A 59,818-nucleotide genomic window follows, 5' to 3' on the forward strand; every position below is an offset into this window, starting at 1 on the left:
CAAGGATCCAAATAGGAAAAGAAGAAGTCAACTATCACTATTTGCAGATGATATGATAATATACATAGAGAACCCCAAAATCTCCACAGAAACAACTAATTCACTCATCAATCAATTCAGTAAAGTGGCAGGATACAAAATCAACACGCAAAGTCAGTAGCCTTCCTATACACAAAAATAAATCTGAAGAAGAAGAAATCAAAAAAACCACCCCTTTTATTATCGAAACAAAAAAAAAATCAAATATTGGAATAAATCTAACAAAAGAGGTAAAGGACTTTACAAAGAAAACTATAAAACACTGTTTAAAAAGAAATAGAAGAAAGACCAAAGAAATGGAAAGACATCCCCCGCTCATGGATTGGAAGAATAAACATTATTAAAATGGCCATCCTACCAAAAGCAATATACAGATTCAATGCTATTCCAATCAAAATCTCAATGGCATTCTTCAAAGAAATGAACAATTATTGATGAAATTCATATGGAATCACAAAAAAACCCCGAATAGCCAAGCTCTACTGAAAAAAAAAGAGGAAATTGAGCATCACACTCCCAGACTTCAAACTATACTACAAAGCCAATCAATCAAAACTGACTGCATGGTATTGGAACAAGAACAGACATACAGACCAATGGAATCGAATAGAAAATCCAGAAATAAACCCACAGATTTATGGTCAACTAATCTTTGACAAAGGAGCAAAGAATATGCATTGGAGCAAAGAAAGTTTGTTCAATAAATGGTGCTGGGAAAACTGGGTCGCTACATGCAAAAGAATGAAGCTTGACCACTACCTCACACCATCACAAAAAATCAACTCAAAATGGATTAAGAACTAGACATAAGACCTGAAACATAAATACATAGAAGGAAATATAGGCGAAACACTACGAGATTTGCACATCAAAGACTCTTACAGACACATCAACCCAAGCAGTGATAGTGAAGAGAAAGATAAACAGCTGGGACTACATCAATTAAAGAGCTTCTGCACAGCAAAGAGACAATAACAAAAACAAAGAGAAACCCAACCAACTGGGAGACATTTTTTGCACCAACACTAATGATAAAGGACTGATCACAAAAATCTGCAAAGACTGATGAGACTCAGCAACAACAAAGAAAATAACCCAGTCAAAAATGGGCAGAAGAGCTAAAAGAAACTTCTCTGAAGAGGAAATGCAAATGGCCAACAGACATATGAAAAAATGTTCAACATCACTTGTAATCAGGGAAATGCAAATCAAAACTACCATGAGATACCATCTCACACCAGTAGAGAATGGCACATATTAAAAAACTAGCAACAACAAATGTTGGCGAGGATGTGGAGAAAAAGGACTCTTCTGCACTGTTGGTGGGAGTGCAAACTGGTCCAACCACTATGGAGAGCTGTGTGGAGATTTCTGGACCTACTAAACATAGAGCTTCCATATGATCCAGCAATTCCACTCCTAGGTATTTACCACAAAGGACACAGAAAACATCAATTCCAAAGAGCACCTGCACTCCTATGTTTATAGCAGCACTGTTTACAATAGCTAAGCTTTGGAAACAACCCAAATGCCCAAAATAGATGACTGGATCAAGATATGTGGTACATATATACCATGGAAATACTCAGCATTCAAAAAAGATAAACACATGCAATTTGCAGCAACATGGATGGCACTGGAAGGATCATGCTCAGCGAAATAAGCCAAAAAGAAAAAGAAAAATACCGGATGGTCTCACTCATAGCAGGAATCTAGAAAACTTAAATAAGGGACCAGGAAAATGAATATAAGAAAGTGAAAATCAAAATCAACAAAAAACTATGAACCATAGACACTTTTTGGGGGGTGGGGGGGCGGGAGGGGAAGGATTGGGGTCAGAATGGGCGTTTGCAATTGTATGGGGGAATATAAAAATAAATTAATATTTAAAAAAAAAAAAAAAAAAAGAAAAGCAGTGGTGAGAGTGGACATCCTTGTCTTGTTCCAGATCTTTATGGATTGCTTTCAGCTTTTTACCATTGAGAATGATGCTGGCTGTTGGCTTTCATAGATGGCCTTTATGATGTTGGGTATGTTCCTTGTATCCCCAAATTTCAAGGGCTTTTATCATGAATGGGTGTTGCACTTTGTCAAAAGCTTTCTCAGCATCTATTGATATTATCATATGTTTTTATATTTCTTTTTGTTGATGTGTTGATAACGTTGATTGATTTTCGGATGTTCAACCATCCTTGTGCCCCTGGAATGAATCCTACTTCGTCGTGGTGAATTATCTTATGGATACATTGTTGGATTCTGATGGCTAAAATTTTATTGAGGATTTTTCCATCAGTGTTCATTAGGGAGATTGGCCTGTAGTTTTCCTTTTTAGTGTTGTCCTTGTTCGGTTTTTGGTATTAGGGTAATGTTGGCTTCATAGAACGTGTTTGGTATTGTCCCTTCCTTCTCAATTTTTTGGAAGAGTTTGTGAAGGATAGGCACTAATTCGTCTCTGAATGTTTGGTAGAATTCATTTGTAAATCCATCAGGTCCTGGGCTTTTGTTTTTGGGGAGGTTTTTGATTACCATGTTCATTTTCGCTAATGTAATTGGTCTGTTTAGGTGTTCTATTTCTTCTTTATCTAGCTTTGGGTGATTGTAGAGTTGTAGGAATTTGTCCATCTCCTCTAGATTATTAAACTTATTTCCATATAACTGTTCATAGTAGTTACTGATTATTCTTTTGATTTCTGCTGTGTCCGTTGTGATTTCTCCTCTTTCATTGATGATCCTGTTTATTTGTGCTTTCTCCCTTTTTCCTTTGTGAGCCTGGCTAGGGGTTTGTCTATTTTATTGATTTTTTCAAAGAACCAGCTCTTGGTTTCATTGATCTTTGGATTGTTTTTTTAGTTTCAATTTCATTTATTTCTGCTTTGGTTTTTATTATTTCTTTTCTTCTACTGGTTTTGGGGTTTTTTTTTGTTTCTTTTTCTAGATCTTTGAGCTTCAAGATTACGTTGTTTCTTTGAGTTCTTTCTTGTTTCTTGATGTGAGCTTCTATTGCTATATATTTTCCTCTTATTACTGCTTTTGCTGCATCCCATACATTTAGGATATTGGTGTCCTCCTTGTCGTTCAATTCAAAATTTTTTTTAATTTCTTCTTTGATCTCCTCATTAGTCCAGTGGTCTTCCAGTAGTGTGGTTTTTAATCTCCATGAGGTAGGAAAGTTCCTTGCCTTCTTTTTATGGTTTAGTTCTAGTTTGATGCCTTCATGGTCAGAAAAGATGGTTGGTATGATTTCAATCTTGGTGTATCTGTTGATGTTTGTCTTGTGCCCCAGTATGTGATCGATCCTGGAGAATGATCCGTGTGCGCTTGAGAAAAATGTGTACTCCGTTTTTTTGGGGTTTAGTGTTCTATAGATGTCTGTTAAGCCCAATTGCTCTAGGTCCTTATTTAGAGCTTTGGTTTCTTTACTTATTTTTTGTCTTGTTGATCTATCCATTGTTGATAGTGGTGTGTTGAAGTCTCCCACTACATATGTGTTTTCTCTGATGTCTGTTTTCAGAGAAGACAACAGTTGTCTGATATATTTTGGTGCTCCTTCGTTTGGTGAGTATATGTTAATGAGTGTTATTTCTTCTTGAAGTATTGTCCCCTTGATCATAATGTAGAGACCATTGGGGTCTCTTTTTATCTTTTTGAGTTTGAAATCTGTTTTATCTGATATAAGTATAGCTGTTCCTGCTTTCTTTTTTGGCCCATTTGCTTGTAGGATTGTTTTCCATCCTTTGACTTTGAGCCTATTTTTATCTTTTGTAGCTAAATGTGTTTCCTGGAGACAGCAAAAGGTTGGGTTTTGTTTCTTAAACCAGGCTGCAACTCTGTGTCTTTTTATTGAAGAGTTTAGTCCATTTACATTTAGAGTTAATATTGATATGTTAACATCTGTATTTGCCATTGTGTTTGTCTTTCCTTTGATTTTATTTATTTATTCTTTTAATAACTTTTTTTTTTTTGGCCTTCTTTCATTGTTATTCGTCCCTCTGAGGTTCTGGCTTTAGGACTCCTTGTAGTATTTTTTGGAGTGGGGGTTTAGTTGCAATGAACTTCCGGAGTTTCTGTTTGTCTGGGAAGGTCCATATTCTTTCTTCAAAGAGGAAGGAGAGCTTTGCGGGATAGAGTATTCTTGGTTGGCATCTGTTTTCTTGGAGTCTGTTGACTATGTCCCTCCACTCTCTCCTTGCCCGTAGTGTTTCTTCGGAGAAGTCTGATGTCAGCCTGATTGACTTTCCTTTGAATGTTATCTGTTTCTTCCCTCTTGCCAGCTTCATTATTTTTTCCTTGTCCTGGATTCTTGGGAGCTTAACTATTATGTGTCTTGCTGTATTTTTTCTTTCGTCGTGGAAGTTTGGTGTTCTTCTTGCTTCTTGTATATCAATTTTCAGCTCCTTCTTCACATTTGGGAAGTTCTCTTCAATTATCTCTTTGAATATTTTCTCTGTTCCTACTTCTCTCTCCTCTCCTTCTGGTTTTCCTATAACTCTTATATTTCCTTTCCTCATGGAGTCAGATAGTTCCCGAAGTCTTTCTTCATTCTTTTTCCTTCGTACTTCTCTTTCCTTTTCTGTTTTGGTTCTTTTTATTTCTGTGTCTTCAAGAGAACTTATTCGTTCTTCCATTTCATCAATTCTGCTTTCATTGCTTTTCCCAGAATTCTTTAGTTCTTCCACTAATTCTTTGATCTCCTGCATTTCTTTTACTTCCCTCTTTAGGGACTCAATTTCATTGTTCTGATCGTTGATTATTTTTCCCTTATCATTGTTTTCCTTTATGACTTCTGTCAGTTTTTTAATCACGGCAATTTTAAATTCTCTTTCTGGAAGGCTCAGAAGTTCTTCCAAGTTACTGTCGTTGCAATCTGGGGGCTGGTTTTCTTTTTGTGGTGTGCTTTTTCTCTGGAGAGTTGCTAGGTTGCGTGTGGTTCTTCTCCTCCCTATTGTCTGTTTTCTAATTTGCCGTATGCGTTGGGACACTGTGTTGTTGGGACTGGCCGGCATCTTGGGTGGGCTTCTCTTCTCCCCTCTGGTTCCTCCTGGAGTCATCTGTCAGTTTCAAGCAGTCTTTATTGGAGAAAGGTCCCTGTCCTAAAATGTCGATGTGGGGACACACTCCCCTGTGCGCCTGGTCTGCCCCGGCGGTGAGTTCCTGCTCCCCCTCTGGGCTTGGACTGCAGGCCAGAGGGGGTCTGGCGTGGGCGAACTTCCCCCGCTCACCTCTGGCTCCTGAGGAAGCCTTCTGCAGGTAGTCTTTACTGAAGAAATGTCCCTGTTCTTAAATGGTGATGTGGGACACACTCCCTGCGCGTCCGGTGTCAGGCACACTCTTCTGCGTGCCTGGTCTGCCCTGGCTGTGGGTGCTCGCTCTCCCTGTGGGCTCAGACTACTTGTTCGGAAGGGGCCGGGTGTGGGCTAACTCCCCAGCTGGCCACTAGTTCCTTCAGGAGCCTGTGCTGTCTACAAGTCGCTAGGTGGCGCCAAAGATCTCTCCTAGAGCACGCTGTGGGACAGGGAGCAAAGCAGGGATGGTAGGGTACACCTCAACGGCTTTGGGGTGCTGTGTCTGCCTTGTGCCCCACCGTCGTGGGGAACCCACGCCCCTAATTTCGTGCCCCGGGTCTCAGTTCCAAAGCCCTCAGTTCCAGGACACGGGCTGTAGCCCAGTTCAGTGGCGCGGGAAGGGCGCCTTTTGCACTGCTCCCGTGCCTGGGCGCCTGGTTCCTGCTCACTCAGGGAGGGACCTTCACCTCAGTGAGGACCTCCGCGCCTCCCCGCAAGCCTAGGTCGTCTCCCAAGCCTAGGTCGCAGGCGCGGGGACCTGGGCAGCCGGGATCCTGGTCTGCACTTGCTTTTCAAGCGCGCCGAGCGTGCCGCTATCCGCGCCAGCTTACCGGCAGCCTGGGCTGTGTGCGCGTCTCCCGGGGTCTTTGTTCTTCTCTAATGGCGCCCGGAGCCGTTCGCTCACCGCAGCGGCGGATCCTGCAGGGTTCTCCACAGCTCCCGTTCATGGGGTGTGGTGGCTGCAATAGTTCCTTTCCACTCACAGTCCTGCTTGCTGCGTCCGTTTTTCTTGTTGGCCGTTTTGGTTTGTTGTTTCCTCCTCTCTGCCGGTCGGAGAGTGCCGCCTCTGTGGGTGGGGGAGGGGAGCAGGGTTCTGCGCTTCCCTCCCTTCTGGTCCTCTTTTATGGCAACTTTCTTCTTTGGGCAGTTTGCTGGAGTCACCCGTTTATCTTCCGTGTCCCAGTTCTCACTGGGACCTGCAGCTTTTCCTCCCTATTCACTTTTTTTAATGGGAGATCTTACTCGCAGCATCTCCTCGCCGCCATGTTGCTCCGCCCCCTCTCAATTTGATTTCTAACCTGACTTCTTGGGAATAAGGAAACCTTTCTCCTGAGAGGAGAAATTAAACATTTTTCAAAAATGAACAACAATGTAAAAACATATCGATAAAATATAATAAAAATAAGAGTGTATGATGAGCTGCTCAAACCCAGCTTGGCTCAGCAGGGCTCCTTAGTGAGCTTGGGTCTCTACAGCATGCTTCTGAGGCTTGTCCAGGGCGATGCCTGTGCCATGGGGTCTCTCCCTGGAATATATGCTCAGTTCACAATGTTTATGTACCTACGCTCATTTCTATTTTTGCAGAAAAAGAAAATCAAATGTGAATTTCTTTCATTTATTTCTGTGATTCCTATTTCATGTCTGATATTTCCCTTTGTTCTCAGGTAGAAGCAAAAGCTCTCACCACTGTTCACTTTGATTCAGTCACCTGTCTGTGTATCTTACTCTGATTCAGGCATCATAGAATTTTTCACCTTCTAAATAATTTATTAGAGTATAACAATATACTATAAGTTGCACATATTTAAAATGTGCAATTTGATGTATAGAAAAAACCACACAAAGATACAGTATATGTCGCATGTTTCCATTGGTATTTATTTTAAGAAAGTGTGTGGTAAGATTTAATTGCATTTTTAAAATTTGTATTTACTAGAACCTTAATTTCCTTATTTCTGAAGGTAATGTGGAAAAAAAATGCCATTTTAGATGATTTTGTAAGCAATATATGAAATGTGTGGACATATTTTGTTGAATACAAAATAAATGCTTAAAATTAAAGTTTTTTTATGTACATGTGTATGTTTATTTGCATATAGTTTTATTTTACATAAACATACAGAGATATACATACACACCAGACTCATATAATTTCATATTTTATGTTGAAAGGAAAAGAGAGAAAGTTTGAGAGGATAGAAACAAAAACAATGAATGTTTGAATTAATATGTAATTAAGAATATTGAAATTTAGACACAAATACATAAAGTGTGTCGTGGACATATAGTGGTGATGGCGCACAGGTGAATTGGTGAAGGGAATTCTATAGGGGCTACATCTGAAGGGGGAAGCAAACATTGTTTAAAAATGAACAATGGGGCCTCCCCGGTAGCGCAGCCGTTGAGCGCTGGGTTGCGAAGCTGCCCGAAGCCTCCGCGGCGCCGGTTCAATCCCCGGCTGCTCCCTGGCCACCAGAGGAGGGTCCCACATGGCGCGTAGACCTCTCCTGCCGCCCGCTGCTCCCCTCAGCAGTGTATTTCGGTCCTTCTGCCTGCTCTGCTCCCCGTTCTGGCTCTGGTGAATTCTCTCACCCTCCCGCGCTTCTGACTGTACCCAGTGCTTGTATAAATAAATAAATAAATCTTTAAAATAAATAAATAAATAAAAATGAACAATGATGTAAAATATATTTATATTTATATATATATGTATTGAATAAATAAATAAATAGAAATAAAGAAATCTGAGGAATAAATGAGTCTTTACCTGAAAAAAATAAAAGGATTAGTAACTTTTTCATCTTAATGCCACAAACGTGTCAAGTCTTTTTTGACCATATTTAGTTAAATGATACTTATTGAGTTAATGTTGACTTCCATTACACTATATGTCTTAGGGGTATAGGTCTACAACTCAACAATTGTATTTCTATTTCATCATACTCAACACCAAAGCCCCAGGAATCCTCTCTTAAACCTGGACCTCCCCTTTTCTCCTATCCCAAGCATCTCCCTCCTGGGATCCTCACTCATAGTTCAATGTGATCCACCCCTTCCTGTTTTCACCGCTCCCTCTACCCTACCCTTCAGGATCCCCCAAATGTATGGTCAGCTTTCAAAATTTTCTTTGTTCTGGCCTTTTTTTTTTTTTTTTGGTTTCTTTATATTCCACATGTACAGTGTAACAATGTGGTATTTATCTTTCTCTTTTTGACTTATTTCACTTAGCATAAACCTTTCAGCTCCATCTATGTTGTCACAATATTCATCAGTTTAAATTTTTAATCACAGAGTACATGCCATATCTTTGTCCATTCAGCTGTTTTGGGACATCGAGGTTATTTCTGTATCTTGGCTATTTTAAATAGTCCTACAGTAAACATAGGAGTGCAGGTTCTGTTTTGATTTAGTACTTTTAGTTCTTTGGGTAGATTCCTAAGTGGAATTGTGGGGTCAAATGGCACATCTGTTTTTAGAGTTTTGAGGATCTTCAATAGAGTTGAACATAGTGTCTGTACCAGTGTACATTCTACCAGCTGTATAGGAAGTTGCTTTTCTCCACACCCTCACCAACACTTGGTGAATTTTGGTGTTTTTATTATGGCCATTCTCATGGGTGTGAGATGGTCTCTCACTGTGCTTTTGTTCTGCATTTCCCTGATGGTAAGTAATGGTGAGCATGTTTTCCTATGCCTATTGGCCAACTGCCTGTCTTCTTTGGAGGAGTGCCCATTTGTCTCTTCTGTCCATGTTATGATTGGGTTACATTTTCAGTATATATACTCTGTGTAGATCTTCAAAATCAGTCCCTCCTCAGATGTATGATGTGCACATATTTTTCTCCCATTCAGTAGGCTGTCTCTTATTTTTGGTTACTATCTTTTGAGCTCAACAGAAGGCTTTAGTTTGATGGATTCACAGTTGTTTTTTTATTTTTTTAAAGATTTATTTATTTATTTATACAAGCACTGGGTATAGTCAGAAGTGTGGGAGGGTGAGAGAATTCACCAGAGCTAGAGCAGAGAACAGAACAGGCAGACTAATGAAATACACTGCTGGGGGGAGCAGCGGGCGCTGCAGGAGAAGTCTGTTGCGACATGTGGGAACCCCTCCTGGGGGCGGGGACTGAACCACACTGCAGAGGCTGCAGGCAGCTTCACAGCCCAGTGCTCAATCACTGAGCACCAGGGGAGACCCTGGAGTCACAGTTTTTAATATTCTCCTCTGTTTTCCTTCTTGCTTGAGATATCCTTAAAGATATTTCTGATTTTATGCCAGAGTGTTTTATCCGTTTTCTTCTATGTATTTTATGTTTTCAGATCTTCTTATTCTTTCATGCATTATGAGTTGATTTTCATGTACTGTGTGAGACAGTTACCTAATTTCATTCTTTTGCATGTGACAGCCCATTTTCTCATTATCATTTATTGAAGAGATTTTCTCTGTTCCAGTATATATGTCTTTCCTTTATTATAGATGAGTTGTCCATATTGTTTATTTCTGGGCTCTCACATCTGTTCCTCTGGTCTGTATGTCCAGTTTTTTTTTTTTTCAGCACTGTGTTGTTTATTATATCTTCATGGTATTGTTTAAAGTCCAGAAGTGTGATACTTCTACTGTTCCCATTTTTTAGTCAGGAGATTTTTGACTATTCAGGGTCTTTTGTGTTTCCATATGAATTTCAGTAATTAAAATGATGTGTATTTTGAAGAATGCCATTGAATTGGAATCGTGTTGAGTCTATATATTTCATTGCTTATGCAGACATTTTTACCAATGCTGATTCTTCCTTTCAATGACATGAAATCATTTCTGTTACTTTGCATTTTCTCCTATTTCTTTTGACAATGTTTTATTCTTTTTCTTCCAGACTTGTCTGGCTCCTTGTGCCCTTTTCCGAGGGGTTGCTACCAGAGGTACCTTTGACTTCTGGGTAGATTTGGGGCTTCACTTGCCCTGCTTTGGGTCATGTGCAAACATTGTGTTTAATATATTTTTCTTTCAAAACAGGTAAACACACATATATATTTATGCACAGAGGTGTTTTTCTGATTTCATGCTTCATATTTAAGGGTAATCTGAGAGAAGGGTGAAGATGATAGAAATGAAAACAGTGAATGTTTGGATTCATATGCAATAAAATAATGCAGTATTATAGAGACCAAGATTTAAAGTGGAATGAGTGACCATATCTTTTATAATGGATTCCTTTTCTTATCTCAATGCCTCAAAGATACTATAGACAATAATGATTACATTGAAGCATTTCAGAGTCTACTGTACCAAATAATGGGTTAGAATATTTACAATTTAATTTACAATTTCTGCTCAAATAAGTGTATATTTTCAATATAAATTAACCATAAACAAGGAATTGAGAGACTAAACCACATTCATATTATATTTCACTTTTGAACTTTATATGAAAGAAATATATTACATTATCAATTGTTATTAATTTGCACATCATTTACATAACTATAATTTGTGGAGTGCAATTTCACACCTACATACCTGTCTGTGATTCACACTCTCATCAAAGCTCCAGTAGAATGATCTGTAATCTTCCCTTACCTATCACCTCCTCATTCTCTACATCCCTTTTGATGACTACTTTCCTTATCACAGAGGCTGAGAGCCTTCAAAGGTGAATTGTCATCATAGTGGGGGTAGGTATAAGGCAAGTAGGGTTAGGGCTGGGCTATATGGCTTTTCTCTTCTTCTCACTGTTGAGACTTGGAGAAGAATAAATGTGTTTTGGGTTGGGGAAGTCTCTGGCCTGTGGATTGAAGGTCTTCAGCAACAGCCCATCAGACACTGGTATCCGTAGTGGAAAACCAAGTCCTGGTTGAGAACCAACACCAAATTTGAGTACTAGATGTATCCTCAAATCTGCAATTAAGGTCCATCACTTTGATGGATTTAACTTTGGGCAAATGACTAAACCCCACCAAGAACCCTGTCTGTAATAGAGAATAGAGTTTGTAAATGTACTTCCTCATGGAATGAATGCCTTAAAAATTAAATCACAGACACCCTATGTAATTCTAAAGATAGATTATAGTGAATAAAATAACCTATGTAACATATAATTGATAAACACTGTATTTAGGGACTAAATTATAGCTATTATTGTGACAGAAGTATGAAATGCCTAATAGTTTTAGCAAAGGGTCATGAAGGTCATGAGGTCCATGCCATGCTTTATTATCACAAGATCCCAGGTTGATTTCCCACCGTCAAGGATGACAACAGCTCTCTGGATACTAGAAGTTATGTTCCCAGGACTAGCCAAAGCTTTGAAGACGTGAGGAACCTAATCTAGACCCATTCCTCAGTCTTGTATTTGGTTAGAAAATTAAAATCTGAAATCAGATAATATGCTAGAAATTTAGAGATCTGAAAAGGAGGCAAGTTCACAGAAGAGCGAAAAAATGCAATTAATTTGATTGTGAACCTAAACTCTTGGGAACAGGAAAACTTTATTGTCCAGAACTGTTTTCCACAGGGGAATTGTTTACATACAAGTTGGAGTAATGAGGAAATGTGACTAATGAGCAGAAAGAGAGAGTTGTAAACACATTGTCTGAATCCCTGCATATATAATCATGGGCAGGAAGGGGCAAGCTTTTGTAGTGTTTGTGTTTAGTCCTTTTTCTGTTTAGGGAACAGATGGTTCACTCCTCCCTGCTGTGTCTTCTGGGTACAGAGCTCAGGTTACTGTCACTTCCATCCAATAAGGAATTCAGATCTCCACATGAGACCCTCTCAGAGACCTGGTTCAGGTGAGCCCAGCAACCCAATTGATCCTCAGGAGAGAGAAATGAGCCCAAGAACATTTACTTGTTGTCATGTGAGAGGCAATTTATCTTTACCTTAACTGAAGGAAAGAGATACTTGTGATTGCTCATGTTTGATTAAATAACAAAGGTAATTATTTCAATGGTCATGTAATTTTTCAGTGTGAAATACAATGTTGATCATTTTTATATCAATAATTTGTTATTTTCAGTAAATTGTTATTGTAACAAGGTTCATAAAACATGTGGAGATTAAGTTCAAAGTGTGGTTCTAAGTGGGAAACTTTGTCTCCCAGGGACAGTGAGCAATGTCCATGGACATTTCAGGCTCACAGCAAGGGGTGGGGGGAGACCAGGATGCCCCAAATATCTTACAATGCACAGGACAGACTTCACCACAGAAATACCTGCCCAAATGTCACTTGTGCTGACACAGAAACATGACCCATTTTCTCTTGGGTGTGCAATATGTAAGATATTTATCATAAGAAAATCATAAAAATATCACCATGTCTTACTTGGGCAGAGTTTTTTATTCTTTCATCATTTTTGTAGGGTATCAAGGAAATATAATCAGGGTTGAGAAGGCCACAGAGCTGAGCATCTGAAGAACCATCTAGCTTATTCAATTTTTCCCTCTTTATTCACTTTGTTTCCCTTCTTTATTCTCCTCCTCCTCTTGCTTCTCCTTCCCCCATTCAGAAGTATGTCTTTTTGTGTTATTGATATTTTCTTTTGCTGTGCAGATGACTTCACATCTTTCAAGTTAAATATATGAAGCAAGCATCATCTTCAGCACCTGTTCACTTGCTGTTCTCTTTGCTGGGCACACATGACATCACATAACCTTGAGCCCCTCTCCCCTCTCTCACCTGAGGTCTTTGTTCAAATGTGGCATGTCCACAGGAATCCAGGTCTTATCCAAATACCCAAGAAAAATTATATCCCCATTCACTCTCTATTTTATAATTGGTTTCTTTTTCTTGGTCCCAAAATTCACAATATAAAATGTTATATATAATTTTTATTCTTTACTGATGTATTCTTTCTCCACCATTGAATTGGAATTTTGTATTACCATGCTTTAAGTTATCATCTAGAAAGTGTGTAAACCACAGTCAGCATTCCATTTATTAATATATTCCTTAAATAAAATAATTTATTATCAAAACTGTCTAAAACATGATCCTACAGGTGAAAAAGAAAAAATGACAGGGGCAAAAATTCTATATCAGATGTGTCACAGAGGATGCCCTAAAGGAAATCATAAAGAGGATATTATAATTAACTTCTTACAAAAATATAAATGGAGACAATTCAAGTAAATAGGTTAGTGATAGAAGTTTTTGAAAATAAGTCTTGTTATTTCTCTTTTTCTGGACGTCACCTGCACTACATGAAACCAGTCAATGATACACAAATTTCAGAATTTCTTCTCCTGAGTTTTTCAGAGGAAGCAGAACAGCAATCCCTCTTATTAGGACTATTCCTCACCATGTATCTGATCACTGTGCTTGGAAACCTGCTCATCATCCTGGCCGTCAGCTCTGACTCCCATCTCCAGACGCCCATGTACTTCTTCCTCTCCAACCTGTCCTTTGCTGACATCTGTTTCACCTCGACCACCATCCCAAAGATGTTGGTTAACATCCAGACACACAGCAAAGTCATTACCTATAAAGGTTGCATCACCCAGGTGTATTTTTCCATACTCTTTGCAGGATTGGACAACTTTCTCCTGATTGTGATGGCCTATGACCGCTATGTGGCCATCTGTCACCCCTTGCACTACATGGTTATCATGAACCCTCAGCTGTGTGGACTGCTGGTCCTGATGATCTGGATCATCAGTGCTGTGTATTCCTTAATACAAAGCTTAATGCTGTTACAGCTGTCCTTCTGCACAAATGTGGAAATCCCACACTTTTTCTGTGAACTCAACCAGGTTGTCAAACTGGCCTGTTCTGACACATTTCTCAACGATATGGTAATGTATTTTGAGACTATCCTACTCTGTGGTGGTTCCCTTTTTGTTATCTTTTACTCTTACTGTAAGATAGTTTCTTCCATCCGCAGAATCGCTTCAGCTCAGGGCAAGTATAAAGCATTTTCCACGTGTGCATCTCACCTCTCAGTTGTCTCTTTATTTTACTGCACAGCCCTGGGAGTGTACCTTAGTTCTGCTGTTCCCCACAGCTCTCTCTTAAGTGCAATAGCCTCGGTGATATATACTGTGGTCACACCCATGCTGAACCCCTTCATCTACAGCCTGAGGAACAAAGACATAAAAAGTGCCCTGACAACATTCATTTTAAAGACATATACAAAAAGATAATTATCCCAGGGCTGAAGAAGCATCCATAATTTTAAACTTTGGAGACTAATTGTCAGAAATTGGACTTTATTGATCAAACTAGGAAGGAGAACTTGCTCTTTTTTCACATCGTGGAATTTCCTCTTGGACCTCAATTTCTCTATTTTGTTTACATAACTCACTTTATTATATTTTCAGCTCTTTTTGATGTTTAACAGATTTTCCCTTTGTGGTTTTCCTACTTCATGAAATTTATTCCAATCTTAACAAGAAAAAAATAGATATTCCCCTCACATAATATGACAACATGGATTTCTTATAATGGTTCCTTACAATGTCATATAACATACCAAATATTTTATTTTGTTTGTTGTAGTTTAAGGTCATCAAATTCTGCTATTCCTAAGGCTAACAAACTATACTTGATGACCAAGGATGCTTATATAATTTTATAACAGAGGAAGTACGATAACAAAGCTTTTCATCTTTTTTTATTTTTTTAAAGATTTATTTATTAATACAAACACTGGGTACAGTCCGAAGGGTGGGAGTGTGAGAGAATTCATCAGAGCCAGAGTGGGGAACAGAACAGGTAGACAGATGAAGTACACTGCTGAGGGGAGCAGCAGGCGTGGGAGGAGAGGTCTGTCGCACCATGTGGGAACCTCGCTGGTGGCCGGGCATCGAACTGGCACTGTAGAGGTTGCGGGCAGCTTCACAGCCCAGTGCTCAACTGCTGCGCCACCAGGGGAGGCCCAGCTTTTCATCTTTTTGCCATCCTTTTGTGTTCACTACATTAACCACCCTCCTGACAAAAAGGACACTTAACAGATAGTGGGCTCCATAGCTCCCTAGGTTTTATTCCCCTCTTAGGATCCTGTTCTTCATATCTGTATACATTAAACATCCCTTAGTCCAAGCCAACATGATTATCACACATATTAGTCTTTGCTGAAGACATATTTTAATAAATATGTTGACCTAATTAATATGACCTTAAGATCAAAATAATCTTCAATATCATGAAACAAATTTTAATCATCTAGTAAAATACAATTAATGCATTGTGTTCCCATTTCATGTGGTACACCTACTTCTTCAAATATGGAGAATTCATGTCTGTAAGTTGAAAAAAAGTGATAGGAATTGAAAAAAAAAATGGTACTGATTTATTGGCATGTGTCTGGTTGAAACCTTCCAATGCTGCGAAACCTAGGACTGCTTTTCTAGCTCTTAAAGGAAACAATTCCCCTTCTTATTTTTTATAAAGAAAATGATAGTGAGTTAATTCTATAATATTATCATATTTATATATCTTCATTATACACAGAACTTTATCATCTTTTGTGATGAAAGCATGACTGTGAGAGTACTTCAATTCCTCTCCGGGAATGCAATAAGGGTCACTGTTTTCCTATAAAAAGACCACCTCTTCTAGTTACCTGGAAATTAGCTGTGTAGAATTTTTAAATACAGTTGTCTGATACTAATATAACCACAAATGCCAAGAAAAAATCCAAACCAGTGAAGATTATTATAATTTTCTAAAACTCTATTCACTGTGACTGTAGTTATCATCTAGCTGCTACTTCCAGGACTTCCTACATGCAAGTGAGTTAATATCAGGCCCTGAGGACCAGGAGCTACTGTGATTCACTAGGCTCTGCAGGGCTCCACAGGCAGCTTGAGTGTCTATATTGTGCTTGTGAGGCTTGTCCAGGGTGATGCCTGTGCCAGGGTCTCTCCCAGGAATATATGCTAAATTCACCATATTTATGTATCTACGCTCATCTTTTATTTTTTTTTCAAAATATAATACATCTTTTTATTATTTTTTATAATTTTTTAAATTTTTACATCATTATTCATTTATTTTTGCAGCAAGAAATAGTATTGAATGTGAATTTCTTTATTTCTGTGATTCCTATTTTACATGTAATATTTCCCTTTGTTCTCAAGTAAAAGCAATGGCTCTTACCACTGTTCACTTTTAATCAGTGACCTGTGCTGTGAATATTACTCTGATGCAGGAATCTTAAAACATTTTCCTTTTAAGTATTTATTATTACACTGCATAATATGTTGTACATATTTACAATGTGCTTTTTGATGACTAGAAAGAACCATAGAAAGCTATAGCACTTGTTATACGTTCCCATTTGTGTCCAATTCAAGAAGTGTGTGGTAAGATTTAATGGAATTTTGTGAACTCTTAGAAATGAAGTCTCCCACAATCTCAACTTCCTTATTTCTGAAGGTAACGTGGGATAAGAAATACCACTTCAGATCAATGTTGCCGGCAATAAATGATATGTGTGGACATATTTTTTTGAATAAAATTTTTATAGTTAAAGTTTGTGTGTATGTATTTGTGTATTTATTAGTAAAAGTTTTATTTTAATTAAACACACATATTGATGTACACAACAAACTCAAATTTCCTCTCAATTTGACAGAGGTTAGAAAAAATAATGAATGTTTGAACTAACATGTAATTAAAAGAATATAGAATTCAGGGCTTCCCTGTTGGTGCAGGCAGTAGAGTGCTGCACTGTGGAGCTGTCCACAGCCTCTGCAGCATGGGTTTGATCCTGGCCAGCCGGGGAGAAACTCAGATGGTGCAGCAGACCTCTCCTGCCTCACCCGCTGCTCCCCTCAGCAGGGTATTTTGTCAATCTACCTGTTCTGTTCCCAACTTTGTCTCTGGTTAATATCCTCTCACCCTCCCGAGCAGCTGGCCTGTACCCTGGTTCTTGTATAAATAAATGAATCTTTAAAAAAAAATAATATGGAATTAAGACACAACACCATAAAGCAAGTGGTGGACATATATTTAATGATGAATTCATTTTTTATATGATTGTCACTTAGGTGTCAAATCTTTTTTCCCTTGTTTATATAAAGAAATTTTTGTTTTATTTATTGAATTAATATCAAGATATATCATGGCATATGTCTTAGGGGTATTAGATTACACCTCAAAAATTGCATGTTATTTAGCCATACTCACAACATAAGCCCCAGGATTCCTCCCTTAGATCCCAACCACCCATTTGTTCCTAACCTACCACATCCCCCTTCTGGGAGCCTCACTCAAAATTCAATGTGTTCTTCCCCTTCTGTTCTCAGTCTGCACCTTTCTGCTCCTCTCTTGGATGCCCAGATCAATGGTGCTTTTAATATTTTCTTTGTCTGACCTTCTATTTGGTCTTTCTATGTTGAACATTGTAGGGTAAACGATTCTCAGGCTTTTCTGTCCTCTAGTCACTAGGATTGCCCTGCCTGATGCCCCACCCCATATTTTGTTACATTCTTATCAGTTGTGTTGTTTACTTCTGAGGGCCATAGTAGCAGTATTGAGATATTCCCCAAGAGAAGCAGAGGTAGGAGAGAGGCAGGAGAAAGAAGGAGAGAAAGAAAGCTAGAGAAGCCCAGAGTGAAGACTACCGGCCTCCTGGCCCCTGGAACCCCTGCCTGCCATGTACCCGATTGCTGTACTACATGTAAAAGCTCAATAAAAGCCTGAAAAAACCCACCCAAGCCTCCAGGACTCTCCTTTACCCATCTGCCAGATCATAGAAACAGCTCCATCCCATCCTGCCATTACACACATATACGTGAAATCATCTGGTATTTATCTTTCTCTTCTGATTTATTTCACTAAGCATAATCCCTTCCACCTATATCTAAGTTGACACCATATGCCATGATTCTATCTTTTTTAATTGCTGAGTACATGCCAAAAATATCCATTCATCTGTTTTGGGACTTTGATATTGTTTCCTTATCTTGGCTATTGTAAATATCTGTCAATAAACGTAGGAGTGCAGGTTCCTTTTTGATTTAGTGTTTTTCATGTTCTTTGGTAGATTACTAGGAGTAAAGTTTCTGGGTCATAGGGCACATCATCTTTTAGTGTTTTGAGTAACTTCAATACAACTTCCAGAGAGTCTGGACCTGTCTAGATTCCACCAACAGTGAAATAGCTTCATTTTTCCCCCACACCCTCCCCAGCACTTGTTGATTTTGTTGATTTTATCATGACCATTCTCACAGGTGTGAGATGGTATCTCATTGTGCTTTAATCTACATTTCCTTGATGCTAAGTGATGGCAAATGACTAACATATTTTCAGGTCTATTGGCCAAGTGATGTCTTCTTTAGAGGACTGTCTACTTGGAGATTTTGTACATTTTATTATTGGTTCATTTGTTTATTTTTTGATCATTTTTATTTTCTCTTATATATATTTTTAATATTTTATCTTATATAATTCTTACACCATTTTTTAAATTTTTGCACAATGTATGCATTTTCATTTTGGTTATATTCCCCATACAATTGTACCCCCCCCCCTTATTTTGACCCTAGTCCTTCCTCTCCCTGCCCCACACCCCCGTAGTGTGTCTCTGGTTTACAGTGCTTGTTGATTTTGATTTTTACTTTGTATTAACTAGTCCTTTTCCTGGTCCCTAATTTAGGTTTACTAAATTCCTGCTATAAGTGAGACCATCCGGTATTTTTCTGTTTCTTTCTGACTTATTTTGCTGAGCATGATCCCTTCTAGCTCCATCCATGTTGCAGCAAACTACATGTGTTTATCTTTTTTGATTGCTGAGTAATATTCCATTGTGCCTATGTACCACATCTTCTTGAGCCAGTCATCTATTTTTGGACATTTGGGTTGTTTCCATAGCTTAGCTATTATAAATAGTGCTGATATAAACATAGGGATGCAGGTGCCCTTTGGAATTAATGTTTCTGTGTCATTTGGTAAATACCTAGGAATGGAATTTCTAGATCATATGGAAGCTCTATCTTTAGTAGGTCAAGAAATCTCCACACAAACAATAAATCTGAAGAAAAATAAATAAAAAAATATATTTTATTATTGAAACAAAACAAATCAAATACTCGGGAATAATCTAACAAAAGAGGTAAAAGACCTATACAAAGAAAACTATAAAACACTGTTAAAAGAAATAGAAGAAGACACAAAGAAATGGAAAGACATCCCCTGCTCATGGATTGGAAGAATTAACATTATTAAAATGGCCATCCTACCAAAAGCAATATACAGATTCAATGCTATTCCAATAAAAATTTCAATGCTATTCTTCAAAGAAATAGAGCAATTATTGATGAAATTCATATGGAATCACCAAAAACCCTGAATAGCCAAAGCTCTCTTGAAAAAAGAAGTGGAGAATGGAGGCATCACACTCCTGGTCTTCAAACTATACTACAAAGCCATAATCATCAAAACTGCATGGTATTGGAATATCTTATATATATTTTTACATCATTGTTCATTTTTGCAAAATGTATGCATTTTTATCTTGGTTATAGTTCCCATGTTTTGATACTACTCCCTCTCCCCCACACCCTTGTAGTGTGTCTCTGGCTTATAGTTGCTTGTTGCTTGTTGATTTTTACTTTATTATAGTTAGTATTTTTCCTGGACCCTTATTTAGGTTTTCTAAATCCCTGCTGTGAGTTGTTTATTTATATGGTCTCTGAATATCATCCATATCAATCCCTGTCAGATGGATGATGTACAAACTTTTCTCCCATTTTCAGGTTGTCCCTTCATTTTTTTTATTACTGCCTTTTGTGTTCCACAGAAGACTTTTGTTTGATGAAGTCCCAGTTTTTTATATATTCTCCTTTGTTTTCCTTGCTGCTTGAAATGTGTCCTCAAAGAGATTTGTAAATTTTGTGTATGAGTGTTTTTATTCTGTTTCTTTTATATATGTCATGGTTTTAGATCTTACATCTGAGTCTTTGATCCATTAAAAGTTGATATTCATGCATGGTGTGAGACAGTAGTCTAATTGCATTCTTTAGCTTTGGGCAGTCTAGTTTTCCCATGACTATTTATTGAAGAAATTTTCTTTGTTCCAGTGTATAAAATTCATTGCTTTATTGTACATTAAGTGTCTGTAAATATACAGTGTTATTTCTGGGCTCTGAGTTCTATTCCAGAGGTCTAGGTGTCTACTTTGTTCCAAACTGCCCTCAGGCCCCCTGTTTCAGTCTAGAGCAATGAGCCAATAATTGCCCTATGTTCCTCAGTTTCCCAAGAATGGTCACAACTCTAAGACTCTCCTCACCTTACCCTGCTTTGAAACATAGTGATTAACAGAGCACCCACCTTGGCAAAATAAGTGAGTCTATCCAGCCATGCTGCCAATAAGCTGTGGAGGAGATGTGTGTGTCACAATTGCTATTTTAGTTGCTGAAGGAGAGTTTGCAGTAAAGGCTATTCCACCATGTCTTTGCTCCACCTTTCCAAATTGTTTTTTTTTTAAATATTTATTGATTTATGCATACAAGAACTGGGGTGCAGGCCAGAGGTGCAGGGGGTGAGAGGATTCACCAGAGAAAGAGTGAGGGACAGACAGGCAGAATGACTGAAATGTACTGCTGAGGGGAGCAGTGGGCAAGTCAGGAGAGGTCTGCTGTGCCATGTGCGTAGCTCCCTGGCCAGCTGGGATTAGAATTCCTGCTGTGGTGACTGCAGACAGCTCACAGGTTGCATCTTAATCCTTTGCGCCACCAGGGAGGCCCATACCTTTCCAAATTGTATTGAATGATTGTCTACATTAGATTCTCATTGTTTCCATAAAATATGTCCACACTAAAGAGAACAAGTGGTGGATGTCAGAAACTGTAGTCTCATTGGATTACTTCTGGAAGCTCAGAAGAGATTCTGTGACCTTTCTTTTTTTTTTATATATTTTTTTAGAGGCATGTTTTTATTTATTTGTTTGTTCGTTCGTTTTGTTTATACATGCACTGGGTACAGTCAGAAGCGCGGGAGGGTGAGAGAATTCACCAGAGCCAGAGCGGGGAGCAGAGCAGGCAGAAAGACCGAAGCACACTGCTGAGGGGAGCAGCGGGCGGCAGGAAAGGTCTGCGCGCCATGTGGGACCCTCCTTCGGTGGCCGGGGAGCAGCCGGGGATCGAACCGGCGCCGCAGAGGTCGCCGGCAGCTTTGCAACCCAGTGCTCAACCGCTGCGCCACCGGGGAGGCCCTCTGTGACCTTTCTAACTCCAGTTTGAAATGGTGTCCTTCTGTGTCTTTTATTCATGGCCCTTCCTACAGATTTTGAGACTGAGTGTAGCATTTTCAAAACTATTATACCTGTGATTTTTTTCTCCCTGTTCACGTTTAAGAGGCCAATTGTATTAATGGATAAACATAGTTAATCTTCCTTTTTATGAGGTAAAATATGATTACATGGGGGTTTATTAGGACTGTAGCTGGGATATTTGACTCAATTTTATTGAGTAACATATCTGAACTCCCTGCATTGGGTAGGACTTATGTTTAATAGAAAGGTCAATTCAGTTTTCTCTCCAAACAGCTATGCAAATCAGTATGTGAAGTTCATCTCATTCTTATTGGAGGTCAACTATGAAAATCAGGTTAGAAAAAATGAGTATTAATTGGTCCAATGGCATGCAGATCAGATGGAATATCAATTAGGCAATGATTAGATGAGTTTCAATCCTACATGGTAAGAATAGACAATTTAGGAGGGAGGTGTCCCAAGACCAGACACTGGAGGAGGGGAAGATATGACTAAAAGAGTTAAATCAACTATAAAAATGAAAACCCCTTAGGGACAATTGCTATATCATGTATCAGAACACTGGACAAAGTGTGTGGATTGCCAAGCAGAGGTTGGAATATGGAGATGGAGGGCCATTGTAGAGAATCACTGGTCCCTACTTATCAATTTAATCACACACTTAAAGTAATTAATTTAACATTGGATAACAATTCCACAAAAGGATGCACCCCTTCCCCTAAAAGGACACTGTATTAGTAAAATTTCTGCACTGGGAATATGCATCTCTCCTGTCCCCCAATGAACATGCAAGTGCCTCACTTTCTTTTCTCATTTTCCCAATAAACCTATCCTTTTTAAAATAAGCTTTGCCTGCCTGTAGCTATGCAAAGGTCTTTGTCTCCTGGAGAAACTCAACTTGTGCTGCTGAAAGGGGAACTCTGATGAAACTTTTGCAGAATTAATCAAAGGACCCTGCTCATGGAACCCAATACCTCATCAAAGGACATTGAGATGAAGAGTTAATTGGTCAATGATTGCTTGAGTTTCAATCCTTCATGGTCTGTGGCAGGCCAACTTTGTTTCAGAGATGGACGTGCCTGAACATGGATGAACATACCTGGGCATGCCTGGCTGGTATAGGCAAACACCTTCTTAACTCTGATTTAGTTACCCCATCTTCAATAACACACGTGTTTTGTATTTTTTAAAGATTTATTTATTTATGCATACAAGAACTGGGGTACAGGACAGAGGTGTGGGGGGTAAGAGGATTCACCAGAGGCAGAGTGAGGGACAGAACAGGCAGATTGACTGAAATACATTGCTGAGGGGAGCAGCAGGTGAATCAGGAGAGGTCTGCTGTAACAAGTGGGTAGCTCACTGGCCAGGGATTGAACTTGTTCTGAAGTGGCTGCAGATCGCTTCATAGGTTACATCTTAAGCCCTTCCACCACCAGACAGGCCTTGTTTCGTATTTCTTGTCATTTACTCTTTTTTGGTGGAAAGTTTTCTTCTAGATACCAATGATATCGTAAGGAAAATTCATGTTGCTGTGATGTATCTGTTTCAGGATTCCATGTTTTAATCTTATCTTCCTGTTTTAAGGTTAGGGAACTTATTCCATCTCTAAATCCTCAAATGCTATAAAAATCACATACAATGTCTTGGTTTGGGATGTACATAAATTTGGGGGATCTTTACTGTGCCTGCTACAGTTTTCTTTTCATGAAGGTGTTAATTTTTGTCATTCAAGGAATGTTATCTGAAGGAAATAAACAAATAATCTGTCACAGCCACTGGTGAAAGTGAATGCACTCTTCCTTCAAAATTACATCAAAACTGGCTTGGTACAGAAGGCCAGAAACTATTACCTTGACTCTAACATAGAAGCATAGTCTTACTACTCAAATAGTGGTCCACAGACCAGGGCCTTCAACATTAACACCATCAGGAGCTTGTTAGAAATACTGGAATGCTGGGGTGTTGGAATCTCTGGCTTGCAGTAGATGATGATGCAAATTATGTATTTTTAGTGGAGGCATTTCTGGTCTAGGTAGTTTTTCACCTTCTAACTCTTGAGAGTTGTGACATAATAAAATAGTTTGGGGTCTGGGGCATTGCTGGTCTCCCTATTATTGTGATAGAAGTAAAATCTTCTAATAGTTTTTGCAAAGTTTCACGAAGCTTATGAGTTCAGTGCCATGTTCTATTATCACAAACAGTCAGCTTGATTCCTTGCTGTGAAGGATGGTAACATCTCTTTGGATGCCAGAGTTATGTTCCCAGCACAAGCTGAATCTCTGAAGACATGAGGGACATAATCCAGACCCATTCCTCAGTTTTGGACTTGGTAGAAAATTTCAACTCACAAGTAAGAAATTGTACTAGGAGATCTGAAAAGGAGGCGAGTTCATAGAAGAGTGAAAAAATGGAATAAATTTGATTTCTAACCTGGCCTCTTGGGAACAGGGAATCCCATTGCTGTCTAGAATGGTTTTCACAGAGGAACTGTGTCCATAGAGGAGGGAGTAACAAGAGGAATGTGACTAATGAGCGGATAGAAATAGAGCATTGTAAATAATACATAGCCTTGGGTTGGAAGGGGCTTGCTTTTGTTGTGTATGTTTTTGTCCAGCCCTATTTCCTGTTAAAGGATAGATGGTTCGCTCCTCACAGCTGTCTCATCTGAGTACATAGCTCTGTCTTGTCACTTCCATCCAATAAGGAATTCAGATCTCCATATGAGACTCTCTAGGAAACCTTGTCTGGTCCCAGTGAACACAGCAACCCAGTTGACCCTCAGGATAGAGAAATGAGGCCAAGAACACTTCCCTGTTGTCATCTGAGAGGAGAGTTACCTTTACCAAAGGCAAGGGAAGACACTGTTTGTTCATTTGCTTATTATTATTATTATTTTTTTTAAGAAGTGGGGTATAGGCCAGAGTTGTGAGTGGTGAGAAGACTCACCAGAGAGAGTGGGGAGCAGAACAGGCAGATGTACTGAAACACACTGATGAGGGTAGCACTGGGCAAGTCAGGAGAGGTCTTCCGCACAATGTGGGTTGCTCCCCAGCCAGCCTGGGATAGAACTCTCACCTCACAGTGCTGTGTTCAACCTCCTGCATCACCAGGTGGGCCCCCTCATTTGCTCTAAAGAGCAATTAAGAATGTAGTGATTTCAATAGCTGTGTAATATTTCACAATGAGAAATACTCACAATGTTGATCATTTTTATATCATTAAATTGTTATCATCATAAAATTGTTATTATAACAATGTTCAGAAAATGTGTTGAGATTAAGTTCAAAATGTGGTTCAAAGTGGGGAATGAATTTTGTCCCTGAGTGACACTGAGCAATGTTCACAGACATTTCAGACTCACAGCAAGGAGTGGGGGGGAATCCAGAATGTTCCCAACATCTTACAATGCACATAACAGACTTCACCACTGAGAGTACCCTTTCCGAATGTCACTCCGGCTCACAAGCAGACACTGGCCCATTTTCTCTTGGGTGTACAATATGTATATGTAAGGTACTTATCATAAATGTATCATTAAAATCACTATTTCTTTTTTAAAGTTTATTTTATATATATTTTTACATCATTTTTCATTTTTTCCCACCACCCCCCTTGTTTTCATCCTATTCCCTTTCCCCCCTCCTCCGTAATGTGACTCTGGTTTATAGTTGCCTGTTGATTTTGATTTTTACTTTGTTATAATTAGTCATTTTCCTGATCCTTTATTGAGGTTTCCTAAATTCCTGCTATTAGTGAGACCATCCGGTATTTTTTTTTTCTTTCTGGCTTATTTCACTGAGTATGATCCCTTCCAGCTACATGACATACACTTCAGTAACTTCTTTAAAGACACATCACCAAAAACAAAGTGAAGGAAAAGATAAACAGCTGGGACTACATCAAATTAAAGAGCTTCTGTACTGCAAAAGAGACAGTAACCAAAACAAAGAGATGCCCCACTGACTGGGAGAAAATTTTTGCACACAACACTAACACAAATTATCTGAAAGGGAAAATAAAATAATTGGTCAAAATACTGTATCAAAGATGTCACTGAGGATCCCCTAAATGAAATCATACACAGAGTATTATAATTAACATCTTACAAAAATAGAGACATTTCAAAAGGTTGGTAATATGTTTGTGAAAATAAGTCTTGTTATTTTCCTTTTTTAACGTGCTCTCCACATGCTGATCACAAAATTCTACAAAGATCTGATGAAACTCAACAAAACAAAGTGAATAACCCACTCAAAAAATGGGCAGAAGAGCTAAAAAGAAACTTCTCCAGAGAGAAAATGCAAAAAAATCACTATTTCTTAATTGACAATTTTATTTTTATTCATTATCCTTTTTCATGGGTATCAAGGGAGTATAATAAAGATTGATAAGCCCACCAGAGGCCAGCTCAGTCTCTGAGAAAACATCTTAATTATTAAAACTTTTTCTTCTTTATTCATTTATCTTTCTCCAAATCTCTTTCCCTTCTTTCAATCCTCTCCCCATCTTTTCCCACTTCTCCTGCTCTTCCTCCTTCTCCTCCTATTTTTCTCCCTTCCCCCATTCAGTAGTATGTCTTTTTGTTTTATTGATTTTTTTTTTCTGTGCAGATTGCTTCACTTTTTCTTACTTGAATATTTGAAACAAGCACCTTTCAGGTACTTGCTCTGTCTGTTCCCTTAGGTGGGCACATGAATCCCCATATAAATTTGCATCTCCCTTCCCTCTCTTAACTGATATCTTTGTTTAAACGTGGCATGTCTACATGTCTTATCTAAATACCCAAGAACAACTAAATTGCCTATTCACTCTCTCTTTATACTTGTCTCCCTATGCTTCATACTATGTGTCAACTTGTAAAATGTTATGTTATTTTATTGTGTGCTTATACATTCTTTCTCCGCCATTGAATTGGAATTTTGTTGAACAATGCACAAAACTCGTTGCCTAGGTAGTGCCAAAAGCACAGTCAGCATTCAATTTTTTTAAACAAATTATCTGAAAGGGAAAAGAAAATACTTGGTCAAAATACTGTATCAAAGGTGTCACTGAGGATCCCCTAAATGAAATCATACACAGAGTGTTATAATTAACTTCTTAGAAAAATAGAGACATTTTAATAGGTTGGTAATATGTTTGTGAAAATAAGTCTTGTTATTTTCCTTTCTCCTGAAAGTCAGCTCCATTACATGAAATTAATCAATGATGCACACATTTCAGAATTTCTTCTGCTGAGATTTTCAGAGGAAGCAGAATAGCAACCCCTCTTATTAGGACTATTCCTCCCATGTATCTGATCACTGTGTTTGGAAACCTGTTCATCATCCTGGCCGTCAGCTCAGACTCCCACCTCCACATGCTTATATACTTCTTTCTCTCCAGTCTGTCCTTTTCTGACATCTATTTCACCTCTACCACCATCCAAAGACACTGGGAATATTCAGAACAGAGTAAATCCATAATCTATAAGCACTGCATCACCCAGGTGCATTTTTTCATACTCTTGGCAAGGTTGGACATCTTTCTATTGACAGTGATGGCCCATGACCAAGTTGTGCCCATTTGCTACCCCCTACACTATATGGTCATCATGAACCCCCAACTGTGTGAAATGCTGGTTCTGGAGTCCTGGATCATCAATGTTCTGTCTTCCTTAATGAAAAGCTTAATATTGCTATGGCTGTCCTTCTGTACAAATTTGTAAATCCCACACTTTTTCTGTGAATTCAATCAGGTGGTCATCTGTCCTCTTCTTACACCTTTCTCAATGATGTGGTGATTTATTTGTGTCTATCTGACTGGGTGGTGGTTCCCTCTTTGGTATCCTTATACTTACTCAAAGATAGTTTCTTCCATCCATACAATCCCACCCACTAAGGGCAAATATAAAGCATTTTCTACCTGTGCATCTCACCTGTCAGTTGTTTCCTTCTTTCACTGCACAGCTCTGAGAGTGTGCCTGGCTCTGCTACTCTCCACAGCTCATGCTCAAGTGCAGTAGATAGGTGATGTACACTGTGTTCACACCCATGCTCAACCCCTTCATCTACAGTCTGAGGAACAAAGACATAAAGAGGGCCCTGATAAGTAAGATTCCTTTGCAGATTGAATTTCAGCTGTGCAGGGATTGAAGAATTGCATGTGAATGCAGCAGTGTTCAAAGCACAGCAACAAAGGTCTGACAAAAGTTGATCCCATCTTTTTATAGAAATATTTGGTAAAACTTATTTCTCTCTCTCTCATGCCAGTTCTTCCCTCTGAAATTGGACCTGAGACCAAGCTGGCAGGACTCTGGCCCCACTTAAAGACAATTTGTTGCATTACCTTCTGGGAGTAGGTTGGAGGAAACTTTCCTTGCTCCTGCCCATTGGGAAGTCCCAGTGTCCTAGGCCAGACCTACACACACACATGACTCCATTACCTTCTCTTTCCGAAGAGTCCCTCCATAAGTGAAACTCACCACACCTAGTGTTGGCTGGGCTATCTACTTTCCAGGCTGTGGTCCTTTTCACCTCTTCCCTCTCCTTCCCTGCAGCAAGTCACCAATCTCAGTGAAATCTCCTTGGGAGAGACCTGGGACTCTGTGGGGAACTCCTGAATTTTCCTATGAGCAAATATTATGTCTTTATAGTTGTTTTAGGGGAGTGGGTGACCTCAACATCTATTATACTGCATTGTCACTTATCTTGTGAGTCAACATGAATTTCTTAATAATTTCCTCTCAAATGACATATATTATCCCAAGAATTTTTTTTCTTTTGATTTACTTGATTATTTGAAAGAAATATACATGACTTTTATTATTTTTATGAAAAAAAAAAAAAACTTCCATTCTCTAGTAAGGGCATTTACACAACTTTATTGTAAAGGAAACTGTGGCTGAAATTCTACATTTATTTCTCTAGTGCTCTCCTAACTGATCTTCCTGAGAATACAAATTTAAACAAATTAATCTGTTTTCTATCTGGCCTTCTGGTACTCTTCATTTTCTTATTCATCTGGGAGTTCATATGCCTACCAAAATCATTGAAAAAAAACTGGTAATGAAATACAGATTTTCAGGGAGTCTACCTGGAAATGCATATTTTAAACACAGAGACAGTCAAAATAGATGACCTTAGTTACGATAAGCCAAATTTTAGTCATACATTGTATTACCATACAAAAATACTTGTTCTTGGTATATATACATACACATTTATTTCTCTTTGTTAAATGAATGCTACAGGAAAGTGTGTGGTGTAGGTATAACTTCATAATTAACTGGTGACAACCTGATTATGCTTTATGTAACTCTCAATACAAATACAGTGATATTTCTTTTTTTTTAATAAATTTTATTTTTATATTCCCCATACAATAGCAACCCCCTTATTTTGAAAGCAATCCCTCTCCTCCCCTCCCCCACCCCCATAGAGTGTCTCTGGTTCATAGTTTTTTGTTGATTTTGATTTTTACTTTCTTACAGTTATTCATTTTCCTGGTCCCTTATTTAAGTTTTCTAGATTCCTGCTATGAGTGAGACCATCCAGTATATTTCTTTTTCTTTCTGGCTTATTTCGCTGAGCATGATCCCTTCCAGCCCCATCCATGTTGCTGCAAATTGCATGTATTTATCTTTTTTGAATGCTGAGTAAAATTCCATGGTGTATATGTAACACGCCTTCTTGATCCAGTCATCTACTTTTGAGCATTTGGGTGGTTTCCAAAGCTTAGCTATTACAATAGCTCTATTACAATAGCTATTACAATAGCTCTCCATAGTGGTTGGACCAGTTTGCACTCCAACCAACAGTGCAGGAGAGTTCCTTTTTCTCCACATCCTCGCCAACATTTGTTGTTGCTAGTTTTTTTAATATGTGCCATTCTCACTGGTGTGAGATGGTATATCATGGTAGTTTTGATTTGCATTTCCCTGATTACAAGTGATGTTGAACATTTTTTTCATATGCCTGTTGGCCGTTTTCATTTCCTCTTCAGAGAAGTTTCTTTTGAGCTCTTCTGCCCATTTTTGACAGGATTATTTTCTTTGTTGTTGTTGTTGAGTCTCATCAGCTCTTTGCAGATTTTTGTGATCAGTCCTTTATCATTAGAGTTGTGTGCAAAAATGTTCTCCCAGTTGGTGGGGTTTCTCTTTGTTTTTGTCATTGTCTCTTTTGCTGTGCAGAAGCTCTTTAATTTGATGTAGTCCCAGCTGTTGATCTTTGCTTTGGGTGATGTGTCTGTAAAGATGTCGTTGATGTGCATATCACGAAGTGTTTCACCTATATTTCCTTCTTTGTATTTTATGGTTTCAGGTCTTATGTCTAGTTCTTTAATCCATTTTGAGTTGATTTTTGTGTATGGTGTGAGGTAGTGGTCAAGCTTCATTCTTTTGCATGTAGCGACCCAGATTTCCCAGCACCATTTATTGAACAATCTTTCTTTGCTCCAATGCATATTATTTGCTCCTTTGTCAAAGATTAGTTGACCATAAATCTGTGGGTTTATTTCTGGATTTTCTATTTGATTCCATTGGTCTGTGTGTCTGTTCTTGTTCCAATACCATGCAGTTTTGATGATAATGACTTTGTAGTATAGTTTGAAGTCTGGGAGTGTGATGCCTCCATTCCATTCTTTTTTTTTTCAGGAAAGCTTTGGTTATTCAGGGGTTTTGGTGATTGCATATGAATTTCATCAATAATTGTTCTATTTCTTTGAAGAATGACATTGAAATTTTGATTGGAATAGCATTGAATTTGTAGATTGCTTTTGGTAGGATGGCCATTTTAATAATGTTTATTCTTCCAATCCCTGAGCAGGGGATGTCTTTCCATTTCTTTGTGTCTTCTTCTATTTCTTTTAACTGTGTTTTATAGTTTTCTTTGTATAGATCATTTACCTCTTTTGTTAGATTTATTTCCAAGTATTTGATTATTTTTGTTTTGATAATATAAGGTATGCTTTTTTTCATTTCCTTTTCTTCAGATTTATTGTTTGTGTATAGGAAGGCTACTGACTTTTGCATGTTGATTTTGTATCCTGCCACTTTGCTGAACTGATTGATGAGTTGAATTAGTTTTTCTGTGGAGTTTTTGGGGTTCTCTATGTATATTATCATATCAACTGCAAATAGTGATAGTTTGACTTCTTCTTTTCCTATTTGGATTCCTTGGATGTCTTTCTCTTGTCTTATTGCTCTGGCTAGGACTTCCAGTATTATATTGAAAAGCAGTGGTGAGAGTGGACATCCTTGTCTTGTTCCAGATCTTAATGGAAATGCTTTCAGCTTTTCACCATTGAGAATTATACGGGCTATTGGTTTGTCATATATGGCCTTTATGATGTTGTGATATGTTCCTTTTATCCCAAGAATTTCAAGGGCTTTTATCATGAATGGGTGTTGCAATTTGTCAAAAGCTTTCTCAGCATCTATTGATATTATCATATAGTTTTTATATTTCTTTTTGTTGATGTGTTGGATAACATTGATTGATTTTCGGATGTTGAACCATCCTTGTGTCCCTGGCATGAATCCTACTTGGTCGTGTTGAATTATCTTATGGATACATTGTTGGATTCTGATAGCTAAAATTTTGTTGAGGATTTTTGCATCAGTGTTCATTAGGGACATTGGCCTGTAGTTTTCCTTTTTTGTGTTGTCCTTGTTCAGTTTTGGTATTAGTGTAATGTTGGCTTCATAGAACGTGTTTGGTATTGTCCCTTCCTTCTCAATATTTTGGAAGAGTTTGTGAAGGATAGGCACTAATTCGTCTCTGAATCTTTGGTAGAATTCATTTGTAAATCCATCAGGTCCTGGGCTTTTGTTTTTGGGGAGGTTTTTGATTACCATTTCAATTTTGCTGCTTGGAATTGGTCTGTTTACGTGTTCTATTTCTTCTTTATTAAGCTTTGGGTGATTGTTGAGTTGTAGGAATTTGTCCATGTCCTCTAGATTGTTGAACTTGTTTCCATATAATTGTTCATAGTAGTTACTGATTATTCTTTTGATTTCTGCTGTGTCCATTGTGATTTCTCCTCTTTCATTTATGATCCTATTTATTTGTGCTTTCTCCCTTTTTTCCTTTGTGAGCCTGGCTAGGGATTTGTCTATTTTTATTGATTTTTTTGAAGAACCAGCTCTTGGTTTCATTGATCTTTTGGATTGTTTTTTTAGTTTCAATTTCATTTATTTCTCCTTTGTTTTTTTATTATTTCTTTTCTTCTACTGGTTTTGGGGTTTTTTTGTTGTTCTTTTTCTAGATCTTTGAGCTTCGAGATTAGGTTGTTTCTTTGAGTTCTTTCTTGTTTCTCTCTGGCTATATATTTTCCTCTTATTACTGCTTTTGCTGCATCCCAAAGCTTTAGGAAATTGGTGTCCTCCTTGTCATTCAATTCAAAGATTTTTTTAATTTCTTCTTTGATCTCCTCATTAGTCCAGTGGTCTTCCAGTAATGTGGTTTTCAATCTCCATGAGGTAGGAGAGTTCCTTGCCTTATTTTTATGGTTTATTTCTAGTTTGATGCCTTCATGGTCAGAAAAGATGGTTGGTATGATTTCAATCTAGGTGTATCTGCTGATGTTTGTCTTGTTTCCCAGTATGTGTTTGATCCTGGAGAATGATCCGTGTGCGCTTGAGAAAAATGTGTACTCTGTTTTTTTTTTTTTTTTTGGGGGGAGGTTAGTGTTTTAAGGATGTCTGTTAAGCCCAAGCGCTCTAGGTCCTTATTTGGAGCTTTACTGTCTTTACTTATTTTTTGTCTCGTTGATCTATCCATTGTTGATAGTGGTGTGTTGAAGTCTCCCACTACGTATGTGTTTTCTCTGATATCTGTTTTCAGAGATGACAATAGTTGTCTGATATATTTTGGTGCTCCTTCGTTTGGTGAATATATGTTAATGAGTGTTATTTCTTCTTGAAATATTGTCCACTTGATCATAATGTAGTGACTGTGGGGGTCTCTTTTTATCTTTTTGAGTTTGAAATCTGTTTTATCTCATATAAGTATAGCTGTTCCTGCTTTCTTTTTTGGTCCATTTGCTTGTAGGATTGTTTTCCATCCTTTAACTTTTAGTCTATTTTTATCTTTTGTAGCTAAATGTGTTTCCTGGAGACAGCAAAAGGTTGGGTTTTGTTTCTTAAACCAGCCTGCGACTCTGTGTCTTTTTATTAAAGAGTTTAGTCCATTTACATTTAGAGTTTATATTGATATGTTAGCATCTGTATTTGCCATTGTGTTTGTCTTTCCTTTGATTTTATTTATTTATTCTTTTAATAACTTTTTTTTGGCCTTCTTTCGTTGTTATTCATCCCTCTGAGGTTCTGGCTTTAGGACTCCTTGTAGTATTTTTTGGAGTGGGGGTTTAGTTGTATTGAAATTCCAGAGTTTCTATTTGTCTGGGAAGGTCCTTATTCTTTCTTCATAGAGGAAGGAGAGCTTTGCAGGGTAGAGCATTCTTGGTTGGCATCTGTTTTCTTGGAATCTGTTGACTATGCCCCTCCACTGTCTCCTTGCCCATAGTGTTTCTTCGGAGAAGTCTGATGTCAGCCTGATTGGTTTTCCTTTGAATGTTATTTGTTTCTTCGCTCTTGTCAGCTTTATTATTTTTTTCCTTGTCCTGGATTTTTGGGAGATTTACTATTATGTGTCTTGCTGTATTTTTCCTTTCATCGTGGAAGTTTGGTGTTCTTCTTGCTTCTTCTATATCAATTATCAGCTCCTTCTTCACGTTGGGAAGTTCTCATCAATTATCTCCTTGAATATTTTCTCTGTTCCTACATCTCTCTCCTCTCTTTCCTGTATTCCTATAACTCTTATATTTCCTTTCCTCATGGAGTCAGATACTTCCCGGTCTTTCTTTAGTCTTTTTTCTTCGTACTTCTCTTTCCTTTTCTGTTTTCGTTCTTTTTATTTCTGTGTCTTCAAGAATACTTATTTCTTTATCCCTTTCATCTATTCTGCTTTCATTGCTTTTCTCAGAGTTCTTTAGTGCCTCCGTTCATTCTTTTATCTCCTGCATTTCTTTTACTTCCGTCTTTACAGACTCAATTTCATTCTTCTGATCGTTGATTACTTTTCCCTTATCATTGTTTACCTTTATGACTTCTGTCAGTTTTTTAATCATGGCAATTTTAAATTCTCTTTCTGGAAGGCTCATAAGTTCTTCCAAGTTACTGTTGTTGCAATCTGGGGGGTGTTTTTTTGTTTTTTTGTTTTTTTTTGTGGTGTGCTTTTTTCCTGAGGAGTTGCTTGGTTGCATGTGGTTCTTCTACTCCTTACTGTCTGTTTTCTAATTTGCTGTATGCATTGGGACACTATGTTCCTGGGACTGGCCAGCATCTTGGGTGAACTTCTCCGCTCTCCTCTGGCTCCTCCGGGAGCCATCTGTCGGTTTCAAGCAGTCTTTACTGAAGAAAGTTCCCTGTTCTAAAATGCAGGTGCGGGGACACACTCCCATGCCTGCCTGGCCTGCCCCGGCTGTGGGTTCCCACTCCCTCTCTGGGCTCGGACTGCAGGCCAGAAGGGGCCTGGCATGGGCGAACTTCCCAGCTCACCTCTGGCTCCTCCAGTAGCCTTCTGCTGATTTCAGGCAGTCTTTACTGAAGAAATGTCCCTGTTCTAAAATGGCAATGCAGGACGTACTCCCTGTGCACCCGGTCTTCCCTGGCGGTGGGTTCCTGCTCCCCCTCTAGGCTGGGACTGCAGGCCAGAAGGGGTCTGGCCTGGGCAAACTTCCCAGCTCGCCTCTGGCTCCTCTGGGAGCCTTCTGCTGGTTTCAGGCAGTTTTTACTGAAGAAATGTCCCTGTCTAAAATGGCAATGCGGGATGCACTCCCTGTGCGCCTGGTCTCAGGCACACTCTTCTGAGCGCCCGGTCTGCCCCGGCCGTGGGTGCCCACTCCCCCTCTAGGTTTGGACTGCTGGTCAGAAGGGGCCTGGCATGGGCGAACTTCCCAGCTCACCACTGGCTCCACCAGGAGCCTTCTGCTGGTTCAATACAGTGATATTTCTATCTAACCTTGCAATATCAGATTTTCCTAGTCTGTCTTTCTTTCTTTCTTTCTTTCTTTCTTTCTTTCTTTCTTTCTTTCTTTCTTTCTTTCTTTCTTTCTTTCTTTCTTTCTTTCTTTCTTTCTTTCTTTCTTTCTTTCTTTCTTTCTTTCTTTCTTTCTTTCTTTCTTTCTTTCTACCCTCACCAGTGGCTGAGGAAATAACCAGCACTGCAGAGGCTGCGGGCAGCCTTGCAGCCCAGCGCTCAACAGCTGCGCCACCAGGGGAGGCCCTTCCTAGTCATTATTTTTGTGCATTATAGTGGGGATAAAGTTGTACCTTAGTATCTCATTGTGGTTTTAATATGTTTCTTCTGATAATGAGTAACACTGAGTATTTAAGCATATGTTTTTGGCTGTTATCATGTCTTTTTTTTGTTTGTTTGTAAAAAATATTCTCAATTCTTTTGATCATTAGTTTGAATTAGGTTGTGCATGTTTTTATTTCTGAATTCTAGACATAGTTTTACTATATCTGATGTAAATTTTTTAAATTAATTTATTTATTTATACAAGCACTGGGTACAGTCAGAAGTGTGGGAGGGCAAGAAATTCACCAGAGCCAGAGCAGGGAGCAGAGCGGGCAGAAGGACCAAAGTACACTGCTGAGGGGAGCAGCGGGCGGCAGGAGAGGTCTGCGCACCATGCGGGACCCTCCTCCAGTGGCCTGGGAGCAGCCAGGGATCGATCCAGCACTGCAGAGGCTGCGGGCAGCTTCGCAACACAGGGCTCAAACACTGTGCCACTGGGGAGGCCCTTTGATTTAAATTAATTAATAGAATCAATTAATAAATTGATAATTAATTAATTAATTAGTAGAATTAATCATGCCAACATTTTTCTGAGGCTTTGGCTTTCATTTTTATTTTCTTAGTAATATCATTCAGGACAAGAGCATATACCATTGATATTTTTCTTCTTTAAATGATTGGGGGGGTCCCTGGTGGCACAAGGGGTTGAGCACAGTGCTGTGAAGCTGTCTGCAGCCTCTGCAGTGCAATTTACATCCCCAGGCATGGAGCTACCTATATGGCGTAGCAGACCTCTCTTGTCTAGCCCACTGCTCCCCTCAGCAGTGTACTTTGGTCAGTCTGCCTGTTCTGTTCTCCACTTTGTCTCTGGTGAATCCTCTCACACCCCCAATACCTCTGGCCTGTACCCCAGTTCTTGTAATCATAAATAAATAAATCTTTAAAAAATAAATAATTAATTAGGAAACTTTACCAATAAATACACATGGGTCTGAAGATTTGTAAAGTAGAAGGTTTCAAACTACACTGATATTAAGCCTTTTTTTGTTAAATTTTATTTTATTTTTTTATTATAAATTTTATTTTTATATTCTCCATACAATTGCAACCCCCTTATTTTGACCTCAATCCCTCCCCTCCCTGCCCCCCACCCCCCATAGAGTGTCTCCGGTTCATAGTTGTTTGTTGATTTTGATTTTTACTTTCTCATAGTTATTCTTTTTCCTGGTCCCTTATTTAAGTTTTCTAGGTTCCTGCTATGAGTGAGATCATTCGGTATTTTTATTTTTCTTTCTGGCTTATTTTGCTGAGCATGATCCCTTCCAGCCCCATCCATGTTGCTGCAAATTGCATGTGTTTATCTTTTTTGAATGCTGAGTAATATTCCATTGTGTATATGTACCACATATTAAGCCTTTATAGCAATAATGTGATAGTCTCTTTGTGAGTAAGTATATTGGTAGTTAATATATTGGAGTGAATTGTTCAATTTCATTAATTTGTTAGATCTATGGACATAGATTTTTCCTAACACTCTCTTATTAGGTCTTTAATATCTACAATTCATATGGTAATCACCAGCTTTCATTCCTGATGTTAGCAATTTGTGTCTTCCCTCCTTTTTCTATTGGTCAGTCTAGCTTAGATTTTAATCAATCATCAATCATTTCAAAGAATCAGATTTTGGTTTTGTTGATTTTTCCCCCTTATATTTCATTGATTTTTGTTTATCAGTGTGTTCCATGTGTTTAATTTACTTTCTTTTTTCTAGTTTCTAAAGTAGATACTTATATTATTAATTTGAGGTCATTTTTATTATAAGCATTTAATATTATAAAATTTCCTCTGGTGCATTGATGTTGTTCTTTCTCAGAAACATTGTTGAACCATGAGAACAAATCCAGACAGGCTTGTCTGAAGAAATTTTCTTTAGATCAACCACAGTTGTTGAGTCCCTAATATATTAACTTCCCCAATCAAGAACAGCAGAAAAACTCCAGCTAAACCAGAGGTTGACTATGGACTTTAAGGGGACCAACAGACATCAGAACACCTCTGCACTATACAGACCCATTTAAAAATGAAACGCATAAACAATTAAAGTTTAGAGTGACTTGTTATAAAGCAATAGATAACTGATAAAATGAGAAGAGTGTTCAAATGGAAGGAAATTATAATAACTTGCTACTTATTAGTAACAGCATTTGCACTGATATTTGAAGAAAATGTTCATGATCATTCTCTTATTCAACTATCTTTCAGATAACTGTATTAAAGGTGACTCTACTGAAATTCTCTTCCAGGTAACCTTGAGAAGGAGGAAGTATATGCGTATATGTGTATGGAAACTTGTGACCACTATTTTCATGGCTAAGAAGGATTTCAAGTTTTGTGTTGTTCATCCTTTGATTATCAAGATTGACAGTCATTCTCAGCATAAAGGAGATGTATAATGGACAATGCTGATATTATTCATCAATTGCCCAATAGTGGTTATGAAAATTTAGAAAAATGGTGATATTTCACTTCGGGTATTGAATGGGCTTTTTATTGCTGGCTTTCCTTGTAGTCATCACTGGGAATTTTCAGGTTGAAACAGCAACATAAATAGAATATATACTAATCTTTTTAGACATTTTCATTCATTGTATTACTATTGTAAATGAGGTGGTCCTCTTTTTTTTTAACTTGGATTTTTTTTTTTTAAATTGAGGCAACATTGGTTTGCAATGCTGTATATTACTTAAGAGATACGTATTCACAATGTTTGAAATATGTGTTACCACACATTACCCACCACTAAAACAACAATAAATCTCCACTATAGAACATTGAGTCCCCTCTCCCATCTGTATTCCACAAGCTACCCACCCTTCTGGTAGCTTTAATTCTGCAGTGTATTTCTAGAGTTTGTTTTTGTTTTGTTTTATCTGTTTCTTTATATTCCACATATGAGAGAAATCATCTGGTCTTTGGTCTTTTTCTCCTGACTTATTTTGATTTGTTGTAGTGTTCTTTTAAAAAAATACTTATTTATTTATACAAGCACTGGGTACAGTCAGAAGCGCGGGAGGGTGAGAGAATTCACCAGAGCCAGAGCGGGGAGCAGGGCAGGCTCAAGGACCAAAGCACACTGCTGAGGGGAGCAGTGGGCGGCAGGAGAGGTCTGGGAGCCATGTGGAACCCTCCTCTGGTGGCTGGGGAGCAGCCGGGGATCGAACCTGCACTGCAGAGGCTGCAGGCAGCTTCGCTACCCAGCACTCAACCTCTGGGCCACCGGGGAGGCCTCATTTCATTCTTTCTTGCTAGCTTGCCTAGGAACAAATTTCAGCTTCTGTTATGAACTATCCAGGGAGGAACTTGGATTTTCATTTGGAGACGTTCTTCTCAGAGACCTCATCCAGGTGGGTCAGAAAGTCTAGGACTTACTTCAGAGGTGAATCAGTATGTAGACAACAGAGAGATGTTACCAGAGTTCCCCTGAGATCTTAATCAGCCTAGAGACAAGAGATCGCCATATTTATTTAGTTGTTAAAAGAATTGTCCATTGTACTCAGAAACCAAGGGTCATTGTTGACAATTAAGTGATAGGATTTGAACTGATTTGGATGAGACTAAGAAGACTATTACGATCCAATAAAGTTAGAACATAGCCAAGGATTTTGGCAGTTTATAGAGAAAGAGAAAAAAATAGAGTTTTTAGCTGTGAGTGGTATGTGCTGATCTCATTTAAAAACTCTTTTGCAGTTGAGGTGTATTTGAACACAAACTATACTTACAGAAATGCATAGACCAGTGGTGGTAGATGTTACCTAGCAGATAATTCATTTTATTTAATAGGTCAATAGGGATACCAAAGAGTTTCTCTGCAATTATTTCATTACTTGTGAGGCTGAACATATTTTTGAGTTTGATAGCTCTTTACTTCTATTATAAACTGATTTTGCAAGGTATTTGCACAGCTTATTTACTGAGATCTGTGTTTTTATTATTGTTTTTGATGGTACACTTTCAAATGATTTGGAAATTTTTCTGCTTTTTTGTTTTGCATATATTTAATTTATATATGTATAGATTACTTTGGAGAATATATAAAATTGAAATATTTTGTGTAGTCATCTACCAGCCTATTATATTGTGCCACTGTAATGTAAACCCAGGGGTTGACTTTTTTTTGAAATGCAGATACCTAACCTAAATTTTAATCTTGAATCATTAATAAAAAATGAACCAGTATATAAAAATATATCACCAGCTACAGGGTTAGATAAGAGTGGGGCTGCCTCCATGTATGAAGGACCTTTGGTTTTTTTTTGTTTGTTTTCCTTTTTTAAAAATTTCTTACATTGTTATTCATTTTTGTACAGTCTTTTATTTCTTTCTGCTGTTCTCCCACAACCAGAGTACCCTGGAACCATTACCATAGTCTTTTGTGCTCTTCCGCCCTCCCCCTTTAAAAAAAAAGATTTATTTTTTAATAAAAGTTTTATTTATTTATGCATAGAAGAACAGAGGTATAACCCAGAGGTAGGGGGTGGTGGTGAAAGGATTCCCCAGAGACAGATTGGGGAGCAGAACAGATGGATGTGCTGAAATATACTGCTAAATGGAGCAGCTGATGAGACAGGGGAGGTCGGCTGTGAGATATGTGGGTTAATTCCCTGGTTGGGGATTGGAAACAGATAGAATGACAGCAGTATGACTTAACCCCTTTGCAACCAGGCAGGTTGCCCCTCCTCTGATTTAATACTTCTTCCTCCCCTCCCTGCTGTATACCTCAAACTTATGGTATGCCAGCAAGTTTTGTCTTTTTCCTGACCCTTTGTTCAGTTTCCCTATATTCTCCCTACAAGTGAGATCATCTGATACTTTTTTTATTCCTTCTTTCATATTTTGCTTATCATAATCACTTCCAGCTCTCTATATGTTGCTGTGAATGGCATGAGCTTTATTTTATTTTTTTGATTGCTGAGTAGTATTCCATTGTGTATACACAGCACACATTCTTGATGCATTCATCTGTGTGGGGCATTTGGGTTGGTTCCGTAAATAGTGCTGCAATAAGTATAGGAGTGCAGATATGCATTTGATCTAGTGTTTTTGTGTCCTTTGCGTAGATTCCCAAGAGTGGAATTATTAGAAACAGTTTTAGTGCTTTGAGGATCCTCTGACAGCTTTAAGGACCTCTGTTTTGCTGTCTGGCTGACTTAGATACGTCCTTGGGCTGTGTGTGTGTGTGTGTGTGTGTGTGTGCACATGCTGTGTGTTAACAGTCATCAGAGCAGGGGTACCTAGGCTTTTGATTTTGTTTTAGCCCCTATGTCATAAGAGTTATCTTGAAATATATGGATCCAGGTCACCTCTAACATGGAACATTTGAAACAAGGAACTTTCTCAGAGTTTTTGTACTGTTGGTCTCTGTGCAGGAACAAATTTCCCCACAGAATCTTACATCTCTCTCTCCTGTTACTTGAGGTTCTTTTTTCAAATGTCAATCTCGTTTGCAGGTCTTGCCAAAATACCCATGAAATAGAGACCAATTCTATGGTCACTTCTCCTTTTACCTGCTGTCCTTTTCTTATTACCATCTGTCACCATCTGAAATGTTACATTAATTTATTGTTGGCTTATATATTCCTTCCCCATCACTGAAATGAGGGAACTTGTTCTTCAGCACCCTATTCTTGTTACATAGTCCCAACATCACTCTCAGAAACTAAATTATATTCCTGCTACAATTTTTTTTTAATTTTTAAAGATTTATTTAAACATACAAGAACTGGGCTACAGGGCAGATGTGTCAGGGGTTAGAGGATTCACCAGAGATAGAGTGGGGAACAGAACAGGTAGATTGACTTAAATACACTGTGACAGGAGTAGAGGGTGAGTCAGGAGAGGTCTGCTGTGCCACGTGGGTAGTTCCCTGGCTGGGGATTGAACTCATGATGCAGTGGTTGTGGCAAGCTTCATAGATGTGTCTTAACCCCTTGTGCCACCAGGAAGGCCCTACTACAAAAAAAAAAAAAAAAAAAACAAAAACTGTAGAATATGGGGCCTCCCCTGATGGCAGAGGCAGTTGAATGCAACTCTGTGAAACTGTCCCCAGCCTCTGCAGTGTGGGTTTGATCCCAACCGTCCAGCAAGAATCCCAAATGGCATGGCAGACCTTTCCTGTCTCACCTGCTTCTCCCCTCAGCAGTGTGTTTCAGTTAGTCTGCCTGTTCTGTGCCCCGCTCTGTCTCTGGTGAATTCTCTCTCCCTCCCATGCATCTGGCTTGTATCCCAGTTCTTGTATGCATGAGTAAACAAATCTTAAAAAAAAAAGTAAGGCCTCCCCAGTGGTGCAGCTGTTGAATGCTGGCTTGTGAGGCTGCCGCAGCCTCTGCAGAGCTGGTTTGATCCCCGGCCTCCGGAGGAGGGTCCCAAATGGCACACAGACCTCTCCTGCCACCCACTGCTCCCCTCAGCAGTGTATTTCATCAGTCTGCCTGCTCTGCTCTCCCCTCTGGCTCTGGTGAATTCTCTCACCCTCCCGCGCTTCGAACTGTACCCAGTGCTTGTATAAATAAATAAATAAATAAATAAATAAATAAATAAATAAATAAATAAATAAATATATTTTTAAAAAATGTACCCACCTCTAAGTGAGGATAAGAATTTCATTAAACACATGCAATTTGCAGCAACATGTATGGCGCTGGAAGGGATCATGCTCAGTGAAATAAGCCAGAAAGAAAAAAAAAAAAATACCAGATGGTCTCAGTCATAGCAGGAATCTAAAAAACTTAAATAAGGGACCAGGAAAATGAATAAATATAAGAAAGTGAAAATCAAAATCAACAAACAACTATGAACCAGAGACAGTCTATGGGTGGTGGGGGGCGGGGAGGGGAGGGATTGGGGTCAAAATAAGGGGTTTGCAATTGTATAGGGAATATAAAAATAAAATTTATTTTAAAAAAAGAATTTCATTAAAAAAAACTGTAGAATACATGAACTTTTAATGCTGATTAGGACACAATTCCATATTAGAGATGGTGGCACTGAGGATCTCCCAGCCTGCACTATATCCATGCACAGAACACAAAAGTTAATTTATTGACAGCAAAATATATATTGCAGCATTCAGATATGTGATTAACGCAACTTTGTGTGAAAATTAATTTTGTTATTTTCCTCTTTCCCAGAAGTCATCTCTACCACATGGAAACAGTCACTGATACAGAAATTGCAATATTTCTTCTGGGATTATCTCTCATGCTTGGGTTATTCCTCTTAATGCACTTGATCACTATCTTTGGGAACCTGTTCATTATTCTGGCTGTCAGCTCAGATTCTCACCTCCACAGACCAATATACTACTTCCTCTGCAAACTGTCCTTAGTAGACATCGGTTTTACCTCTACAACCATTCCCAAGATGCTGCTAAATATCACATACAGAGCAAAGTCATATTATATGAACACTGCATAACACAGAATTATATATATATATATAAAGATTTATTTTTTATTTATACAAGAACTGGGATACAGGCCAGAGTCATGGTAGGGTGAGAGGATTCACCAGAAACAGAGTGGGGAGCAAAACAGGCAGATGAACCAAAGACACTGCTGAGGGGAGCAGTGGGCGAGGCAGGAGAGGTCTGCTGTGACATGTGGGATTCTCCCTGGCTGACCAGGCATCGAACCAGCGCTGCGGAGGCTGCGGACAAATTCACAGTGCTGCACTCAACCCGCTGCACCATTGGGGAGGCCCCCAGAATTATATTTTTGTACTCTATGCGGATTTGGACATCTTTCTCCTAACCATGATGGTTTATGACTGCTTTGTGGCCATCCGCCAACCACTGCACTACATTGTTATCATGAATCCCTGGCTCTGTTGAATGCTAGTTCTAGCGTCCTGGATCCTGGGTGCCCTGAATGCCTTGTTAGAGCTTAATGATTTTGCAACTGTCATTCTGTACTGACTTGGAAATTCCCCACTTTTTCTGTGAAATCAGTCAGGTGATCCAACTTGCCTGTTTGGATGCTTTTGCTAATAACATGGTGATGTATGCTGCAACTCTCCTGCTTGTTGGTGGGCCCTTTCTTTGTTTCCTTTACTCTTACTCTAAGATAGTGTCTTCCATACATAGAATCTCATCAGCTCAGGACAAGTATAAAGCATTTTCCAACTGTGCATCTCACCTGTCAGTTGTTCTTTTATTTTATTGTACAATCCTAGGAGTGTACCTTAGCTCTGCTGCTATCCACAGCTCACAATCAAGTGCAGTAACCTCAGTGATATACACCGTGGTGACACCCATGCTGAACCCCTTCATCTATAGTCTGAAGAACAAAGATATAAAGAGGTCCCTGAAAAGATTCTTTGTGAAGGAAATTACAAAAGGGCAATTGTCATAGTTTTGGTGAAGTGACCATAATTGCAGAGGTAAAAACTTTGGAATCAGAAAATGTTATTATTTGGTCAGGCTCTGGAAGTAGATTTTGGTCTTTCAGTTTTTTTTCCATGGAATGATTTCCCATTCTTTTTTTTTTTAAGATTTATTTATTTACGCATACAAGAACTGGGGTGTAAACCAGAGGTGATGGCGGTGAGAGGATTCACCAGAGACAGAGTGGAGAGCAGAACAGGCAGATGTACTGAAATACACTGCTTAGGGGGCAACAGGAAAGACAGGGGAGCTCTGCTGCATCATGTGGGTTGCTCCCTGCCTGGCCTGGCTTGGAATTTGTGCTGTAGCGGCTGGCTGTAGCTCGATAGTGATATCTATAAACCCTACACCACCAGAAGTCCCGGAATTTCCAATTCTTTAACTGCAACTTCTCTATTTATGTAGCCATCTTTATTAAGTTTTGTGCTCTCTCTAATAGCCAGCAGTTTTTACTTTTTTGTTCCACACTTTCACATATTTATGCCAACTGTGTTACAAATATAGTTTGAAATTCCCACTTACCTAATGAAATAATATGAACTTTGTTTTTTGAATAACTTTTTCGATTGTCATATATGATAACAAATATCTTTTGTTTTACTAAGAGAAGCAACATGAGTTCAACTACTCCTATGGAAAAGTAACTACACTTGACCAGCAAGACAATTTATATAATTTTATGTTGGAGGAAATCCCAGATCAAATGTTTTCATTGTTGTGTCCATCATTCCTTTGTATTTACTTTTTTTATCTAGTCTCCCTGGTAATGCAGAGTAATATACAGCATGTTTTATAGCTAGTCACTAGCTTTTATTCACCTCATTAACATCATCTGTTGCCACCATTAAACTTTTCTATAAGATATGCAGAAGTTTGCATGATAGACACATTTTAATAAGTAGGTTGATCTACTGTTACTATAAATTCAGAAATAGCCTTCAATATGATGAGGAATTTGCATTACTTTGCAAAATATCTTATCATTCTCCACATCTGCTTTTTGGTGTATGGAGATCGGTGTCAATGTGTTTGAGAGTTTATACACATGTGTGAAGAATTAATTGGTATTTCTTTATGTTTTAATTGAATTATCTTCACATTTCTCCTTGAAAACTCCCAGTGCAACTATAAGAATACTCTTTTTTTGAAGAAAAAATATATTCCCTAATTAATTTTTCACAACTAGGCAAGAATGGTAAATGATGATATCTCCATTATGCTTGGGATTCTATTAAATATTTATGGTCAAGTAATGACTTAGGAGGAAATATAAATTCCTGTCTAGTCACCAGCTTACTAGCTTACTGCACAAACAGTCATATTCTTTCAAACTTTCTGGCTTCCTAAATATTAATCCCAATGAGAGTTTTTTTTTAATAGACTTGTTAGAAATAAACTGAAATAAAAGAGTAACCATTGATGTTTTCTTAAAACATAAAAGCAAATGAAAATAATAGCCAGTGGCAGATTGTTATAATTTCCTCACTTCTATTCCCTTCAGTTATTGTCTCAGTTTATTATTACTGCATAACAAGCCACACAAATGATTTAGTATAATGGCTTTATTACCAAGGGAGATTGCATGGTGGGGAATTTTTCTGAGATCTGTTGCTCTCTGATGTGTCTATATTCAACTCTGTGTCTCTATATTGAGTTTCTAAGATTCACTTATGATGTTCTGTGAATCATGGTGTCCTTCTCCCTTGAACCAATATATGCTCATTTTATCTTCTTAGAAAGCTGTATTATATAAAAAGAGAATCCTATGTGATATAGTATTTCTTCCTAAGTAGAAGAGATATCTTCTACCACTGCTTCAATGAGAATTATGTACCATGTTCTGAATTCTACTATGATCTGTGCAGTGTTAGGTTTTTTTTTTGTTGTTGCTTCAGTGCAATTTATTGGAGTATAGTTGCATATTAAAAATTATAAATGATAAAATGTACAATTCGAAGAATAAAAGTGGTTGATCAAATATTGCAGTATATAGTATTTTTTCATTTGTGTTTAATTCAAAAACAATCCATTATCATTATATTTTAATGTAATTTTAAAGTTTTAATCTCTTAGAACTTTAATTTCCTTATTTCTGAAAGTAATATGGAAATAATAAATATAACTGCAGAGGAATGTTGCAAGAAATAAATTAAATGTGTGGATAGATTTTGTTGAGTCCAAAAACACTGTTCAAAGATAAATTTTGCATTTATTTTGTGTTTTTTTTATTTCAAATAAACTCACATATTTATGTATAAAAACACATTTATAGTTTGTAGTCTCCTTTTTATGTTGAAAGGAAATCAAAAAAAGTTGTATATTACAGAAATCAAAAAAAATAAATGTTCAAATTAACAAATTAAAAGTATGTAGAAATTTTGAGGGCCTCCCTGGTGGTGCAGCGGTTGAGCGCTGGGTTGCGAAGCTGCCCGTGGCCTCTGCGGCGCCGGTTCAATCCACGGCTGCTCCCCGGCCACGGGAGGAGGGTCCCACATGGGTCCCACATTGCGCGCAGACCTCTCCTGCGGCCACTGCTCCCCTCAGCAGTGTACTTCTGTCCTTCTGCCTGCTCTGCTCTCTGCTCTGGCTCTGGTGAATTCTCTCACCCTCCCGCGCTTCTGACTGTACCCAGTGCATGTATAAACAAAACAAACAAACAAACAAACAAATAAATAAATAAAACATGCCTCTATTAAAAAAATTAAAAAAACTGGGCCTCCCAGGTGGCGCAGCGGTTGAGCGCTGGGTTGCGAAGCTGCCCGCAGCCTCTGCGGCACCGGTTCGATCCCCGGCTGCTCCCCGGCCACCGGAGGAGGGTCCCACATGGCTCGCAGACCTCTCCTGCCGCCCGCTGCTCCCCTCAGCAGTGTACTTCGGTCCTTCTGCCTGTTCTGCTCCCTGCTCTGGCTCTGGTGAATTCTCTCACCCTCCCGGCTTCTGACTGTACCCAGTGCATGTATAAACCAAACAAACAAACAAACAAATAGATAAATAAATAAGACATGCCTCTAGAAAATAAAAAAAAAAAATTAAAAAAACAAATAAAATAAAATAAAAGTATGTAGAAATTTTGATACAAAATTATTAAGTGAATATGAATACATTTAAAATAATCATATTTCCTATTTTCATGTTTCAGATCTGTATTCAATGATAGTTCATAAGACAATTATCTCATCACATCTTCTTTTATTTAGCATACTCATGTGAAGAAAATGTATTTGTTAAGAGTAAAGGGATATGCTAAATACTTTTACATTGCAATTGTTTTCACTACTTTTGACTTTCAATATGTGTGCATTGTTTTCTATATTTTATGTTATATTATATTTTTTAAGATTTATTTACCTTTGCACACAAAAGCTGGGGTACAGTGCAGAGTTGCAGGGGGTGAAAAGATTCACCAGAGACAGAGTGGGGAACAGAACAGGCAGATGTACTGAAATACAATGCTGAGAGGAGCAGCAGGTGAGTCAGGAGGTCTCTTGTACCATGTGGGTAACCTCCCTGGCTGTAGATAGAACTCTTGCTATAGTGGCTGCAGATAACTTCATAGTGCTTGTGAATTAACCCTTTGTGAACCAGAGAGGACCTCTTTTCTCTATTTTAAACTGATTTTATAAGTCTCTACATGGGGATATATGTTCAGAATGTTTTTTCCAGTTTTGATTGCATTATTTCAAACAAGGAGTTGAAACTTTATATCATCAAATTTACTGTATTCCATATAATATTTTATATATCCATAGCTGTAAATGTGGAAAATTGTGGGTGCATATTAATGTTGGAGAATTCATTTCTGTGGATCATATTATATTTTCTCATTTTTTTTAATTTTACTATTGAAAGAATTCTGTTTTAACATTTATATTCTCTTGAAAATCCTCTCTACATATAGTAGTGCTAATAAATTACACATCATACATATTTCCAGCTTGTTGTTTATACTCTGTTGTTCCTAATGTTCCTTTTGACCTTTGGTGATTTTTTTAAAGATTGATTTATTTATGCATACAAGAGCTGGGGTACAGGCCAGAGATGCAGGGCAGGGGTGAGAGGATTCATCAGAGACAGAATGGGGAACATAACAGGCAGACTGACTGAAAGACACTGCTGAGGGGAGCAGCAGGTGAGACTGGAGAGGTCTGCCTTGTCATGTTGCTTCCTGGCCGGCCAGGAATCCACCTTGTGCTTCAGAGGCTGCGGATTGCTTCAGAATGTGGTGCTTAACCCCTTGCGCCACTAGGGAGGCCCGACTTTTGGTGATTTATATCTATTTCTATACATTGCATCATCTCCAACTATCCTCAGGAATGCATTTTTTCTTACTTCAGATTAAAGATCACTTTTATATTCTATTTTCATGTTTGACTTCATATATCCTTATATAAGATAGAATTAGAGATGGCAGAGTAAGGTAGAGGGTGTCACTGTGCTAATATAAGAGCATTAAAATTTGGTAGTGAGTGAGTGAAACATATACACATATTTGAAGTGTAAAGTTATATTCCAGAAATATTATATATATATATTATATTTCACAAGTTATGTATTTTTACAAACAAATGTTAAACTAATAATGATCTTCTACTCAGTGGAGCTGACCTATAAAGATCTACTGGTTTCAAAAAAAAAATCTGCTGGTTTCATTACAGAGTTCTGGCAAATCTTCAAAAAATAGAGGAAAAGTAAATCCATTCAAAATCATGTTATGGGACTGACATTTCTCTAATATAAACAATATACAATGATTTCACCGAAAAAGAAAACTACACACCAATATTCCTAATGGACATAGATGCCAACCAACCAAAATCCTCAATAAAATGTTAACAAACTATTTCAACAATACATTAAAAATATCTTCCATCATGACCCACTAGGATTCATATGGTAACACAAGGAGGTTCAACACACACACAATGAAAATTGTAATTCACCACATCAATTAGAAGATACATGAAAATCATATCATATTATACACAGATGCATATAAAACATTTAATAAGATTCAACATCTATTTATATTAATAACACTCAAAAAATGGGGGTAGGAGGAATACACTTCAACACAATAAAGGTGAAAGAAACCTTGCAGCTGACATCAGCCTTCATGATGAAAAAATGAAGTTTTTCTTCTAAGACCAGCTATAAGACAAGGATGTCCACTTTCCCCACTACCATTCAAGAGTTGGACCTCCTAGGTACAACAATTAGGCATCAGAAAGATATAAAAAGAATAAAAATTTGGACAGAAATAAAATTCATCACTATTTGTGGATAACACAATCATATACACAGAAAACCTTAAAGATTCCACTAAAGTTTTATTAGAAATAATAAATCACCACTGTAAAATGGTATATGACAAATCAATATACAAGAAACAATTGTATTCCTATGCAAAATAAGGAACTAGAAAAGGAAGAAATCAAGAAAAGACTGACATTTATAATTGCATCACAGAGAATTAAATACCAGGATTAAACTGAAAAAGGAGGTGAAAGGACCATCAAATAAAAACTATATGAGGTTTTCAAGATAAATAAAACAGAGCAAATAAATTGGATATTGCTATCTGATCAAGGATTGAAAGAATTAACATTCTTAAAATGGCCACCATGCCCAATGCAATACACATATTCAATGAAATCCTCATCGAAGTTTCAATTGCGTAATTCAAAGAAATAGAAAAAAAATTACTGAATTAATTTGGACCAACAATTGATCCCAAACAGCTAAAGTTTTCTGACAAAAACAATGGCAAGATTTTATTCTGAGATGTCAAGATGCATAATAAGTCTATAACAATCATATGGTATAGCATTTGAATGAAAGTGTACAGAGAAAGCAGTGGAATAATATTGAGAATCTAGAAATAAATCCCAGATTCATATTAACAGTTAATTTATGATGAAGGAGCCAAGAGTATATACTGGAGGAGGAAAGTCCCCTCAACAATGGCATTGGGGAAACTGGATAGCCACAAGCAAAAGAATGAAACTAGACCACTAATTCACAGCATATAAAATATTAACTCAAAGTGGACTAAAGACTTGGAGGTGATACATGAAACCAAAAGTACATAGAAGAAAACATACACAAAACTGTCCACAACATTGACTTCAGTGGTGTCTCTGGGGACTTAATTCCAATGGGAAATAAATTAAAAGTCAAAGTAAACAAATAAGACTAGATCAAACTACAAAGCTTTCATAGTAAACACTAACAAACAAAAAGTTCTCTCATCAAAATGAAAATCTCTCTACTTAAAAGGTGAAAATATTGTGTATCATGCATCCCGCAGTGTCTAATATTCAAGGTCTGGCCAGATTCAAGATAGGGAGCTTTGCAAATGGTTATCCCTGCAGACAGAGTTGAGCTGGACAGTGCACACAAGCCAGGGCCCCTGTCTGGCCACGAGTTGGAACCAAGAGGGGAGATCCAGTGATTTGGTGCCCAGGGGGGTGGTCCAGCCACTGAGGGTGCTGGGAAGTGCTGTCCAGGTGCCATATTCAATACAGGGAACTTTGTGTCAGGACCTCACCAAAATTGTATGAAACTGAGAAAGGTTTATCCCTGCAGTCAGAGGTGAGTTGAAAAGCGTGAGCAAGCCAGGCCATATATCTGGCCAAGAGTTGGAGCCCAGAAAGGGATCCAATGATTAGGTGGCCAGAGGGTGATCTGCCAGGGCAGACTACCAGGGCAGACTGGGGGACCTCAAGACCACCCTCTGGAATTAAGTAAATACAAAGGAAGGGGCTTTTCAGGGACAGCACCAGTTAACATATCCATAGTACCATTGTCCTGCTGGAATTCTGGCATAAAATTACTGGACTCAAATGGGCCACCAGTTTCCAACATCCCAGAAGGAGTACCCCAAAAAGTTGCTGGCCAGTAACAGTGACATAGTGTCCTGAAACATAGGGCAAATTATAAAACAAGCCGCAGGAGAAGAAAAATTACAAGCAACCAAGCAAGCCCTCAGGTAAAAGACACAGATAATCTACCACCAGATTGCAACAACAGTGACTTGGAAGAACTTCTGAGCCTTCCAGCTAGAGAACATAAAATCCCCATGATTAAAATCTGAAAGAGGGCCTCCCCTGGTGGCGCAGCAGGTGAGCACTGGGCTGCAAAGCTGCCCAAAGCCTCTGCAGCACTGGTTAGATCTCCTGCCTCCAGGGAGGGTCCCATATGGAATGCAGACCTCTCCTGCTGCACCCACTGCTCCTCTCAGCAGTGTATTTCATCAGTCTGCCAATCTGCTGTTCTGTTCCCCGCTCTGGCTCTGGTGAATTCTCTCACCCTCCTGCGCTTCTGACTGTACTCACTGCTTGTATAAATAAATAAATAAATAAATAAATAAATAAATAAATAAATCTTTAAAAAAAAACAAAACTGAAAGAAGTCAAAAAGGAAAAAAAATGATATGGGAATATGGGAAAAATTGTCAACAATCAGAAGAATGGAATTGAGTTCCCAAAGAGGGAAGTGAAAGAAATGTAAGATATCAAAGGATTAATTGAGGAGCTAAAGAACTCTGGGGAAAGTAATGAAAGCAGAATAGATGAAATGGAAGAATGAATAAATATTCTCAAAGATACATAAATAAAAAGAACCAAAACAGAAAAAGAAAGAGAAGTGCAAAGGAAAAAGAATGAAGAAAGATTTTGGGAACTATTTGACACCACAATGAAAGGATTTATAAGAGTTATAGGATCTCCAGATGGAGAGGAGACATAGGAACAGAGAATATATTTGAGGACTTAATCGAAGAGAACTTACCAAGCATGAAGGGGATGAAAACAGACATTAAAGAAATGAGAAGAACACCAAAATTCCATGATGAATGGAAGAATACAGCAAGACACATAATAGTAAAGCTCCCAAGAATCCAAGACAAGGAAAAAATAATGAGGCTGACAAGAGGGAAGAAACAAATAACATACAAAGGAAAACCAATCAGGCTGACATCAGACTTCTCCGAAGAAACACTACGGGCAAGGAGAGGGTGGAGGGACAAAATCAACAGACTCCAAGACAGCAAATGCCAACCAAGAATACTTCGTCCCACAAAACTTTCCTTCCTCTATGAAGAACAAATAGGACCTTACCAGACAGAAAGAAACTCCAGAATTCCAATACAACTAAACCCCCACTCCAAAAAATACTACAAGGATTCCAAAAGCTGGAATCAACAGAGAGATAAATAAGAATGATACAAGACAAAAAATAAAACCACAGAAAATACAAATAAAATGGCGCATACAGATGCTAACTTATCAATATTAACTCTAAATGTAAACAGACTAAACTCTTCAATAAAAAGACACAGAGTTGCAGGCTGTGTTAAGGAAAAAAAAAAACAATCTTTTGCTGTCTCCAGGAAACACATTTAACTGCAAAAGATAAATATAGACTGAAATAAAAGGATGGAAAGCAATCCAACAAGCAAATAGACCAAAAAAGAAGGCAGGAACAGCTATACTTAGATAAAAAGTATCAAACTCAAAAAGGTAAAAAGAGATCCAGATGGTCACTACATTTATGATTAAGGGGACAATAATCAAGAAGACATAACATTTACTCACCAAATGAAGGAGCACCAAAATATGTCAGACAGCTATAATCATCTCTGAAAACAGACACCAGAGAAAACATGTAAGTTGTAGGAGACTGCAAAACACCACTCTCAACAATGGATAAATCAATGAGACAGAAAATAAGTAAGGACACTAAAGCTCCAAATAAGGATCTAGTCCTCATGGGCTTAAGAGACATCTATAAAATACTGCACCCCCAAAAATCTGAGTAAACATTTTCCTCAAGCCCACATGGATCATTCTCCAGGATCGATCACAAACTGGGACACAAGACAAACATCAAGAGAAACACTAAGATTGAAATCATACCAACCATCTTCTCTGACCATAAAGGCATCAAACTAAAAATAAACAATGAAAAGCAGGAATAGGACCCTCCAACCTCCTGGAGATTGAAGCACACACTACTGGAAGACCACTGGGCTAACAAGGAGATCAAAGAAGAAATTAAAAATTACTTTGAGTTGAACGACAAGGAGGAAACTAATTTCTTAAATGCATGGGATGCAGCAAAGCAGTAATAAGAGGAAATATTCAGTAATAGATGTTCACCTCAAGAAACAAGAAACAACTCAAAGAAACAACCTAATCTCATCACTCAAAGAACTGGAAAAACAACAATGAAATACCCCAAAACCAGTAGAAGAAAGGAAATAATAAAAATCAAAGCAGAAATAAATGGAATAGAAATGAAAAAAAAATCTAAAAGATCAATGAAACCAAAAGTTGTTTCTTTGAATAAATAAATAAAATAGACAAACCCCTAGCCAGGCGCTCAAAGGAAAAACAGGAGAAAGCACAAATAAATAGGATCACAAATGAAAGAGGAAAATCACAACAGACACAGCAGAAATCAAAAGAATAATCTGAAACTACTATGAACAGCTTTATATGCAAACAAGTTCAAAAATCTAGATGAGATGGGCAAATTCCTACAAATTTACAATCACCAAAAGCTATATAAAGAAGAAATAGAACACCTAAACACCCCAATTACATGCAGTGAAATTGAAAAGGTAATCAAAACCCTCCCCAAAAATAAAAACCCAGGACCAGATGGATTTACAAATGAATTCTACCAAATTGAGAAATGATCTAGGGCCTATCCTCAACAAACTCTTTCAAAAAATTGAGAAGAGATAATATCAAACACATTCTATGAAGCCAACATTACACTAATACCAAAACCGAACAAGGACAACACAAAGAAAGAAAACTATAGGCCAATCTCTCTAATGAACACTTATGCAAAATCCTCAAAACAATTTTAGCTAACAAAATCCAACAAATGTATCCATATGATAATTCACTGTGACCAAGTAGGATTTATTCCAGTGACACAAGGATGGTTCAACATCCAAACATTAATCAATATAATCCAACACATCAAAAAATGAATTTAAAACGATTATGATATCAATAAGTTCTGAAAAAGCTTTCGGCAAAATACAACACCCATTTATGATAAAGGCCCTTGAAATACACAGAATACAAGGAACATGCCTCAACATCATAAAGGCCATATATGACAAGCCCATAGCCAATATCATTCTCAATGGTAAAAAGTTGGAAGCACTTCCATTAAGATCTGGAACAAGACAAAGATTGCCACTCTCACCATTGCTTTTCAATATAATACTGGAAGTCCTAGCCAGAGCAATAAGACAAGAGAAAGACATACAAGGAAGCCAAATAGGAAAGGAGGAGTCAAACTATTACTATTCACAAATGGTATGATAATATACATAAGAACCTCAAATAATCCACAGAAAAACCAATCAAACTATTCAACCAGTTTAGTAAAGTAGCAGGATACAACATCAACATGCAAAAATCAGTAGCCTTCTTTGGGCCTCACCGGTGGTGCAGCGATTGAGCACTGGGCTCAATCAAATTGCAGCACCAGTTCAATCCCCAGCCACTGGGCGAGGGTCCCACATGGTGCACAGACCTCTCCTGCTGTCCGCTACTCCCCTTAGCAGTGTACTTTGTCAGTCTGTTGGCTCTGCTCCCCGCTCTGGCTCTGGTAAATTCTCTCACCCTCCCATGCTTCTGACTGTATCCAGTACTTGTATAAATAAATAAATAAATCTTAAAAAAAAATCAGTAGCCTTCCTATACACAAACAATAAATCCAAAGAAGAAGAAATCAAGAAAACCATTGCTTTTCTTTTTGAAAGAAAAAAATCAAATACTTGGGAATAAACCTGACAAAAGAGGGAAAGGACCTATACAAAGAAACTATAAAACAATGTTAAAAGAAATAAAAGAAGACACAAGGAAATGGAAAGACATCCCCTTCTGGTGGATTGGAAGAATTAACATTATCAAAATGGCTTCCTACCAAAAGCAATTTACAGATTTAATGCTCTTCCAATAAAAATTTCAACAATGTTCTTCAAAGAAATAGAACAAATATTGATGAAATTCATATGAAACCACCAAAAATCCCAAACAGCCAAAGCTTTCTTGAAAAAAAAAAAAAAAGTAGGGAATGGAGTTATCATACTCCCAGTCTTCAAACTATACTACAAGGCCATAATAATCAAAACTGCATGGTTTTGGAATAAGAACATTCCTCAACTTACCAAAGATAGAGCTCCATATGATCCAACAATTCCACTCCTAGGTATTTACCCAAATGACAAAGAACCATTAATTCCAAAGGGCACCTGCACCCCTATGTTTATAGCAGCACTGTTTACAATAGCTAAGCTATGGAAACAACCCAAATGCCCAAAAATAGAAGACTGGATCAAGAAGATGTGGTGCATATACCCAATGGAATATTATTCAGCAATCCAAAAAGATAAACACATGCAATTTGCAGCAACATGGACACAGCTGGAAGGAATCATGCTCAGCAAAATAAGCCAGAAAGAAAAAGAAAAATACCAGATGGTCTCACTCATAGTAGGAATCTAGAAAACCTTAATAAGGGACCAGGAAAAAGAATAATTATAAGAAAGAAAAAATCAAAATCAACAAACAACTATAAACCGGAGACACACTATGGGGGGGGGCAGGGAAAGGTGGGATTGGGGTAAAAATAATGGGGGCACAATTATATTGGGAATATAAAAATTAAAAAAAGAAAGTTTCAAAAAAAAAAAAAAAGAACAGACATAGTGGCAGTGGAACAGACCAATGGAACTGAATAGAAAACCCAGATTAAACCCACAAATTTACTGTCAACTAATCTTTGACAAAGGAGTAAAGAATATGCAATGGAGTAAAGAAGGTTTGTTCAATAAATGGTGCGGGGAAATCTGTGTCACTACATGCAAAAGAATGAAACTTTACTACCTCACACCATGCAAAAAAAAAAAAAACAACAACAACTCAAAATGGATTAAAGAACTAGATATAAGAACTGAAAACATAAAATATATAGAAGGAAATATATGTAAAACACTACATGACATGCACCTCAGTAACATCTTTAAAGACACATCACCAAAAGCAGTGATAGTGAAGGAAAAGATAAACAGCTGGGATGACATCAAATTAAAGAGCTTCTGTACAGTGAGAGACAGTAACCAAAACAAAGAGACACCCCACTGACTGGGAGAAAATTTTTACACACAGCATGAATTATAAAGGACTGATCATAAATATCTACAAAAGGATGATGATACTCAACAAAAACAAAGTAAATAACCCAGTCAATAAATGGATAGAAGAGCTAACTTCTCCAAAGAGGAAATGCAAATGGCCAACAGACAAAATGTTCAATATCACTGATAATCATGGGAATGCAAATCAAAACCACACTGAGATACCATCTTACACAAAAGAGAGTGGCACATATTAAAAAAAAAAAAAAACAACTAGCAACAACAAATGTTGGCAAGGATGTGGAGAAAAAGGAGCTCTCCTGCACTGCTGGTGGAAGTGCAAAATGGTCCAACCACTATGGAGAGCTGTATGGAGGTTCCTCAATCTGCTAAAGATGGAGCTTCCATATGATCCAGCAATTCCACTTCTAAGTATTTACACAAATAACACAGAAACATTAATTCAAAAGGGCACATGCACCCCTATGTTTATCGCAGCATTATTTACAATAGGTAAGCTATGGAAACAAACTAAATGCCCAAAAATAGATGACTGAATCAAGAAGTTGTGGTACATATGCACAATGGACTATTACTCAGCAATCAGAAAAGATAAACTCATGCCCTTAGCAGCAACATGGATGGAGCTGGAAGGGATCATACTCAGTGAAATAAGCCAAAAAAAAAAAAAATTACCAATGGTCTCACTCGTAGCAGAAGTTTAGAAAACCTAAATAAGAGATCAGGGAAAAGACTAATTATAATAAAGAAAAACTCAAAATCAGCAAACAACTACAAACCAGAGACACAATAGAGGGTAGGGAGAAGGGAGTAGAATCAAAACAAGGGTGGTGGGAATTGTATGGGGACTATAACCAAGATGAAAATACATACATTGCACAAAATTTAAACAAAAATGTAAAAAATATACAAAATTAAAAAATTAATAAATAAATACATATAAAAAAATAGCTAACAGAATCCAACAATGTATCCAAGACAAAAGAAGAGACATGCAAGGAATCCAAACAGGGAAGGAAGAAGTAAAATTAACAACATTCTCAGATGTTATAATATTATACATAGAGGACCCCAAAAACTCAACAGAAAAACGAATCAAACTAATTAACCAGTTTACTAAAACAGCAGGATACAAAATCAACACAATAAAATTAGTAGCTTCCCTATATACAAACAATAAATCTGAAGAAGAAGAAATCAAGAAAACTGTCACTTTTCTGAAAGAAAAAAAATCAAATACTTGGGAATAAGCCTTACAAAAGAGGTAAAGGACCTATACAAAGAAATTATAAAATGTTAAAAGAAATAAAAGAAGACAAAAAGAAATGGAAAGACATCCCCTGCTCATGGATTGGAAGAGTTAACATTATCTAAATGGCCATGCTACCAAAAGAATTTTACAGATTCAGTGTTATTCCAATAAAAAATGTCAATGAAATTCTTCAAAGAAATAGAAGAAATATTGATGAAATTCATATGGAGCCACCAAAAAGTGTGAATAGCCAAAGCTCTCTGGATTAAAATAGGAAGGGGATGGAAGTATCATACTCCCAAAGTTCAAACTATGCTATAAAGACAAGAACAGACACAGAGACCAGTGGAAGTGAATATAAAACCTGGAAATAAACCCACTGTTTTTATGGTCAAATAATATTCAACAAAGGAGCAAAGAATATGCAATGGAACAAAGAAAGTTTGTTCAATAAATGGTACTGGGAAAACTGGGCCACTGCATGCAAAAGAATGAAGTTGACTACTACCTCACATCATGCACAAATATCAACTCAATGGATTAAGGAACTAGACAAAAAACTAAAACCATAAAATATATATAGAAAATATAGGTGAGGGCCTCCCCGGTGGTGCAGCAGTTGAGCACTGGGTTGCGAAGCTGCCTGCAGCCTCTGCAGCACCAGTTCGATCCCTGGCTGCTCCCTGGCCACCGGAGGAGGGTCCCACATGGCGCACAGACCTCTCCTGCCGCCCGCTGCTCCCCTCAGCAGTTTACTTCGGTCCTTCTGCCTGCTCTGCTCCCCGCTCTGGCTCTGGTGAATTCTCTCACCCTCCCGCGCTTCTGACTGTACCCAGTGCTTGTATAAATAAATAAATAAATAAATCTTAAAAAAAAAAAAGAAAATATAGTTGAAACACTACATGACGTACATCTCAGTAACATCTTTAAAGACATATCACCCAAAACAGTGATGATGCAGTATAGTATAAACAGCTGGGTCTACATCAAATTAAGGAGCTTCCATAAAGCAAAAGAGACATTAACCAAAACAAAGAGACACCCCACTGATTGGGAAAAAAATTTTGTACACAACACTAATGATAAGGGTGGATCACAAAAATATACAAAAAGCTGATGAGATACAAAAAAAATCAAAGTAAATAACCCATTCAAAAAATGGGCAGAAGAGCTAACAAGAAATTTCTCCAAAGAGGAAATTCAAATATCAAGTAGGCATATAGAAAACTGTTCAGCATCACTTGTAATCAGGGAAATGCAAATCAAAGCTACAGTGAGATACCATCTTACACTAGTGAGAATGGCACACATTAAAGAAAAAAAAAAAACTTTGTTGGCAAGGATATGGAAATGCAAATATCCAGCAGGCATATGGAAAACTATTCAGCATCACTTGTAATCAGGGAAGTGCGAATCAAAGCTACAGTGAGATACCATCTTACACCAGAGAGAATGGCACATATTAAAGAAAAAAAACTTTGTTGGCAAGAATATGGAGCAAATGGAAATCTCCTACATTGCTGCTAGAAGTGCAAACTGGTCCAACCACTATGAGAAACTGTGTAGAGATGCCTCAATGTGCTAAAAATGGAGCTTCCATATGATCCAGCAATTCTACTCCCAGGTATCTACCCAAAGGACACAAAAACATTGAATCAAAAGGACACCTGCACCTCTATGTTTATTGCAGCACTATTTACAATAGGTAAGCTATGGAGACAACCCAAATGCCTAAAAATAGATGATTGGTAAAGAAGCTGTGGTACATATAAACAATTGAATATTACTCAGCAATCAAAAACAGATGAACTCATGCCATTTGCAGCAACATGGATGAAGCTGGAAGGGATCATGCTCAGTGAAATAAGCCAGAAAGAAAAAGAAAAACACTGGATGGTCTCACTTACAGCAGGAATTTAGAAGAGCCAAATAAGGGATCAGGAAAAAAAAAACTAATTATAATAAAGTGAAAATCAAAATCAACAGGCAGAAGGGGCGGAGCAACATGGCGGAGAGGAGACACTGCGAGTAAGATCTCCCATTAAAAAAAGTTAATAGGGAGGAAAAGCGGCAGGTCCCAGTGAGAACTGGGACACGGAAGATAAACGGGTGACTCCAGCAAACTACCCGAAGAAGAAAGTGGCCATAAAAGAGGACTAGAAGGGAGGGAAGCGCAGAACCCTGATCCCCTCCCCCGCCCACAGAGGCGGCACTCTCCGACCAGCAGAGAGGAGGAAAACAACAAACCAAAACGGCCCACAAGAACAAACGACGCAGCAAGCGGGACTGTGAGTGGAAAGGAACTATTGCAGCCACCACACCCTGTGAACGGGAGCTGTGGAGAACCCTGCAGGATTCGCCGCGGCGGTGAGCGAACGGCTCCGGGCGCCATTAGAGAAGAACAAAGACCCCGGGAGACGCGCACACAGCCCGGGCTGCCGGTAAGCTGCGGCGCGGGAAAGCAGCACGCTTGGCGCGCTTGAAAAGCAAGTGCAGACCGGGATCGCGGCTGCCAAGGTCCCCGCGCCTGCGACCTAGGCTTGGGAGACGACCTAGGCTTGTGGGGAGACACGCGGAGTCCTCACTGAGGTGAAGGTCCCTCCCTGAGTGAGCAGGAACCAGGCGTCCAGGCACGGGAGCAGTGCAAAAGGCGCCATTCCCGCGCCACTGAACTGGGCTACAGCCCGTGTCCTGGAACTGAGGGCTTTGGAACTGAGACACGGGGCACGAAATTAGGGGCGTGGGTTCCCCATGACGGTGGGGCACAAGGCAGACACAGCACCCCAAGCCGTTGAGGTGTACCCTACCATCCCCGCTCTGCTCCCTGTCCCACGGGGTGGAAAAATCAGCTCCCCAAGGGCTCCAGGAGAGATCTCTGGCGCCACCTAGCGACTTGAAGCCAGCACAGGCTCCTGAAGGAGCTAGTGGCCAGCTGGGGAGTTAGCCCACACCGGGCCCCTTCCGAACAAGTAGTCTGAGCCCACAGGGAGAGCGAGCACCCACAGCCGGGCAGACCAGGCGCGCAGAAAGAGTGTGCCTGAGACTGGACGTGCAGGGAGTGTGTCCCACATCACCATTTTTAGAACAGGGACATTCTTCTTCAGTAAAGACTACCTGCACAAGGCTTCCTCAGGAGCCACGTGAGCAGGTGGAAGTTCGCCCAGCCAGACCCCCTCTGGCCTGCAGTCCAAGCCCAGAGGGGGAACAGGAACCCACCGCTGGGGCAGACCAGGCGCACAGGGGAGTGTGTCCCCACATCGGCATTTAGGACGGGACCTTTCCTCCAATAAAGACTGCTTGAAACTGACAGATGACTCCTGGAGGAACCAGAGGGAGCAGAGAAGCC

The 59,818-nt window shown here is 38.5% G+C and overlaps 1 protein-coding gene and 2 pseudogenes across 1 annotated transcript; all 3 read left to right on the plus strand.

The window, feature by feature from the left end:
- The first annotated feature begins 13,397 nt into the window (after window positions 1-13,397).
- LOC119242201 (olfactory receptor 7A10-like) lies at window positions 13,398-14,237 on the plus strand. Its single transcript, XM_037507960.1, has 2 exons — window positions 13,398-13,752; window positions 14,038-14,237. Exons 1-2 carry the CDS (start codon window positions 13,398-13,400, stop codon window positions 14,235-14,237), a joined length of 555 nt encoding a protein of 184 aa, XP_037363857.1.
- A 12,366-nt stretch (window positions 14,238-26,603) lies between these two features.
- Window positions 26,604-27,317, plus strand: LOC119242202 (olfactory receptor 7A10-like; annotated as a pseudogene).
- Window positions 27,318-27,324: 7 nt separating this feature from the next.
- LOC119242203 (olfactory receptor 7A5-like) lies at window positions 27,325-43,004 on the plus strand (annotated as a pseudogene).
- Window positions 43,005-59,818: the final 16,814 nt, after the last annotated feature.

Source organism: Talpa occidentalis, unplaced genomic scaffold (assembly GCF_014898055.3).
Source record: "Talpa occidentalis isolate TD23 unplaced genomic scaffold, MPIMG_talOcc4v2.1 talOcc4.12, whole genome shotgun sequence".
NCBI classification, from domain to species: domain Eukaryota; kingdom Metazoa; phylum Chordata; class Mammalia; order Eulipotyphla; family Talpidae; genus Talpa; species Talpa occidentalis.

Bases quoted from the DNA above. Each gene is read 5' to 3' on its own strand.
- LOC119242201 (XM_037507960.1), top strand. From the start codon at position 13,398: ATGTATCTGATCACTGTGCTTGGAAACCTGCTCATCATCCTGGCCGTC. The intron at 13,753-14,037 runs GTGCTGTGTATT...CTCACCTCTCAG, and splicing joins CCTGATGATCTGGATCATCA to TTGTCTCTTTATTTTACTGC.